This window comes from Porites lutea, chromosome 7 (genome assembly GCF_958299795.1).
Source record: "Porites lutea chromosome 7, jaPorLute2.1, whole genome shotgun sequence".
In the NCBI taxonomy this organism is placed as follows: domain Eukaryota; kingdom Metazoa; phylum Cnidaria; class Anthozoa; order Scleractinia; family Poritidae; genus Porites; species Porites lutea.
Window position 1 is genome coordinate 8,520,826 of NC_133207.1, and position 68,474 is coordinate 8,589,299.

The 68,474-nt window shown below is 38.2% G+C and overlaps 2 protein-coding genes and 2 pseudogenes across 2 annotated transcripts; 3 read left to right on the top strand and 1 right to left on the bottom strand.

The window, feature by feature from the left end:
* The first annotated feature begins 1,669 nt into the window (after window positions 1–1,669).
* On the top strand, window positions 1,670–2,465 carry LOC140944402 (uncharacterized; annotated as a pseudogene).
* A 4,039-nt stretch (window positions 2,466–6,504) lies between these two features.
* Window positions 6,505–50,716, top strand: LOC140943650 (uncharacterized). Its single transcript, XM_073392771.1, has 16 exons — window positions 6,505–6,773; window positions 7,736–7,934; window positions 8,667–9,231; window positions 11,758–11,761; window positions 17,357–17,491; window positions 18,889–19,124; window positions 19,786–19,906; window positions 21,345–21,512; window positions 41,187–41,422; window positions 41,918–42,038; window positions 43,160–43,273; window positions 43,419–43,529; window positions 45,491–45,765; window positions 47,948–48,042; window positions 48,868–49,263; window positions 49,413–50,716. Exons 1-16 carry the CDS (start codon window positions 6,518–6,520, stop codon window positions 49,900–49,902), a joined length of 3,522 nt encoding a protein of 1,173 aa, XP_073248872.1. The 5' UTR covers window positions 6,505–6,517; the 3' UTR covers window positions 49,903–50,716.
* LOC140943234 (scavenger receptor cysteine-rich domain-containing protein DMBT1-like) lies at window positions 32,570–40,631 on the top strand. The gene is made up of 6 exons (XM_073392302.1): window positions 32,570–32,933; window positions 33,462–33,611; window positions 37,492–37,727; window positions 38,103–38,223; window positions 39,797–40,102; window positions 40,255–40,631. Exons 1-6 carry the CDS (start codon window positions 32,570–32,572, stop codon window positions 40,629–40,631), a joined length of 1,554 nt encoding a protein of 517 aa, XP_073248403.1.
* Window positions 50,717–58,009: 7,293 nt separating the features above from the next.
* LOC140944403 (uncharacterized) lies at window positions 58,010–59,918 on the bottom strand (annotated as a pseudogene).
* Window positions 59,919–68,474: the final 8,556 nt, after the last annotated feature.

The window sequence follows — 68,474 nt, forward strand, 5'->3', positions numbered from 1 at the left end:
GTGGCCAATTATCAGTTGACTACTGTTTTGTTAGGCCAAATATCAGTTAACTACCAACCCCATTGGCACCCTCAATTAACATAATATACTTCGGCTGGGTCTTTGAAAAGGGATTTTAAAAAAATATTCTATTAGAATTAATGTACCATTTTTTCTTAAATTATGTTATGCTAAATAAATTCAGTACAATTACTCCTTACAGCTACTTTAGTACCCAGTCTTCTGAAAGATTCTCCAATATTGAGTTGTACTAACAATAAGAAATAAGTGTTAGCACAACTCAAAACCTTAAACGTGGACAAAACGGCTTCCAAATGGCTCTAGAAGAAAATCAAGAAACATGCAGTAAATAACACAACAAAAACACAGAGAGAGTCATTTTAATTTAATTTTTTGCCAAAACATGGAATTTAGGACGTATTTTGTTTATTTTCATTTATAAAATAACTTAGATAGTACGCGCGTTCTTATTGGTTAAAAACCTATGGTTTATTGTGCCGGTAAACTCATGGAAAACTGAAACATTTTTCTACCCCGGCCGAAAAAATGGCTGACAACGAGCTACCAAATTTTGATATTATTTCGTCGCTGGGCTTGCAAGAGCCAGAAAGCGAAGCAAAGAACAGCGGTAAAAAGAATGAGGTAGCCAACAACAAGAGAAGATTTGCACAGATGGACGAGGAAGAACTCAACGACGTTGTAAATAATTCTCAGGCGAATCGAACTAAAAAGGCAATTTAGTGGGCTGTAACAGTTTTCACAGGCTGGTTACAAAAATCTCGCTCTATTTTCATTTTTTTATTACAGAAAAAAATACAATAACAACAAGCAGCAACAACTGTAACCGAAATTGTGGTGTTGAGAGCAAATGTTTAGCATTGTTAGTGTCAAACCAAATCGTAAACAAATTATTGATTTTTTGATTCAGAACTAAACTACTTCAAAAGAGAGATTACGAAATAAAATGTCTCGCAAACGTGTTTGTTTCGCTTATTTCAGAACAACAGCTTTCTTAACGCAAAGAGGTGAGTTTTTTATTTCTGCAGAGTGGAGTAAGCAGAAAGAAATTGGTATTAATTTGGCTGAAATGACAATTACCGAGTTGGACGAAAGTCTTCGCCAATTTTACGCCGAAGCCCGTAACAAGGAGGGAGAAAATTACAGCAGAGCAACGTTACTCTCACTGTAATTTTCAGGGAGTTATAATAACTCCTCTAGTGGGGCTAATTTAACTCCTTACAGTGGAGTTATTTTTCGTGGAGTTATTTTAACTCCAAAAAGGAGTTTAAAGAACTCTTTTTCAGGAGTAAAAGTGACCCCAGATATTGAGGAGTTAAAATAACCCCAAAAAAGGAGTTATCCTGTACCTAAAATTTTTACTCCACTTTCAGAGTTAAATTAACTCCAAAAAGAGTAAAAACAACCCATGTAAGGAGTACAAGTAACCCCATTTCGGAGTAATTTTAACTCCAGACTGGGAGTAAAAAGAACTCTTTTTCAGGAGTAAAAATGACCCCAAATTCGGAGTTAAATTAGGAGTTAAAATGACCCCAAAAAAGGGGTTATCCTGTACCTAAAATTTTTACTCCATTTTTGGAGTTATAATAACTCCCTAAAAATTACGGTGCTCTCTCAGAAATGGCATTGAAAGATTTCTTAATTCACCTCCCAACAACCGTGGTATTTCCCTCACTAAAGACCCCCAGTTTGTTCTCTCCAACCATATGTTGGACGCAAAAATAAAACAGCTCAAGAAAGAAGGCCTTCAAAACACAAGCCACAAGCCGGCTATCGAGCTGGAAGATCTTGAAAAGCTTAAAAACAGTGAAATTATTTCACTTACCCAGCCCTGGTCCCTTTTGAGAAATGTTTGGTTCCACATTTCACTGTTTTGGTGTCGCCGTGGCTTTGAAGGTCAGTGAAGCTTGAAAAGAAGAAGTTTTACATTTGATGTTGATGCTAAAGGCGACCATTTTGTGTCGATGACGCATGACGAAAGCACGAAAAACCACCCAGGCGGAGTTTCAGACGTAGAAAGCTTTGAAAAAAATGCAAGAAAGTACAAAACCAGCAGCAAAACAGATGGCTACACTGGTCTCGAAGTTTTCCCCTCAAAATTGCATCCTGAATGCGAAGCGTTGTTCCAATATCCCAAACGAAATTGGCGGCAAACTGACAAGATTTGTTACGAAAATCGGCCGCTAGTAGTAAACAAGCTGTCAGCAATGATGAAGTAGATCAGCTCCGCGGCCAACCTTTCCCGTGTTTACACCAATCATTCAGTAAGAGCGACTGCCATAACCTTGTGGGCAAATGCTGGCCTCACAAATCGTGAGATCATGGCAATATCTGGTCATCGCAACGAGTCGAGCCTACAAAGCTATCACAACATGCCGTCAGCGCATCAACTGCGTAAATGCAGCGACGTGCTCAGTTTAGCTCTCGGTGATCGCCACTCTCGGTGATATCCACAAATCAGCACAGCACTTCGAAGTTCGAGCAGCTGTTCAATTTATGCACGATCGGGAATGTTAAATTTGACTTGCTGTAAAACAGCTTCCATATAAAGTTTCCATTGAGTTCAAAACGTGTTCTGGTCAGAGAAGTTCTGCTGTTTGTCGCTCGATGGACTGTCAAGTTTTGTGAAAGATTAGCGCTTGGCGCTTGATTACTTTTTCGGTGCTATTGTATCGTTAGCTATGATTGGCTTATGACGACTTTAGAGAGAAGACAAGATTTGATCACGCTATTAAAATATTTTTTTGCCTAAACGACTCCGTTTTACTAAAGCTTTTACTAAAGCTTGTAAATCACTCGCCTTCGGCTCGTGATTTACAAGCTTTTCTCGTGTTCTCCCAACATCCCGCGTGGGTTATCACGCCGGTAAACCCATAGAAAGTGTGGTCTATTGCTTAAACATTCTCTTCTAAATCCTAAGTCCAACGACCTTCACAAAGTTTGGGTCGCCTATGGTGAAATTTAAAAGGTTTGCCAATTCCAGATTCCAGCGTTCCAGACTACCGTCCACAAAATGGCGGATGAGATAAATTTGAGTCAGGTCTCTCCTCAACCACTTTGGCTCTCTTATTCGTTACTGTAAAACCATGACCACCGTGACAATGGCGGTTGCAAATCTTCATCCTGAAGCACAGAACAATTTTAGAGTGGCATCAGTATCCTCGATAATATGGCTTAGGATTCTGACCATCGTTCTCGGCGAAATGCAATATTGTGGCCGAGAAAGGAAAGTCTTATTCCTCACACCTGACCGAAACTTACTAGCTGCCAAGTATTTTAACAAAATTAATTATCATATGTCGATTAAGAAAAGTCAAGCGATCTTGAAATGCTTTTATTTAAAGATCCCAAGTCTAGCGATTGGTTTACGCTGGGCTCAGAAGACGAAACCATGTTTTGTGACACTTCGAACAATTTTCTCAGTTCGACTGCCGGTCAAGGTTTTCAAAACACTAAGTGACCGGCAGTCCTATATTCTCCGTAAATTTCACATATCGAAAAAATATCCAGCTAAACCAAGCTATCATATGTTGATGAAGAAAAGGCAAGCGAAATTTACTGCCCAGCATTTTCATTAAATAAATAAACAAATATTTAGGGATGAAAGTTGACGCACAATGTTTCCGACTGCTTAGAGGTCATTTTCAAGTGTGGGTAAAATACAAAATAATGGTTTTCACTGCATTTACTAATTGTAAGATATTTAATTATGCTAATTTTGTACTTTACTCTTACTTGAAAATGACCTCAAAGAGGTTGAAACGTTGTGACTTTTCAGTATTAACTTTTATCACAAATTGCATATCCAAGAAATTTCAAATGGAAGTAATAGATAGCAATAATGATTATAATAGTTGTAATAGTTATTATTAATTTTATTATAATAATAGTAGTAATAATAGTAATTAATAAGAGTAATCATTGTTGTGATCATAACAGTAATAAAGACAGTGATAACGATAACGATAATGATTTTATGATAGTGGTCGTGGTAGTGATACAGAAAATTGCCAGTGTATATACCTAAAGGGCTCTAAAAATCTTTTGAATTGTAAAACATGAATTTGTAGCAACTCTAGGTGTTTCACTCAGTATTTTGCAGAATTGTGTAGAATTTTAAAAATAATGTGCTTTCTTGCATCCATGCACCCTGTAAGTAGCCCTGCTTAGACCTATATGATAAAGTAAATCTGTATCATATAATCTGTTTTGTTCTAAAATAAAATATTTACATTCCATGATCATCATTGAAGGTCTTTCTCGAAATCTTCCCCTCTAGGTTGCTCCAGGACAATAAATGGTACGTATGGAAATATTCACATTAACAGTACAAGCGGCTACTATAAAACGTGTCAGTGGACCATACTAAGTGCCAGTATACCCCAAGCGGTGGCTTTGATTTCCGTACAAGAATTAAATCTCGTCTCTTGCAGGTAAACTGAGTGACGTCATAAATTCTCGTAAGAAAAGAAATGAATAGAAATAAGTTGTAGCTCTTTGTGAATCTGAATAGCAGATGATAATCTTACTAGAAAAGAAAAGTGATGTCTAGAGGTATAAAGTCAAGACATTTTTACTGTACTAGAACTGGCTAGCAAAATGCAAATTCCAGCCCTTGATGGATAGGACCTTCTGTAAAATATGTCATTCTCAACAATGTTGTCTTTTGAATTTCCTGGAGGTTGTTGTTTTATTGACATTTCACTGATTAACTTCTCTGGACCTTTCTTAATAACTCCTAACTCCTAATTATTAGTAATGGTAACAGGACTGAGTGGAGTCCAATTCGGTCTGTAATCATACGAGTGATTAACAAAATCGGACGACGGCGTTGCCGGATTCCGATTTGTTTAATCACGAGTATGATTACAGACCGAATTGGACGAGACGAAGTTCTGTTACCAATTAATCATAACTTTAACAAAATTTGTGATATATAAGGCCCTTTTTTGAAATCAAAACAGAAGAAATTCCAATATTTTTTTGCTAGTAGTGAAAAAAACGCTAGATGGCGCGTACTGTCCAATTACTTAGACATGACGCGTACTGTCCTATTAAATTGTCCAATTAAGGCTGAGATCAGGGCAGTTGATAGCCAATCAGATTTGAGAATTTTGTTATAGTTATTATTATTGTTATTATTATTATTATTATTATTATTATTATTATTATTATTATTTCTGGTGAGCAAAATGCGTGCCCGCAGTCGTATTCTTGGTGGTGTGGTCAGCGGCACTTTCTTGATGTAAAGCGGGTTTTTCCAAAATTCGTTCACAGTCTTGGGATGTTTTTGTTCTTCCAACAAATGTGCATGGTATGTGGCTGCAAAGGCCCTGGTGTTAAGTGGAAGGCCTATCTGAAATCCCTGCAAAAATCTCGAGAATAAGGTAACTTTCTGATACATCTGGAGCAATGTTTGTTCGATATTTTGATTCCTAAACACATCCATGGCCACACATAATACGAAATTTTGTCCTTTTGAATAAAGTAGTCGAACTCAATCTGACTCTTGTTTACCTCGCTGTTCAATTCACTTTCCGCCTTGATGATTCCAGGGTGATTTCCTCTGTTGATACCGAAACTAAAAGAAGTTTATTCGATTCTTCACTTACATTTTCACTATTTACTCACAGAATCAGTAGTCACATGTAAACGCAAATATTCCCCCGCAATTCCTGACCATTGGTTACTGCTAGTCATTAGTGAGCATAACAAACTTTGTGGTAGCATTGCAGAAAAGGAAGTTTGGCGATTGTACAGAACACTATAGCTGATCTGATTGTCATGTTTTAATCACACAGGGAATATGTGAAGATCATTGATGGAGGCGGTAACGAGATTCTCAGTTATACAGGGTGCTCACCTTTTACCACAGAGAATTTGTTGGATGTACAGTTTGGCTCGTCCGGTAACATCTCAATTCAAATGTATTTAGGAAATACTCAAAGCAGCGTGAAAATCAAGTTTGGTATTTTGAAGAACAGCATATATTCAGGTACGTTTTAGTCAAGGACATTTTTACTGTTCCTTAATTAAAGGAGCTAAATATTGTAGACCATGACAAATAGACCATAGACAATATTTGGGTCTTATGCCAATGCAACTGGTACATCGACTGTTTTCCAAATAATTTGAAATTACAATCTTCTATGTTATTACATTATTAATTCTTTTTGTCTACAAGTTGATGATTGGAAGCTCTAAAAATAACAAAAAATTGTCCGAGAAAATGCTTTTGAAAACAAGAAAAATAAATTTGGTTTAAATTTAACCCCGGGTTAAGCGCTAATCGGCCTTCGAACAACTGGGCACTGGCTAGAATAGACCTTATGCATGATACACGCATGTGCTTCAGGATCGATGGAAGAGAAGCAATATTACGTGGTATTTCAGGAGTAAACAAGTGATAAAATACGCCAATACAAGTAATCTCTGTTCCTTTTATTTTTACCTTTTTTTCTCAGCTTTACCGCTATCAGGATGGAATGTGACTGTTTTGATGTCCAGTTATTTTGGTTTTAGTATTCAGTGGTCTTCGCTTCGGTCGAACGTTGGCCGGACTGCCAGGTTTTACTTGATTCTTATTAATAGTCCTGCGGGAAATTTACTAGCTGTAGAAACTGTTCCAGGAAGTGCGACAACTAAAGATATCACCGGGCTAAGACCATCCACAAGGTACAGAATTGGCGTGTATGGAATTGACGAGACTGGACAAGCCTACAAAACCAGTGAAAGTCTGGCTTCCACCACTTATGGTAAGCTAAACATTTTGCATTGAATTCTGTTTCTTGCTACATGAAAATTGAGGTGAAGGGATTTTAACCTAAGGACATGCCTTGGTTCTCTAATAACAGCTGTGCTAATGTAACGGCTATGGTGATAATCTTCAGGAAATAGATTTATCGTCGTTTGACTAGCAGCAAAGGGCTTATTGGTACTTGTCATAACTAATTGTTGAATCAAGTTTTTGGACCCCATTAAGTAAATGATGTTGTAAGGATCAGGGTCACTGTTAAACACCAGCTGACCTATAATTCAAGAGCAGTCACGTCACCGTCTCGAATGCGGAAAGTTTGATTTGAAAAGATTATGATTCCATCGAAGAAATTAAAGGGGGAGGCGCATCCAGATTTAATATCCTGGGGCACTGAGGAGATACTTCGATATGAAAGTAAGCGCCATGAAAGTTCATATTCCCTGCTTTTAGCCCCACTTCCATACATGAACTGTAGCTCACTCTCAGCTCGCTAATATTAAACCATAGCCGGACACAACTTACATGTAACCTACTAGGTTTTTTTAATAAAATTATCGAATGGAATCAGAGAAATCTATTGCCTTTTTCTTCTGCAATAATAGAAATTTACCCTATCTTTAACGTAAGATAACAAAAGACCTTCCTTGTATATCAAACAATCTTTTAAGAGTGCGATTCGCACCATGGACATCGTACATTACTAATGTTCTTGATTGTAGCTGTAATTGCCAGGCCTGCCTTTCGTGAAAGTTTTTTTTTTGACTCATTGTTATATGAATGATTAATTACATATATGTACATAGTTTCTTGGTCATAGTTTTACTGTGAATTTTTAATTCCAGCTAAATTTATGTATTTTTTATATCTAGTTTTCCCAATTAGCTTCATTAGCTAAATACTCTTGACAAGTAAATAAACTTTATGTATGTAACTATTTATTAATTTTTCTATTTCATATAGTATTTTGTGGGTCTCGACCAAGCGCTAGTAGTCGAATTGTTGGTGGTTCAGCTGCAAGAGTTAATAGCTGGCCGTGGCAGGTGATGTTGATCAAATCGTCTGGAGACCAGTTTTGCGGCGGATCGTTGGTAGACCCTTATTGGGTGGTGACCGCTGCACATTGTGTCAGCGGAAAATCGCCCTCTTCTATCAAAGTAAAGTAAGTTACGCTTGATTTATTTCAAAACCAGAAATAATACTCGACTTTAGGAACTCCGGGGAGAATAGGTACAAGCTTTGGGCAAAGTAATTTCTGGGGTTGTTTGCATATTTATCATTGGTCGTGGTATCGTGTATCGTGCAATCATTAGCCAGTCATCAAGCAACGGTCGTCTCTCCCCCCCCCCCCTCCCCCTTTCCCCAAATGATCCTAGAAATCGTTGCGCTGGAAGCTTGTACCCACTTCTTCTGATAACTTCTGGAGTGAATTGCTTCTTACCTTGATTATTTTGTTGACCCTATGTTCACGATTCTAATTATTGGGTCTCTCTATCCTGACAGCATGCAGCAGTAGACTGGGATTTCTGATTCTGTGCATGCAATTTGTGGGATTCTGGCGCGTTCATATCTTGTTTTAATTAATCTGCGATCAGGCGTCAAAAAAAAAAATAATTGTAATTATTATAATAATTAAATTAATTAATTAATCATCAACAAAGATCACATTGGTCCTGTATTAAAAGGATAATCATTATTAAGGATCGTTTGCATTTAATCATACTCAGTCCTTGTTGCTGTCATTGTTATCATCATCATGATCATCATCGTCGTCGTCGTCTTCGTTATCATCATCATCATCACCAGCGCCATTGTCGTCGTTTACTATAGTTGCTATAGTTTTTTAAATATTAATTTTGAATTGTATGTACTTTTGTCTTATTCATTTTTCAAGGTTGGGAGCTCACTACAGAACAACCAGTAGTGTTGGAACAGAACAGGAAATCGGGGTTGTACAGATTATCAGCCATGAAAATTATCAAGACCCGTTGAGCTATAGCAACGACATCGCCCTGATTAAGCTGTTAAAACCTGCAAATCTTGGAGTTGGCATCGGGCTTGTCTGCCTGCCTGATATGTGCCACGCTCTCCCTTTTGACAATTTAAACAAAACGTGCTGGATAACAGGCTGGGGTACACTGTCGTCAGGTGGGTCCCAGCCAAATACACTCATGGAAGCTGAGATACCACTGGTCTCCAAGCAACGTTGTCTGAATTCCTACCCTGGAAAGATTGATGATTCGATGCTATGTGCTGGCCTGGATGCAGGAGGAGTTGACACTTGTCAAGGCGACAGTGGTGGTCCACTGGTGTGTGAGGTCAACGGTACATGGTTTCTTGAGGGTGTAACAAGTTGGGGTCACGGATGTGCGTATGCTTCAAAGTATGGAGTATATGCTGAAGTTAGAGAACTGAAATCATGGATAACCAACCATATTTATCAAGCAATACCACCTGCGGTTTCGCAACAGAACCAATCGGTGTCCGCGTTAGGTAAGTATTTCAAACAGCTCTTACATAGCCTTTTCTTGGAAATTAAAAGTCCCCTTTCTGTCATCATCTATACAACGTTTTTTTACTGGCAAAAGTTCAATGACTCTAACAAAACATGCAACCGTAGCATTGTCAGTGCTACTGCTTTTATAAACGCTGGGGATTTCTTTATTAAAAATATATTTTACTAGTGATGTTTGGAAGAAAATGACTTAGTATAATGATAATGATTTGTAGTGATATTTGGCATAAATACCACGAGTGATATTTCGAAATTGTTATACGTAATTCTGCTACACGAAAATTTGACACAATTGTAAAATATCGTGAGTGGTATTTATTCCAAATATCACGTACTGATCATGCTATTATGTGTTTATACTACTGTCCGCAAATGGTTTGTAATTTTCACATGTAGGTATTTCAAATTAAGCTGAAATACCACTGCTCTAAGTCAATCAAATTGCAGAAATTTCACACGTAGTAGTATAAATAAATAAATGAACGAAAGAACGAACGAATGAGTAAATAGATGTCTGAAAGAACGAACGAACGAACGAACGAACGAACGAATGAAGAATGAATAAATAGATGAATTAATGCATGGGTGCACGGACAGGAACGAATGCATCAATTGGTTTATTCGTTTATTTTATTTGCTTAGTGTGGTGTAGATTTGACAATGGATTATGCTCCGGATGGAACCAATCCGCTTTAGATGACTTTGATTGGACACTTTCGTCTGGTTCAACACCATCATCATCTACTGGCCCGTCTTCTGGGCAAGGGGGATCAGGTCAGATTTAGTTCAATTAATTTCTCTTATTCACAAATCCATTTTCAATACAGAAGAAATGAAGCTTTAATGAAGTTCCCGTAGTCATTGGCATGAAGTATATTTTACTCTACGTTACACGTATTATTTTTGTTACCAAACAATATTAAGTGTCAGTAGCCATATATTGCAATGAAGTAAAATTTTATCTATAATGGGCGTAAACAGCTGACGACTCTGCCTTTTAGTAATCAAATAGCATGAGCAGTTTATATCTTATATAGATTTTTTATGTGCTTTTCAGTCAACGCAAGCTGTAAGAAAATAAAGATAACTCCTTCTCGACATTTTTGTTAAAACAAACAAAAACATCAACAGCAAAATACAACATAAAGTCGGTCACGTGTGTCACGTGTGTACCATGTTGAAGGTATCCGGCCACTTCACAAGAGTTCTGAAATTTGACCCAGAGACAATCTATTTGGTCCTTAACGTGATGAACGACAGTTTTTTTTTACCTTCGTTTCCATCGCGAAATTCTGAACATTATTGCAGAGCTCCTATGTTGCCCAGTATCCGGCCACAACAATAACAACGTAATTATACATAAATTTGAATAGCAAGCTGCTTATAAGCTTCTCTTGCACTTGCAAAGTCACTCTGGCATTCGATTCCAAAAATGTAAATCGACCTGGGAACCTAGCATCGTGAAACAAAACATAACAAATAATAATTGGGGTATGGTGGGGAAAACTACGCGAGCGGCTGACCTAGGTTGGAAATGTGGAGAAAAAAATTAACAAAAGAACCAACAAAAAAGACAAAATTCTGATCTTTTTTCGCAATAAAATGCAAACCGAACCGGGTTTTTTTTAAAACAAAAAACAAAACAAAACAACAACAACAAACAACAAAAATTGGAGGAGGGCCCTTCCGACGGTCAAAGGTCACTTTGCCATTTAGTATTGATTTCTTTCTTGGGTATTGATATCATCGAGAGCAAGAGACTGTCTCCCACCCCGAGTGTGAGTAATTTGAGTCTCAGGCCATTTCGCTATCTTTCAACGGTAACACGGAGTTCAAACCAAGGTTCTGTCGATGGCTTCAGACGGGAAAGGTTGCAGAGATTTGCGACCTTTGATTCGCTCTCGGTGCAAAGGCGTCTTGAAGCAAGATAATGAATGGAAAGGAGAACTATCGCGTGTTACCTAGTGGGAATTTGGAAGCGACTGGAGCCATTGGAGCGAATTTACGGCCGTTTTCCCTCGGTGGATCCGTCGGGCCGCTTCGCTGGAATCCCCAACCTTGGTAAACCTTTATAGAGAGAGAAAACCGTTTACAGTACAACCAATAAAACGGCCATAAATCGGCCCATAGACCGAACGGGAGAGACGTAACACACATTTTATGTGAGGTAAGCTGTTTTTTTTTATTGAAATCCTTTGATTTTCGTCGGTTACGGAAACAATAGTTTTTTTTTTTTTTCATACAAATCCTTATATTTCGAATGTTATGCAACAATGTTGATGTTCGCCGGTGCTTATATTTCGAGCTTGGGCCACCAATGGTCTGACCTGTTGATTTCTTCATGCTCAGTCCCCATATTTGGGCTGCCGTTTTCTACCACTAATTCCTCTTTCTTGACTTTCACATCTTTCAATCCCTTTACACAAGCCGTGCTAACGAGATCAATTCGCCTTTGAATTTCCATAAGGAGTTGAGTAGAATTAAATTATACACATTATATTACATATCCTAATCTTTAACTACGTATACTGTTATAGATATGAAATAAATTTTGCCCGGATAGTACGCAGCTAATTTCATCGATTCTACACAGCAAAGAAAAACTGGCCGGATACTGGGCACCTGATATCAATACTTAGTGAATGTTTCTGTCCTCCGTTATTCCAAACAAATTGAATTTCAAGAAGAATTTATGAATTTTCTGACAACCTGACTTCTTTAAGTATCTTCACTTTAAATATAAAACAGTTTCTTTAAAAATATCACATATTACCAATCCTTATTTGAACACCACTAGTTTTACTGCTCAGTTAACAGCGTAAATATTAGCCATGAAAAGTTTACTCACCTGAACAGACCGGCGTCTTCTGCAACTGTTTCTCCGGCTGTAAACCCACCAAAACTTGCATTTTAAAGCTGAAATCTTCAGCTTCCATTCGAAATACTTTGTTTACCGAAAACTGATCATGATAAGGGCGGTTTTTGTGGCCGGATACTGGTACCGGCCGGATACCGGACAACATACTGTATCGTCCTTTGTTGAGTAATAATACAATAATATTTACTTGTATGTGCCTCTTCCCCTTTCCTTTAAGGAAGTTATATGTACATTGAAACATCCTCTCCAAGAAGACCCGGCGACAAAGCGAAGCTTGTTCTTACTGTTCCAAACAACGGAGAAATGTCGTGCCTTTCATTTTACTACCATATGTATGGAGCTTCAGTAGGAACTCTTAACGTCTACAGCGGAAAGAGCAAAGTCTTTAATATTTCCGGACAACAGAGTAATTACTGGATTGTAGTGGGGAGAAATATTATTCTGAATGGATCGGTAAGAGAAAAAAGTGTGCTAACGCGCACGTAATTCTAGCTAGCGTATCGTTATACTCGTCATTATCATCATCGCCATCGCCATCATCATCATCATCATCATCATCATCTTCATCATCATCATCATCATTATCATCAACTTCGCCACGATCATAAGGGAGTATTAGCGGATAGAAAGTGTCAGGTATATTGCTAACTACAACTCAACACTTTCCGCAGGTCATATTCGAGGGGATTGCAGGAAATTCATTCACTGGGGATATCGCGATTGATAGTGTAGAAATAAACAGTGGAAACTGTCCAGGTAAAAGGAAATCGATTTGTATACAGTGTTTTTTTAGCCTTGAAACTGGCTCATTTGCGTGGAAATTCACTTTTCCTTGCGCGCTGGTACCCGTAGCTCCGCTGACCAAATTTCCACTCACTGTCACAATTGAGACCGCTTGCGGGCCATAATTTAAAAAACCCTAAACACTCATCTTTACCTGAATATTTTCATTTTATACGCACTCTTCCGTTATTCTGGCCTACTCATACTATGCGTTTTTGTGTAATTACCTCTGCGTTCAGCGGCGGACCCAGATAAATGTTGAATTCCACTGACGCGTTTTTGGCTTTGCACGTTAACACACGTAAATTTTGATCACGTAAATAAAATAGAGGCAATAGGCAATAGCTGAGCTTAAACGAGAGGTTGAGCGAGGTTTAACTTTTGCGCTCACGAGCTACCTTTCGTACATTGCCACTATTGTTTTGCACACATAAATTTTACGCAGGTAGGGACGTAAAAATTACGCGACACTGGAAATACAACCCCAAAGGGGAGAAGGGAAAAGGAGGGAGGGTTGGGGTGGGTGGGCCGATCATGCTGCGGCCTAAAACAGTAGGGGGAGGGGAGGGGAGGTCTCTCGTGAATCCGTCACTTCCGGTGCCACTCGTCTTGCCAATTATTATTCATCTTGATACGTGGAACGATCCTTCAAGTTAAATGACACGTGGTTTATTTACCTGATTCGCTTGTAGTATCCTGTGTTTTCGATAATGGATTGTGCTTTGGGTGGAGCCAGTCGAGGCAGGATGTATTTGACTGGAGGCTGTACTCTGGCCCCACACCTTCGTCAAATACTGGACCATCCTCGGATCATACAAGTGGATTAGGTTTGCTGCCTTTTGAAATTTATTCTTTAACATTTTCTCTCATTTACTTCACGAAAATATATAATTATCAGTATAAATTCATTAAATGTAGATTGAACTTTAGAAGATATTTATCTGTTCAAAACTGGTGGTTATAGGCATTTAACTCGGTTGCTGTGCGACATATAAACGAAACGAACTGTGAAGTATATTAATAGTTGTAACAAGGTCCAAAGGCGGAATGAGGGATTGCGTTACTGTGTGACAGTTACGCTGTCATGAAGTTCTTGAGTATGAATCTGTTCCTGTAGGGGCATTAACTATATTATTATAAATTAATTGCCTTTTAATTACTTATGCATACAGCACAAAGAATTTGAGATTTGGATGCCTTAAAAACCCATCTCTTTGGAAGGTTTTTTTCTTTTTTTTAAATATCGTTAATCCTCGTTCATACTGGTTTCTTTTGTTTGGAAAGAATTTGTTTTCCAGGCCTAATCTACTGTCATAGAAGATGATTGCTCTTTTTTGGTGACATTTAATTTTGAAGTTTAATTTGTTTAACTCTTAAACTTGAACTCTCTTTAAAATCACCTAGCCTTTCCTTCAAAATTCCCATGAATGTGCCCTAAAGTTAAATGATTTGTGGATTACAAGTTTATTGTTTGATTTATGTTATGAATTTGTTAACGGGAGCTTCGCTTTTAGCCCTGGCTAAATCTATATATGCAAAGTAGGTTGAGTCTGATCGTCCGGGTGAAACGTGGTCCTGAATAGGACTGTTGTTTTTGACAGTGACCGACTTTTCGACAACCTGTGCAATAGTCATCTTCAGGGTCAAAATACTTGTATCACGTCAGTCGTTGGTATTGTACTCTGTTTATTGACCTGATTGACCTGTCAGTTGTCCAGTCGTTCTTTCGCAGTTAGTTTTGCTCAATTCCGTCAATAAGTCGTGTTTACGTACAGTGCCGGTAACTGTTGACTACGAGTCAGTGGCGTTTGTTCTAGAACAGGACTACGTTCACCCTACCTACATTTGAAGTGATTCCTGGGTTCCAACTTTCCACAGATTCAGTATTATTTTCTTTATGCTCTTTCAGGACACTACATGTATATAGAGACTTCGTCTCCTAGGCGAAAAGGTGACAACGCAAAACTTCAGGTGTCTGTTTCTGGAAATGGAGCAGCAGCTTGTCTCGTTTTCTATTATCACATGTATGGTGATACCATAGGAACTCTTAATGTTTACAGCGGGAATGAGCTGGTTTTCAATGTATCTGGAAACCAGGGTTTGTACTGGATACCAGCAATGAAAACGATATATTTGCGCAACAATGTAAGTTTGATATGGTTTGCTTCTCAAAAAATCAAGACTGATGTTCCTTGATTTCTGGTGGCTAAAATCTTCCCATAATATTTGCAGGAAATCTTTAAATATTATTTTTAGAGGTCATTAGTTAAAAATGACGCTTGTATAAAAATGATCTATCATATAACCTTGCCGACCTTCTTCATATTTTTTTTTTTTTTTTTTAATCCTCTATGATTTATCAGATATACCGAGTGTCAATGCTTTAAATTAGATACTAGCACAAGTGAAGTATGTTTTGAAATTGCATGTTTGCTACAACGGACCACTAGGTATAAATCTAATTCTGAGGGTAATGTGATTGTTAGTTTGCTTTCTGTTGATTACCTCTCTTTTTCAAGCATAGGTTTTTAAAATTTTATTTCGGTTTCCGCTCGCAGCAATCCAACTTATTTGACTTATCCAAACTGTTTAAAGACTTCCCATTTTCCACAATTGTACTTTGTTTATAGGTAATATTTGAAGGAATTGCGGGGTCGTCATATACAGGAGATATCGTTATCGCTGATGTGGGAATGACTAGTTATTTATTTGTTTCTTTATTTTATTTCACAACGACCTCCCCTTGCCGCGATCCAACTTGTTTGATTTTCTCCAAGTGTTTAAAGACTTCCCATTGCTTTGTACTTCATTTATAGATAATCTTCGAAGGTATTGCGGGGTCTTCATTTACAGGAGATATAGCTATCGATGACGTAGCAATCACCAATGGAAGCTGTAATAATTATACTGTGTTGCCGACAAATCCTGGACCTGGAGGTACATAGTCCAATAGTTGATTATGCTTAAAAGTATTTGGTTACATTCATATTGTGCTTATGTGTATCACCGCAGCTGCGTGTTATCCCCCCAAAATTTAAGATGGACAAACAAGGAAAGCATTTTCATTTATGGGAGGAAGCATAGCAGAGTGGTTTATACTGGCAGTCCTGGACTTCAGTCCCGCCCAGACCACTACAGCTTGACTTGTTTTTCGGTCATCGAAAATTTAAATGGACCACGCTTGTAAATAGCTACAGATTGCCATTTGCAAGTTGTTTTTGTTTTTGTTGTTATTATTGCTTTAAAGGTGGCTTCTATATGGATTGTTCATTGTTGAGCTATTTTGAAAAAAACAAATAGCTCATATGTCAATAGTGTTAGCATATGTCTGTTTGTGGCTTTGTGGCTTTGTCTGTTCGGATGTGTGTTGCAGGGGCCAATAAGGTAAGGTACTAAGAGATACTATGCTAGCTACCAATGCGATTTTGGCATCTAAACATGACATTGCTGCCATGCCATGATCCAGGTAAAAGGCCCTGAGTTCAAATCACGCCCTTAACTCTTGCTGGATTTGTCTTTCGCATTCCCGAAGATTTTTTTCGTTGGTATTATATGTAGATACGTTATTCGAGTTAATTAAAATTTACGTCTGAAATTAAGTCATGCTACAGACTTTCAATTAAACGTACGCGCCTGATTTAGTACTATAAACACCGCTGTCCTCTACTCCGCTTTAAAAATGCACGAGTTCTTAAGCAAGGTCATGGGATCTAAACATTTTTGTGTGTGTTTTGAGTTTTATTTTACCATTTTTAGGTTTACGGCTGGTTGGAGGATCTGGAAGCTGGGAAGGAAGAGTTGAAGTTTATTATAATAACATCTGGGGAACTATTTGTGATGACTCCTGGGATATATATGACGCGCAAGTTGTTTGTCGTCAACTTGGGTTTCCTGGAGCGATAAGTGCTCCAGGGTCTGCCCGGTTCGGCACCGGAAGTGGTCAAATTTGGCTGGATGATGTTGCATGTTCGGGAAGTGAAAGTTCCATATTCTATTGTAGGCACAATGGATGGGGCTCTCATAACTGCGACCACAGTGAAGATGCATCGGTGATATGCTCCGGAGGTACGTCGTAGAAGACAATCAATAATTAAGACTCGCATTATGGTCATATTATGTGAATTTCGCTTGGTGTAGTACCGACAATTTCTTAGAGCATTCTGATATAAATACCGTACATAAATAATTAGATAAATGTTAATTTGAAGCGCGTACATTGTATATTAAGTAATACCTTGAAAATACGGACGATCAAAACATGTTTTTCTAAATACTGTGTGTGTCGGATTGTTTGTTAGCGTATAGCATAGAGCTACAGCCTGAACTTCAAAGTCGTGATAAGTTAACAAACAAAGCAACTTCTCTATACCAATAGCACAAGCAACGTCTGTACCACCTTCTGCTCAAGCATCTTGTAATTTTGACTATGGATTGTGTTATGGATGGAGTCAGTCTTCCTTAGACATATTTGACTGGACACGCCAAAGAGGAAGTACTTCATCTTCAAATACAGGGCCTTCATCAGATCACACTTCTGGAAACGGTACGTACAATACTGTGTATACATGCATTCTGTAAATAATGTTAAAAAGGTCTCTGTCTTCTCAAAATGTAACAGATGTAAATGAATTAGACTATATCGTACAGCGCGGCTTATGAGCTCCATCAATTCTGATACAAGCCTATCTCTAAATGTATTGAAATGGATTCCGTTTAACTGCAGCTTGATGAAAAAAAGAAAAAAAAACTACAATAAATTATATTCAAAACTTATTTGATCGGCACTGCTATAGCTTGTTTCGAAGCATTTATCATTATTAATATTATTACTGTTAATAGGCCTCTCCGTTTATAACCCCTCCTAATATCCTATTACGAAGATTTGTTATATGGCTGAGTCTGTTTTCGCCATGCGATTGGTCAATTTGCGGTCCGTAACTTGCCATACGGACCAAAATTTTGAAAGAAAATTCTCATTTCGGAGCTCTAAATCTCTTTTCCTCGGAAAAAAAGGTTCAAATAAAGTATAAGACGACTGTCAACCTTGAGGACTTGGATGGTTGACTTTGGCCTTCAACATTTTAAACTGTGTTTATTTGTGAACAAAGGCAATGAAGAAACTAACTGGTAATCTTATCAAAGAGGATTCTAGTCAGTGTTTGAAAATTTTATTACAGTTCAGAGTTAAGAAGGCGACAATCGACTGGCAGAAATTCGAGATGTTTACCTGAAGATAAATGAGTAATTCCTGCAACAAATATGATAACAAACATACCTGCCCCCGATCATCTTGACAAGCTTCTTTGCCATTTGCAGTGTTTTTTCAAAGACCAGCGAGTTCGAGCCAGACACAATGCCCCGTTTTCGAAAGACTCCAGCGTCACACTAACGAGTGAATACTTACAGTGCTCTTAGGTGTGACCCAATAAACTTAAAAATATGTCTGTAAACCCTGAGGACTGGGATGTTGACTTCGCCTTTCCAAATTTTAACCTAGCTTTGTTTGATTTATGTTATGAATTTGTTAACGGGAGCTTCGCTTTTAGCCCTGGCTAAGTCTATATATGAAAAGTAGGTTGAGTTTGATCGTCCGGTGAAACGTAGTCCTGAATAGGACTGTTGTTGTTGACAGTGACCGACTTTTCGACAACCTGTGCAATAGTCATCTTCAGGGTCAAAATACTTGTATCACGTCAGTGGTTGGTATTGTACTCTGTTTATTGACCTGATTGACCTGTCAGTTGTCCAGTCGTTCTTTCGCAGTTAGTTTTGCTTAATTCCGTCAATAAGTCGTGTTTACGTACAGTGCCGGTAACTGTTGACTACGAGTCAGTGGCGTTTGTTCTAGAACAGGACTACGTTCACCCTACCTACATTTGAAGTGACTCCTGGGTTCAAACTTTCCACAGAATCAGTATTATTATCTTTATGTTCTTTCAGGACACTACATGTATATAGAGACTTCGTCTCCTAGGCGACAAGGTGACAACGCAAAACTTCAGGTGTCTGTTTCTGGAAATGGAGCAGCAGCTTGTCTCGTTTTCTATTATCACATGTATGGTGATACCATAGGGACTCTTAATGTTTACAGCGGGAATGAACTGGTTTTCAATGTATCTGGGAACCAGAGTTTGTACTGGATACCAGCAATGAAAACGATATATTTGCGCAACAATGTAAGTTTGATATGGTTTGCTTCTCAAAAAATCACGACTGATGTCCCTTGATTTCAGGTGGCTAAAATGTTTGCATAATATTTGCAGGAAATCTTTAAATATTTTTTTTAGAGGTCATCAGTTAAAAATAAGGCTCTTATAAAAATGATCTTTCATATGACCTTGCCGACCTTCATCTTTTTTTTTTTAATCTTCTGTGATTTATCAGATATACCGAGTGTCAATGCTTTAAATTAGATACTAGCACAAGTGAAGTATGTTTTGAAATTGCGTGTGTGCTACAACGGACCACTAGGTATAAATCTAATTCTGAGGGTAATGTGAATGTTAGTTTGCTTTCTGTTGATGACCTCTCTTTTTCAATCATAGGTTTTTAAAATTTTATTTCGGTTTCCGCTCGCAGCAATCCAACTTATTTGACTTACCCCAACTGTTTAAAGACTTCCCATTTTCCACAATTGTATTTTATTCATAGGTAATATTTGAAGGAATTGCGGGGTCGTCATATACAGGAGATATCGTTATCGCTGATGTGGGAATGACTAGTTATTTATTTGTTTATTTTTTTTATTTCGCAACGGTCTCCCCTTGCCGCGATCCAACTTGTTTGATTTTCTCCAAGTGTTTAAAGACTTCCCATTGCTTTGTACTTCAATTATAGATAATCTTCGAAGGTATTGCGGGGTCTTCATTTACAGGAGATATAGCTATCGATGACGTAGCAATCGCCAATGGAAGCTGTAAAAATTCCACTGTGTTGCCGACAAATCCGGGACCTGGAGGTACATAGTCCAATAGTTGATTATGCTTAAAAGTATTTGGTTACATTCATATTGTGCTTATGTGTATCACCGCAGCCGCGTGTTATCCCCCCAAAATTTAAGATGGACAAACAAGGAAAGCATTTTTATTTATGGGAGGAAGCATAGCAGAGTGGTTAATACTGGCAGTCCTGGACTTCAGTCCCGCCCAGACCACTACAGCTTGACTTGTTTTTCGGTCATCGAAAATTTAAATGGACCACGCTTGTAAATAGCTACAGATTGCCATTTGCAAGTTGTTTTTGTTTTTGTTGTTATTATTGCTTTAAAGGTGGCTTCTATATGGATTATTCATTGTTGAGCTATTTTGAAAAAAACAAATAGCTCATATGTCAATGGTGTTAGCATATGTCTGTTTGTGGCTTTGTGGCTTTGTCTGTTCGGATGTGTGTTGCAGGGGCCAATAAGGTAAGGTACTAAGAGATACTATGCTAGCTACCAATGTGATTTTGGCATCTAAACATGACATTGCTGCCATGCCATGATCCAGGTAAAAGGCCCTGAGTTGAAATCTCGCCCTTAACTCATGCTGGATTTGTCTTTCGCATTCCCGAAGATTTTTTTCGTTGGTATTATATGTAGATACGTTATTCGAGTTAATTAAAATTTACGTCTGAAATTAAGTCATGCTACAGACTTTCAATTAAACGTACGCGCCTGATTTAGTACTATAAACACCGCTGTTCTCTACTCCGCTTTAAAAATGCACGAGTTCTTAAGCAAGGTCATGGGATCTAAACATTTTTGTGTGTGTTTTGAGTTTTATTTTACCATTTTTAGGTTTACGGCTGGTTGGAGGATCTGGAAGCTGGGAAGGAAGAGTTGAAGTTTATTATAATAACATCTGGGGAACTGTTTGTGATGACTCCTGGGATATATATGACGCGCAAGTTGTTTGTCGTCAACTTGGGTTTCCTGGAGCGATAAGTGCTCCAGGGTCTGCCCGGTTCGGCACCGGAAGTGGTCAAATTTGGCTGGATGATGTTGCATGTTCGGGAAGTGAAAGTTCCATATTCTATTGTGGGCACAATGGATGGGGCTCTCATAACTGCGGCCACAGTGAAGATGCATCGGTGATATGCTCCAGAGGTACGTCGTAGAAGACAATCAATAATTAAGACTCGCATTATGGTCATATTATGTGAATTTCGCTTGGTGTAGTACCGACAATTTCTTAGAGCATTCTGATATAAATACCGTACATAAATAATTAGATAAATGTTAATTTGAAGCGCGTACATTGTATATTAAGTAATACCTTGGAAATACGGACGATCAAAACATGTTTTTCTAAATACTGTGTGTGTCGGATTGTTTGTTAGCGTATAGCATAGAGCTACAGCCTGAACTTCAAAGTCGTGATAAGTTAACAAACAAAGCAACTTCTCTATACCAATAGCACAAGCAACGTCTGTACCACCTTCTGCTCAAGCATCTTGTAATTTTGACTATGGATTGTGTTATGGATGGAGTCAGTCTTCCTTAGACATATTTGACTGGAAACGCCAAAGAGGAAGTACTTCATCTTCAAATACAGGGCCTTCATCAGATCACACTTCTGGAAACGGTACGTACAATACTGTATATACATGCATTCTGTAAATAATGTTAAAAAGGTCTCTGTCTTCTCAAAATGTAACAGATGTAAATGAATTAGACTATATCGTACAGCGCGGCTTATGAGCTCCATCAATTCTGATACAAGCCTATCTCTATCAGCTTGATGAAAAAAAGAAAAAAAAACTACAATAAATTATATTCAAAACTTATTTGATCGGCACTGCTATAGCTTGTTTCGAAGCATTTATCATTATTAATATTATTACTGTTAATAGGCCTCTCCGTTTATAACCCCTCCTAATATCCTATTACGAAGATTTGTTATATGGCTGAGTCTGTTTTCGCCATGCGATTGGTCAATTTGCGGTCCGTAACTTGCCATACGGACCAAAATTTTGAAAGAAAATTCTCATTTCGGAGCTCTAAATCTCTTTTCCTCGGAAAAAAAGGTTCAAATAAAGTATAAGACGACTGTCAACCTTGAGGACTTGGATGGTTGACTTTGGCCTTCAACATTTTAAACTGTGTTTATTTGTAAACAAAGGCGATGAAGAAACTAACTGGTAATCTTGTCAAAGAGGATTCTAGTCAGTGTTTGAAAATTTTATTACAGTTCAGAGTTAAGAAGGCGAAAATCGACTGGCAGAGATTCGAGATGTTTTCCTGAAGATAAATGAGTAATTCCTGCAACAAATATGATAACAAACATACCTGCCCCCGATCATCTTGACAAGCTTCTTTGCCATTTGCAGTGTTTTTTCAAAGACCAGCGAGTTCGAGCCAGACACAATGCCCCGTTTTCGAAAGACTCCAGCGTCACACTAACGAGTGAATACTTACAGTGCTCTTAGGTGTGACCCAATAAACTTAAAAATATGTCTGTAAACCCTGAGGACTGGGATGTTGACTTCGCCTTTCCAAATTTTAACCTAGCTTTGTTTGATTTATGTTATGAATGTGTTAACGGGAGCTTCGCTTTTAGCCCTGGCTAAGTCTATATATGAAAAGTAGGTTGAGTTTGATCGTCCGGTGAAACGTAGTCCTGAATGGGACTGTTGTTGTTGACAGTGACCGACTTTTCGACAACCTGTGCAATAGTCATCTTTAGGGTCAAAGTAGTTGTATCACGTCAGTGGTTGGTATTGTACTCTGTTTATTGACCTGATTGACCTGTCAGTTGTCCAGTCGTTCTTTCGCAGTTAGTTTTGCTTAATTCCGTCAATAAGTCGTGTTTACGTACAGTGCCGGTAACTGTTGACTACGAGTCAGTGGCGTTTGTTCTAGAACAGGACTACGTTCACCCTACCTACATTTGAAGTGACTCCTGGGTTCAAACTTTCCACAGAATCAGTATTATTATCTTTATGTTCTTTCAGGACACTACATGTATATAGAGACTTCGTCTCCTAGGCGACAAGGTGACAACGCAAAACTTCAGGTGTCTGTTTCTGGAAATGGAGCAGCAGCTTGTCTCGTTTTCTATTATCACATGTATGGTGATACCATAGGAACTCTTAATGTTTACAGCGGGAATGAGCTGGTTTTCAATGTATCTGGGAACCAGAGTTTGTACTGGATACCAGCAATGAAAACGATATATTTGCGCAACAATGTAAGTTTGATATGGTTTGCTTCTCAAAAAATCACGACTGATTTCCTATGATTTCAGGTGGCTATAATGTTTGCATAATATTTGCAGGAAATCTTTAAATATTTTTTTAAGAGGTCGTCGGTTAAAAATGAGGCTTTTATAAAAATGATCTATCATATGCCCTTGCCGACCTTCATCCTTTTTTTTTTTAATCTTCTGTGATTTATCAGATATACCGAGTGTCAATGCTTTAAATTAGATACTAGCACAAGTGAAGTATGTTTTGAAATTGCATGTGTGCTACAACGGACCACTAGGTATAAATCTAATTCTGAGGGTAATGTGAATGTTAGTTTGCTTTCTGTTGAATTGATTACCTCTCTTTTTTAATTATAGGTTTTTAAAATTTTATTTCGGTTTCCGCTCGCAGCAATCCAACTTATTTGACTTACCCCAACTGTTTAAAGACTTCCCATTTTCCACAATTGTACTTTATTTATAGGTAATATTTGAAGGAATTGCGGGGTCGTCATATACAGGACAGGACCCCTTGCCGCGATCCAACTTGTTTGATTTTCTCCAAGTGTTTGAAGACTTCCCATTGCTTTGTACTTCATTTATAGATAATCTTTGAAGGTATTGCGGGGTCTTCATTTACAGGAGATATAGCTATCGATGACGTAGCAATCGCTAATGGAAGCTGTAATAATTCCACTGTGTTGCCGACAAATCCGGGACCTGGAGGTACATAGTCCAATAGTTGATTATGCTTAAAAGTATTTGGTTACATTCGTTATGTGCTTATGTGTATCACACCAGCTGCGTGTTATCCCCCCAAAATTTAAGATGGACAAACAAGAAAAGCATTTTCATTTATGGGAGGCAGCATAGCAGAGTGGTTAATACTGGCAGTCCTGGACTTCAGTCCCCCCCAGCCCACTATAGCTTGACTTGTTTTTCGGTCATCGAAAATTTAAATGGACCACGCTTGTAAATAGCTACAGATTGCCATTTGCAAGTTTTTTTTGTTTTTGTTGTTATTATTGCTTTAAGGTGGCTCTCTAGAGTAAATTGGCCGTGCGTAGCCTGAGCACTAGTATGGCGCGAGTCTTAAAATCCGCGCGACGTCCACGCAAAAATTAAAACAAACATGGCCTCTCAGTTTCGAAGTATTCCCCCCCAAAAAAACTTTATTAACTTTCTATTGAAGCTCATTGTGCAAAACGTTTGATTAGTGTAGGTCAAAAATTTATGAGAGGAGACAATGTTACACCGGTTACAAGTCGCTATCGATCTCCATAAGAGTAAATTACGTAAAAACAAAGGAGAAATTTTCCAAAGACATCAATTCTTTCGCTTCAAAGGTAGACAAACATTAAATAGTCGAAGTAAATGGTGAGTGGAAACTTTACTTAGAAAACAAAGAAGTAAGTACACTAACCCAGAAGGAAGCAATGTTGCTGTTTCTGGCCTTTGGTTCACGGTCAATGGAAAGATCTGAAAGATCGAGCCAATTTCCGAACAAACAATGAAGATTGTCTTCAGTGGCAGAGCTCCTTGGTCACTTTATTTCTCTAACATTTGATTTGATTTAAGTAATTCTAGAAGTGGCTTTAAGACAAGATTAGAGGGAGTGTAATTTTTTTTTGTTTTGCCGACTCTACACATTGTTTAAAAACCTTATCAGAAAAAAGGTTTCCAACTTAACTTGCATCCTAATCGAAGGAACCTTTCCATTGACGAACCAACATCCTTGTATTTTTTCTTGTTTCAAACGCCTTTCAACGCACATGCAAGATGCACTGGAAAATGTTTTTTGCACAACGAGAAATAATTTTTACTCACAGATTGACCCTTGACGAATGCAATAGTTGTCCGTCAAGACCTACGGTCTTGTACGTGTAGCTGAGGAAATGATGTACGATTTATAGATCGGCGCCATCTTTTACAGCAGACTTTTAAAGAAAAACTTCGCCGTCGAAATTATCTCTAAATAAAAACAAGGTTGAAAAAGTATCCGGAAGTGGGCTGACATTTGAAGACCTGCAAACATTGTACAGCAGATTAGGAAATGAAGGGCTTATTGCGATCCTTGCACAACCACCGCCTTCATCTCCGACCATCGCCATCCTCACGAGTGACCACCACGGTTCGAATTTTAGCTACAATAGTCAAGTACTTTGAAGAAAACATCTTGTGTCAGGTATAAAATTGAATCCGCTATCTCTCCTTTTTCAACTGGCGAGACATCACCGTAATAATACTGATAAACGGCTTCAAAACAATGGCGTTCGTACTCTTCAAAGAAACCACATGTTTTCAGTAGCTTTGTACATTATGCGCATGCGGGCGTGATGGCTCGCGCGCGTATTTTGCTCATACGACCCCGAACCACGCGTGTTTTTCGGATTTTTGTGACGTCAACATAGTTAATTAACCGTGAATTTCTCGCGTTTCCTTTGGTAAATTTTTTTAAAAATCGCCTCATTTCTTAACAGTTGCAGTACCTTTGTACTGTCCTTTTTTTGTTAAAATCTGTAAGAGCTAAATTCCTCCACTAAGAAAAATTACAAATTTCAAAATATTGGCAAAACCGTCTTAACGACCCCATATTTTTTCCACTTTAAAATGTTAAGCAATATCGTTAATATAAACTGGCAAAGTTTAAAGACATTTCACCGAGGGAAATAAGAAATATTAAGAAAAAATGATCAAAAATGACAAAATTACTGCCTGTTTAAGGATGCGATGTTGCCATGGCAACGGCCTTAATCCAGAAAATGAAACTTTCTAAAGGAGCCTTCTTATATGGGTAACCTTAGCGGAGAACCTCGTGAACAAAATCGCAAAGATAAAGTAACTAGATTTCGTTCAGTAACGTATGCTAGATAGCTAGCGTTATTAGTAAATACTCTAGGGAGCCACCTTAAAGGTGGCTTCTATTTGGATTATTCATTGTTGAGCTATTTTGAAAAAAACAAATAGCTCATATGTCAATGGGTTAGCATATGTCTGTTTGTGGCTTTGTGGCTTTGTCTGTTCGGATGTGTGTTGCAGGGGCCAATAAGGTAAGGTACTAAGAGATACTATGCTAGCTACCAATGCGATTTTGGCATCTAAACATGACATTGCTGCCATGCCATGATCGAGGTAAAAGGCCGTGAGTTCAAATCCCGCCCTTAACTCCTGATGGATTTGTCTTTCGCATTGCCGTAGATTTTTTTGTTGGTAATAGCGGAGCTCCACGCGCGCGCGAAGCGCGCCCGTGGGCGGAGCCCCATGGCTAAGTAAATCTACCCATCCCAGAAAATTTGGTAATCACGTGACCGTACACCGACCGCCGACCGGCGACCGACCGTCCGTCCGCACCACAGGAAAACATTTTAGCTAGTTTGGGAGCCCAAGAGAAAACTAATTTCACATCAATGTTGTGATCAATTGACAGCTGTCAAAACAGGGCATCCGCTGACCAGTATCACCTGACCGTAGCGCGGGCTCAAGTGTCGACCCATCGAGGTCGAGTATTTTTTGAAGTTATCCGCAGACAAATTACCAGTTTGAAATGATCGCAGGCTCAAGTTTATTTTTTCCAAGGATTCATATCAAATATGTTGTGTTTATGTCACCATGGCCCCGCACTATTAGAATTTTGATTTCAAACTGACTTCGGAAGCGAAAATTCAGCCAGTTTTTTTAAAAGCAGGCGGGGAAGACCTTATCTTACCATGGTCACGCGTTGGTCACGCTCTACGTCCAATTTTTATACTCTGATTGGTCAAAATTTGACAGGTGAGTTCATGCGAAAAAATTATGCAGCATCTTGAAAATTGTTTACTTTGACAGCTGAAGCTGAAGAGTTTTGTGTCAACTTGTGATGTTTTTAACTGTCTTTTTCTTCTGGATGTACAAAATGAAATACAGCTGCTATCAAGAGTCTTCTGTTATTCATGGCTGGTTTGTTTACTGGGTTTTTGGTTGAGGAACGCGTCGCTTGTCAAAATTTGGTAATTCGATTTCGGATGGCATCGTTTTCGTTTTTCACCTTGCTTAATGCTTAAGAGGGTTTAAAAGTCTCAAGCAACTGTGGCCTTCCTTGATAGCTTTCAGGGACTGAATCTCGAATGGTAAGCCTGAGTAACTATTGTATTTGATGTTTGTTTTCGTTATATCTAATTTCATGAAGTCTTACACATTCACGCTGACAGTTTATGCGGCAAGTTTATGCACGTTTGTAGCCGTAGTTTGAGTCAACGATCTGACCTAGTATCAGGTTTGAACGGTTTGATATAAGCTTACAGAACTTTAAAAAGCCTTCAGATATATTTGCTCACCACAGATAGAAAACGTTCCGAAGAATATTTAGTTATAAATTTGGCTGTAGAAAGAAAACTTTGAGCGATTTTCTTGCTTCGAGGAGTTCACCTTGGAAAACAGTAAACACCCGCGCCGGGAAGCCGGCTTATAAAGCTTCACGCCGAGACTCAGGATTTTTAGAGACACTTTAATACTTGTCTTCATGAATGAAAATTGTTATCTCTGTAAATGTTTCACCGAATTATATTTCTTTTTTTGATTGTTAGTAGTCTCTCTTGCAATTTTAATCGCTTGTCTGTGCCGTTTGTTTTCATCGTTCATGAACATCGCTTGCAGGAGTACTCAAAAATGTCGCGCGTATCAAACGCTTTATAAGATTATACATCGTTAAAACTGAAACCATTAAATAACAAAAAAAAAATAATAAATTCGCTATTATGTTGAAGTGTAACGCTATTAAAGTTCATGCAAACACTCGACCACACTGACAGCTCGCACTATAGAAACGAGAACCGGCTAGCCATATGGGTGATTTTGGAAATTTTTGAACGGTTTCGCTTTACGATTGATCGTCCTGAATATTGACTGAGTGCAATTTGTCTTGAAAAATTGTGAAATACTGCATTCTGTCCGAGGTCTGTGTGATAAATAGTACTGTTTCACCTCAAATGTGTTGTATAAAAATTATAAAAGGTTGGTTTAAACACCCCCAGATTTGTTGGTAAGAATTTGTAAAGTAAACCTCTCGAACGCAAAAAAATTCGGCGTGATTTGTTTTCCAAGAATTTGTTTTCGAGGCCTAATCTACTGTGATCTTGAATGTGATCGAAGATGTTTGCTATTTTTTGGGTGTACATATAAGGTTATCAATTCGATGTAAGATGTTTCACTCTAAAATAACTTAGCCTTTCCCTCAAAAGTCACATGAATGTGCCCTTAAGTTAAATGATTTGTGGATTAAAAGTTTATTTTTTAATTTAAATTATAAATTTATTAATTGGAGCTTCGCTTTTAGCCCTGGCTAAATCTATATATTATATGTAGATACGTTATTCGAGTTAATTAAAATTTACGTCTGAAATTAAGTCATGCTACAGACTTTCAATTAAACGTACTCGCCTGATTAGGGACTGTGCAATAATTATCAGGAGGGGGGGAGGGCTGAAAAACTAGAGGGGGGGCATTACATAAAATTGCTGCCAAGATAGGGGGGGGGGCTCAAGGTAAAATCACTCATTTGACGGAAGTTTTATTCGAAATGTAAATACAATTAAACGTAATAAAAGATTCTCAATACAGGCATCATCATGGACTGTAACAAATATCAACACGAACAGCTGTTAATTGATTATTGGAAATATTCCATAAAAATGAAAAGCAAATTCAAAACTGATCAATTTTAACCCGTCTTCTAATTAATTGAGCTGATCCTATGTAAAGCAAAAATCATGAACTTGTTTTTCAGCTTCCCCCATGATGGGAATCAAACAGATCTCGTAGACAAGCTTTCTCGGTTTTTGATGTGAATAAAAGTAATGTTTCTCTCTTTGCTGAATTGCACATATAAGTGGCTCATAAGCAAAGTTCATCAGGCTCTCCTTCCAAGGATCTAAATATAACCGAAGCTCTTTTTCGCCTTTATTTGAAGCTTTCAATATCCTGTTCTTTGAATTTTTTTCTCTGCTCCTTTCTCTTTCTGGCTTCAGAAGTTTTAGATTTTTAGCCAATGTGGTAAGCACCCCGGTACTTAGCAAATGCTTTGTCTAAATATTCAATCAAGCGATCAACATCCTTCTCGATACTAGATGTTACATAAAATCGTTTGTCATTATTGAAGCTGTGATGGCAGCTCAGTCCAGTTTTGAGTTTACCAGTGTGGTGTGTGTGTGTGTGTGTGTCTGTGTGTGTGTCTGTGTGTGGGGGGGGGGGGGGGGTGCGACGTTAAACATAACAGAGGGGGGTTAGAACTAATTTTGTTTTTGGAGGGGTGTACTGTCTAAGTTTTTGCTAGATAACTCTAGTTTTTGAGCCCCCCCTCCTGATAATTATTGCACAGTCCCTTACTATAAACAATGCTCTCCTCTACTCCCCTTTAAAAATGCACGAGTTCTTACACGGGACGAAGAAACGGATTTACCGAACGTCAAAGGTGAAGTCAAACGGGCCATAAAGGCCACCTTTGCACACCTTTGTACAACTTTGACGCGCGACAAATGTTTACCTTTGCTCGCGGTCAAAGGCGAGTCTTCAGGCGATAAAGGCCGTTTTTGTCACGCCTTTAACCCCTACCTTTGACGCGCGTCAAAGATATATTTCATTAGCATTTGTACCCCTATCAAAGGCGTCGTCAAATATGTCTGAGATTCAGGCCAAAGGTGTGACAAAAGCGCGGTAAAGTTATGTCTGTGATTAAAGTCAAAGGCTTTTGAAAAGTGTCGTCAAATGTGTCTGAGCCTCAGGTCAAATGTGTGACAAAGTTGCTGTCAAATGCGTGTGAGATTTAAGTCAAAGGTTTAACAAAGGTGTTGCCAAATATGTTTGTTTTTTTTCCTCCCCTCGCATCGCGCCTCTCGCTCGTCTCGCGCTTCGCGTGAATTCCGCGTTCGCCTAGCGCTTCGCGCGAATGCCGCGTTATTGCCTCGCTAGTCATAAGCGCTTGATATACAGGCTAGAATCCAACTTGAGATTTCAATCAAATTCAATTGCGACCTGGATACCGTTTAAAAAGGTGGACAGATAAGAGACTGAGTTCTTAATCTTGTACTTTATTGTCCTAAAACCTCATTAGATGATTAGAAAGCTGAATAATTCAGATTAAAACTTAAACGCATAAAAATGATTTTTTAAAACCTTTTCACGATTTATTGTCTAAAGTTACTCATTGCAGTCTGTCAATGGACAATCATAACGACTGCCGCAAATTTTTGAAGCACTATAAATGTTCCAGATACACGCTGTTGTCACGGACGGCAACCTGCAAAATGGTTTGAAACACTTCTTTCACGCAAGCCAGTGCAAAAATCATGGTAAGTAAGAAATGTTCTTGATCAGGAGCCCATCTGTCTTGATGTTATCTTTGCGAAGATTTTCATTCTAGGGTGCTTTTGATTCTTGATGTAAGTGAAAGACAAACGCCATGTATCTAACTTCAATCTTCCTCTGTTGTGTGTTTCGTTCCACTGGAGACTTATCACTTTGCCTTGTTTCTTTTATCTGTGAAATAATTGTAAAAGAACATAGCAATTTGAGATAAAAAATTCAGTCGTAGTGTTTCAAATGAATTTTTCGGCCCCACTCCCTTTTTATTATCGCTCCTTTCCTGCAGAAAATTCCTCTTTCTCTTTACCTTTGTCAAAACTTAAAGATCCGGTTAAAAATGTGTAGCGAACCTAATGCTTTTGAATGGGAACATTACATTTCTTGTACATGCATCGTCATTTGTCAAATTTGACGTTTGAATCGAGCCTTATTATCACTTAATTAAGTCGAGGAAAATTCAATGAAAATTTCCCTCCATGCCCAAAGCTTAAAATTAAACTAAAGAAACACTTTATATTATACCTTGCCTGCATAACAAGCGTTTCCAATCGAGTTATTGCGCGAGTTAGCCCCTCCCGGCCACTCCTTCCTCTTTTTTTTGCCCTCTACAAACTTAGTCTCTTGCAGAAAACTCGCGCGGAAAAGCTTGCTACGCAGGCTATTTTTAAAGTTATTGTCCAGTCACAATAAAGAAGGGACAGCTCGGTATGTTTGAATGATTATTATTAAATGTTGAAACATACCTAGTTGTCACTGTGGTGGCACAAAAATCAATGGAATATTTTAAAAAATAAGCAGCCTGAGCCCCATTACGTATAGAACCCAGAAAAATCAATAGAAAGAGATACTAACGTCTGTAAAACATCCGAAGTCTTCAAATAACCACACTTCTTTGTTTGATAAACTGCACTGAATCCTGTTCAAATAAGCTCATGTACTTTCTTCAGTAATATGCCCATCAAAGTCTGGTACCGATATTTTATTGATGTACACCGTCCATGAAAAAAAATATATGTAAGTCATATTATTTCATTACCCTGAAGTAGTTTTCGTAGTTAAGTATAACTGTTAGAAAAACCAGAGTTGGTTGATAATCTTGATGTTAGACAGTGTCTGAGTGGTTCTCTAGAAATCTCCTGACACTAAATATATCCAAATGTAATTTTGTTATCTTTGGAAGTCCTCAGAAACTGAATCGTATTCAAGGCATTTCAGTTAAAGTAGAGGGCACTAGTATTGAAAGAAAGGTTCTCGCATGGAGTTTTGACTTGAATTGCATTGTGAAATATAAGCCAGCTATTACTTTTGCAGAAATGCACTAACCCTATTAAGAAAAAAGGGCTTGATCTAATGTAAACTCTACTGTAATATAGAAAAATTTTTATAGTTTACTGAACCAGATTTAACAATCAGAAAAGCTCCCAAGCACGACATACACGCCTGTTCGGAGTTGGTTTCCGTAAGCCTAACACAGTAAAACAACTATGAAGTTTGAAGAACAACTTTTGCATGAACACATAATCTAGAACATTTTGAAAAAAAATTATAGAACAGCAATTACAATGATTACCCGCCCGTGTTCGGTATTGTCGTATAAATATCTTTAAAACAGTATTCAAATACAGCTTTTTAATTTCCTTTTTCAATATCAGTTTCGACATAAGTGTTTGTAGACGTAATTCATTGCATATTTGCTCTCACCCTTGACACCATTCAAAAGTGTTGTAAAAGTGTAGCGGTCGTATTTGACTTCATTTTTGACTAGTATCAAAGGTGTGGTCACAGCCACTACTCTTTTCACTTTATCTTTGACGTGCGTCAAAGGTAAAGTCAAAGTTACCAGCATATTTGACAACGACTTTGATAAGGGTTAAAGGAATAGCAAAGCATTGATTCATTTGACTTCATCTTTGACGCGCGTCAAAGGAGAAGTCAAAGTTGTTAACAATTTGACTTCACCTTTACCGAGGTCAAAGGAGTAAGCACAGAGGTTATATATTTGGCGACATCTTTGACGCGCGTCAAAGGTGAAGTCAAAGCCAATACCATATTTGACTTAACTTTTGACTCGTGTCAAAAGTGCAGTAAATCCAATTTTTCGTCCCGTGTTAAGCAAGGTCATGGGATCTAAACTTTTTTGTGTGCGTTTTCAGTTTTTCATTTTACCATTGTTAGGTTTACGGCTGGTTGGAGGATCTGGAAGCTGGGAAGGAAGAGTTGAAGTTTATTATAATAACATCTGGGGAACTGTTTGTGATGACTCCTGGGATATATATGACGCGCAAGTTGTTTGTCGTCAACTTGGGTTTCCTGGAGCGATAAGTGCTCCAGGGTCTGCCTGGTTCGGCACCGGAAGTGGTCAAATTTGGCTGGATGATGTTGCATGCTCGGGAAGTGAAAGTTCTATAGGGTATTGTCAGCACAGCGGATGGGGTATCCATAACTGCGTTCACAGTGAAGATGCATCTGTGATATGCGCAGGAGGTACGTCGTACCAGACAATCAATAATTAAGACTCGCATTATGGTCATATTATGTGAATTTCGCTTGGTGTAGTACCGACAATTTCTTAGAGCATTCTGATATAAATACCTTACATAAATAATTAGATAAATGTTAATTTGAAGCGCGTACATTGTATATTAAGTAATACCTTGGAAATACGGACGATCAAAACATGTTTTTCTAAATACTGTGTGTGTCGGATTGTTTGTTAGCGTATAGCATAGAGCTACAGCCTGAACTTCAAAGTCGTGATAAGTTAACAAACAAAGCAACTTCTCTATACCAATAGCCGAGCAACGTCCGTACCACCTTCTGCTCAAGCATCTTGTAATTTTGACTATGGATTGTGTTATGGATGGAGTCAGTCTTCCTTAGACATATTTGACATTATGGACATATTACTGTGTGAATCTGTTTGTTTGTGTGTTAGCGTGTAGCATATGGCTATCGCCTGAACAACGAAGTCGTGATAAATTAACAAAAAAAGCAACTTCTCTATACCAACAGCACAAACAACTCAAGCATCTTGTAACTTTGACTATGGATTGTGTTATGGATGGAGTCAGTCTTCCTCAGACGTATTTGACTGGACACGCCAAAGAGGAATTACTTCATCTTCAAATACGGGGCCTTCATCAGATCACACTACCGGAAACGGTATGTACAATACTGTACATACACACATACTGTAAATAATTTTAAAAAGGGCTCTGTCTTCTAAATATGTCACAGATGTAAATACCGTACCGACTATACCGTAAAGCGTTGCTTGTAAGCTTCCCCAGTTATAAGCCCAACCCGTCCCCCCCCCCCCCCTTTTCCTCCTCCCCCTCCCTCCAACCTGGATATGTGCCGATCTCTAAATGTACTGAAGTAGAATCAGTTTAACTGCAGCTTGATGAAAACAACAAAACTTATTGTTTGAAAACTTATTTGATCGGCGCTGTTATAGCTTGTTTCGAAGCATTTATTACTATTATTATTACTATTATTATTATTATTATTATTATTATTAATATTATTATTATTACTATTATTATTATTATTATTATTGTCTCTATTATCACAGTCTTTGCTGATGTTCTTTTTGTGCATCAGCCGGGCGCAAATCATGCACCTAGAGCGTCATTCACTCGAGTCAATCATTCTGTTCATACACTGAGCACCTTTCTCTTATTATTATTATTATTATTATTATTATTATTATTATCATCATTATCATTATCATTATCATTATCATTATCATTATCATTATCATTATTATTATTATTATTACAAGTGATACTGGTAAAAGTGAATTATAGTTATTAAACCTTAAAGTAATTTGATCAAAAATGGTTAGCTTTTCGTCTTTCTTCGGTGCTGCATATTTACACGACGAAGTCACGGTTCGAGGTTGTCCACTATAATGGGAAGTGATTCCATTTGCTTTTATTGAAATGGAAAATTTATCGCTCTTTTTGATATGCAAATCATGTCCAGTGACATACAAATCATGTCAAAGGGAAGTAAAATCAACTATTACAGCTGATTCTTAAGTCGAGGCACAAGCTGATTAATAAAATGGATTTACAAAGAGAGATACGAATTGCTCTAACTGAAAAGAAAACAACAACTTGATACATTCGAGTTTACCGCGAACCTCTAACCGCGGTTTGCGGTTGCCCGTTTGCGGTTCGACGTTCAAACATAATTCGATTTAGATTGGCGGTGGATTATTTTGAATCAGCAGCTATGAATAGCACTTGTTTTCAAGATCCAATAGAATTTATAAAATTTAGCATTTCGCCCGAATTTGTGCCTCTGTTAATGGGTAAAGACTTAGGGCCTGTTTATATGGAGTGGGGTACCCCGGTCTAGTGGGGTTGGTTTCTTTTGTTTCCACGCTCTGGGGGACACAAAACAAAAGAAACCTACCCCACTAGACCGGGGTCCCCCACTCCATGTAAACAGGGTCTTACTCCACAAGATTTTTGTATCATTACGTGGGATGAGACAAGAATTATACGCTAAAAGCTTTCAGGTAAATGACATACGTGAAAACCTACCTCCCCACGTTGAAAACGCACGTCGTAAACCTTAAACGTGACGCGAAAGACTTGCCACGTCACCTCCAGCGGTTAGTGGTTCGCGTTAAACTCGGATCTTAAACTCTCTAATAACAGCCCGCAAACCACTGAGCTGAAACTTATGTCATGTTAAGCGCCTTTCAAAAGTGGAATCTGTTATGTGTGCCGAACACTTATTTTAGTCGATGAAAGTAATTAAATACGGCAATTGACTCAGACGTCGGATATGATGGTGCCGAATTAAACTCCGTTTGTTGTTAATATTCTCAGTCTCTAGGATTCTTTTTTTATCCAATATGGATAAGGGTTTCTATAATTAATGCATTGTATTCGGCACATGTGAAATGCGACTTCTAGATCAAATGTTGAACCTAATATTTAGTCGAATTTTCGACTGTTTCAGTCGTAGATTCGACAAAGTCGTATTTAATTTGACACTGTCGAATTTAGTTGATTCAGACGTCCCATCTCAAAGCAGTGACCTCTAGAAATAAATTAAGCACATGAGAAAATCGACGATTTAGCTGGATAATGATAAGAGTCCAGTACTACTAAATTATATCGGGAGATACGATATGATACATACCGCAATTTTTATATTCATGTAAACTTTGTTTTCAATTTACCACATTATTTTACCAGCTTTATGCAGAATATCATTAAAAAAAGATAGTAAAAAAGAGATTTAAAAAATGGAAAAAAAATGTAAGGTTTCGAAAAATTTGCTTCATGGAAATTCGAACCTTGACCCTCAGAATCAGGTACAACTAAAAGCTATGGCCTCTATCCACTGGACCACGCCACGTTGGCGATTCGAGTTTTAAAGAGGTAAATATTTCGTCTCTACGGTGATTGACGGTCTTCAAGAATGAATTTTTCGTTGTTGTTGTTGTTGTTTTTTTTAATTTTCGTGTAGAATTAAATATTTCACTACTCGAAGCTAGACGTAAAGCTCACAATAAACCCATTAATACTCTTTCAGGCTTGGTCCATTGCGGGAACGTTTAAGAAATTTATGAACTATCGATCGCGCGGCTATCGACTTGACAGTATGACCGTACGATACTCTCCTTGCTCGTAAGGTGTCTTTTCATCGGTCGGGGAAAACATTAACACAACACTGTTCATCATAATGTCCGTTGTTTTACGTTAGGGTAGCAAATTATTTGGCTTTTAGGGTTAGAAGAGCTGCTACATGACCTCTCTCCCCGGAATGAGCAAAAACAATATGGCTGAAAAATGTACTTTAAAAACGAACTAAAATACTCAAAACGTTCTGATCACGTGACTGACGACGTCATATTCCTCTCTTGGTCATGAAAAATATTATCAGGTAGAACATTACTTTCCTGCAAAGTTTCTCTGCCGTGTGATGAAACGTCAATTCTCTACAGCGCTCGGCCAAAACCAAAACCTCAAATATGCTATTTGTTTTTAACCCAATCATGAAATCTTGTCACAGCAACAAAAAAACCTAATTCGGAAATAGTCACGTGACTGATAACGTCATCCCCCTGTATGTGACTTGGGAAGATATTTTATGGCAAATGTTATCTTGTCGTGGTCTGACATTCTTCTACGTATAAAATTGTCACAGTTAGAAAGCTTTTAAAAAAATTGCCTTAAAGGATTCTGGAATAATTTTTATAATGATTATAATTTAGTTTCATAATTATTATTATTATTATTATTATTATTATTTTTATTATTATTATTATTATTATTTCCGGTAATAAGACTATCCGTTTATAACCCATTGTTTGTTTTTGTGGTTTTTGATTCATGTTTATTTTACTCCCTTATGCAGAATTATCTTGCAGGTATTAGAAACGAATTTCAACTAATTAACCTAAATGTATGACAGCATTTTCATGCTTAGGTGCCTTTTAATTATACAGCGCAAAGAATTTGAGATTTCCATGCCTTAAAAACCTGTCTTTGGAAGGTTTTTTCTTTTTTTAAATATCGTTAATCCTCGCCTATATTGGGATGACGGGGGAGAGAGGAAGGGCATATTTTCTTGGCAACGTGATTTCAGTAATTTATCTTACTAAAAAAAACCTACTAGCCTCATTAGTTAATCATTATTAAAAGTAGGTTGAGTTTGATCGTCCGGGTGAACGTATATCCTTGAATGTGACTGTTGTTGTTAACAGTGACCGACGTTTCGACAACCTGTGCAATTGTCATCTTTAGGGTCAAAGTGAGTTGTACCACGTCAGTTATTGGTATTGTATTCTGGTTATTGACCTGGTTGACCTGTCAGTTGTCCAGTTATTTCTCATAGTTAGTTTTGCTTGATTCCCTCCATAAGCCGCTTGTACAGTGCTGGTAACTGTTGACTACGATTCAGTGATTACGATTCGTTTGTTCTAAAACAGGACTACGTTCACCCTACCTACATTTGAAGTGGCTCTTGGGTTCAAACCTTGCACAGAATCATTATTATTATCATTATGCTCTTGCAGGATACTACATGTATATAGAGACCTCGTCTCCTAGGCGACAAGGTGACAACGCAAAACTACAAGTGTCAGTGTCTGGAAATGGCGCAGTAGCTTGTCTCGTTTTCTATTATCACATGTATGGTGATACCATAGAAACTCTTAATGTTTACAGCGGGAGTGAGCTGGTTTTCAATATATCTGGGAACCAGGGGTTCTATTGGATACGAGCAATGAAAACGATTTATTTGCGAAACAATGTAAGTTTAATATGGTTTGAAAAATCACGACTGATGTTCTTAGATGGTTAAATCACGACTGATGTTCTTAGATGGTTTGAAAAATCACGACTGATGTTCTTAGATTTCGGGTTGCTAAAATCTACACAATATTTGCAGGAAATCTTGAAGTATTATTTTTAGAGATCATCGGTTAAAAATGATGCTTTTATAAAAAGGACCTATCGTATGACCTTGCCAACCTCTTTGGCTTCACTGTTTTATTTTACTGTATTTATTTATTTTCTTTTTTAATCTTCTACGAATTGTCAGATATATCGAGTGTCATTTCCTTTACTTAAATACTCGCACAAGTTTTTTTTTTTCCCATTTTCCAGATCTGTACTTTATTTATAGGTAATCTTTGAAGGAATTGCGGGGTCGTCATATACAGGAGATATCGCTATCGATGATGTGGCAATCACTAGTGGAAGTTGTGATAATCACACTGTGTTTCCAACGAGTCCTAGCATTGGAGGTAAATATTCCCCGTGCTGATTAAGCTTAATAATATTCGGCAACATTTAACAATTATTCTTTGAAATAGGGGTAAATATTCCCAAAGTAACTATACACCGAAATGGAAAAGAATAATTGTTTTAGTGTATCCACACGAAGTGATCTCAACAAAATCAGATAGAAAACAATTAAAAAGTACGATCTGATTGACGGATCAAATCAAGCGAAAGTTAAAAAATAGATCTTTGCAGAATTTTCAAACATCGCAATTTACAAGTTTAACACTTCGCAAACAACAACTTAATGGCTTGAATAGGACTGTTAAAAGTTTGAACTATTTCCTTACCTGAGAAGAAAAGTAGAGCTTTCTTGTTTTCTGTTGACTCGCCAAGTTTATAGCCAAAAGGGTTTGTTGTGTCGTCCAAGGCATGAAGTGCTGACAAAAATGGCGGCTCGGTTGCTCGAGGCTAGACGTCGTCTTCCTTTATCATTCTTTTTCCTATTTACTTGAAACGTAGAATTTCTACAAACATTTGCTTTCAAATTTGTTCGCCATAAATAAACTTAGATTTTTGGGCCAAATTTTCTTGTTAGGAAACGCTGAGTTAACAAAACGGCTTCTTCTACGCGAATAAACCGGAGTTGTAAACAATCCACTGAGCACAAAACCAAGCTACAGCCAATGGAAAAAAACGCCGTTTTGAATCCTTGCAAGTCTTTTCTTTCCTTAGAAAAAGGCAATCCTAGGATTTTGTCCACTTTTAAAAGATCGTTCTCTAAAAAAAAAAATGTATTTTCTCTATGGGAGACAGCGTGTCCGAGTACTCAATATCTCAATATTTCTAATGCCATCCGGCACTCCTGGGCTTTAGCCCTGTTCCATCTACTATACCTGGATTTGTTTTTCGGTCATCCCAAATGCAAATGTACCACGCTTGTAAATAGCTGCAGATTGCCATCTGTAACTTGGTTTTAAAAGTGTGTTCTTTGGATTATTTAGTGTTTCTAACTGTTCCTGTACCTGGGAATCTAAGTGCATTTTTACGGTGAATACAGCTTATTTCGTTTTACTCAACGCAACCCTGCGAGTAGTTAGCCAAGCGAAGTAATTTTTACTCGGAATTCCAGGTAAAAGGTCCTAAGTTCAAATCTCGTTCTGCACCGTGACCTCCATCTGGATTTGTTTTTGGTATTCCCGAGGACTTTCTCTTGTCAGTTCGGAATACAAATCCTCGCGTGTGTTTGTAAAAACTATAGGTAAGAATCACGCCTCCTAGTGTCCAATTGGGATTGCTTCTGGGGGAAAATGTGTGCAATATCTTTTGCATTTAAAGCAAATTTTAAGAAAAAATTCCGTCTGTTGGTTTCTGTTAAGTGTGAAACTTATTCAGGGTCGATATGTATCTTATTCGCGTTAATCACAATCTACGTCTGAAATTAAGTCATGCTACAGACGCTTTACGTACGGACCTGATTACTTTTAACACCGCCCTCCTCTACTCCCCTTAAAAAAATGCACCAGCTCTTAAGCAAGGTCATCGGATCTAATCTGTTTTCTCTGTGCTTTCAATTTTTCTTCTTACTATTGTTAGGTTTACGGCTGGTTGGAGGATCTGGAAGCTGGGAAGGAAGAGTTGAAGTTTATTATAATAACATCTGGGGAACTATTTGTGATGACTCCTGGGATATATATGACGCGCGAGTTGTTTGTCGTCAACTTGGGTTTTTTGGTGCGGTTAGTGCTCCAGGGTCTGCCTGGTTCGGCGCGGGAAGTGGTCAAATTTGGCTGGATGATGTTGCATGTTTGGGAAGTGAAAGGTCTATACTCTATTGTGGGCACAATGGATGGGGCTCTCACAACTGCGGCCACAGTGAAGATGCATCGGTGATATGTTTAGGTATGTGACAGTAAATTTTTCAGAGCGTCCCAATGTGAATGCTTTAAAAACAGGTTAAGAAAATTTGCTGGGATTTTGTTCTCGTATTTGCTACTGCCTGAACTTAAAGTCGGGAAACGTTAAAAGAGTATACAACTTCTCTATACCAACAGCACCAACAACTTCTGTTCCATGGACAACGTGGTCGCCCGGGACGTCGCCTTCTGGTCAAGCATCTTGTAACTTTGACTATGGATTGTGTTATGCATGGAGTCAGTCTCGCTCAGACATATTTGACTGGACACTGCGAAACGGAAGTACTCCATCTTTTGATACGGGGCCTTCATCAGATCACACTACTGGAAACGGTACATACACTAACACTGTAAATGATTTCACAATATCTGCAAGTTATCAGTCCACTAGGCCCAGTTCCACAGTTGTTCAAATCCGGGGAAACGCTATCAATTGGATGAATCTCTATCAAATGGTTAACGCAATCAGTTTCCCCAAATCTTATCCGCTGGATAGAGATTTGTCCGGTGGATAGGGCTAACCAACGTTTGAACTACCGGGGCCTCCTTATATATATATATATATATATTTTTTTTTTTTTTTTTTTTTTTTTCATGAACCGTCAAAAATGCGGATTAACATTAACGGTCAAAAAAGTTTCTAAGTATTCCAAAATTTCGTGCTATTTCAGCTATTCTCCACAGACTTCTGACTACTGAGGAATCTCTTAATTACAAGACCGATCTGAAAATATTTTCATACTTTATAACTGAAAGGCCAAGACAACCTCCAAAGTATGACAGTTAATATTAATTTATACAGAAGTAAATATTACCTTTAGCTGTTGGATTTAGTCCTCCACTTAATAACCCTCAACCGTCAATAATTTTATCAACTTTGTACCTTACTTCGATTGGTGTGGATGGGAGAAGCTTAAAAGGGACTAAAATACTTAATGTCTTTCCTTTTTTTTCCCTTTAAAAGGGTGTTTTGTGTTAAGAGAGGGAATTGCTTAATAGATAATTTACATTTTCATATTTTCACCATTACCAATATCAGTATCATTATTATCATCATAATGTTCTTGCAGGATACTACATGTATATAGAGACGTCGATACCTAGGCAGCAAGGTGACAACGCAAAACTTCAAGTGTCAGTTTCTGGAAATGGCGCGGCAGCTTGTCTCGTTTTTTATTATCACATGTATGGTGATACCATAGGAACTCTTAATGTTTATAGCGGATATGATTTGGTTTTCAATGTGTCTGGGAACCAGGGTAACTACTGGATACGAGCACGGGAAACAATTTATTTGCGACACAGTGTAAGTTTCAAAGTTTATAGTAAGTTTATAAAGTTCGATTCTCAAGAAAACGCGACTGTTGGTATTAATTAAATTTCAGAAATCCCTTAAAATCTTCAGAGATCAGTTGAAAATCCTAAGTACGTAAAAGGATATGTATCAAACGATCTTGCCAAAGACCATTTAAAGATCATTTTTGCTTTATTCGCACAAAAAAGCAATTGAAATTATGAGAAAGATTATGATTTTCAGTCACTGACACAGGTGGCTTTGAGGAAAAATTCCCAGTGTTTTCCCGTCGACCCTATGACCCCTAGTTACTAGTTGAGGTGCTCTGCCACTTAGCTACAGAAGACTAAGGCCACTAAACTCGGTTCACGTGACAAAAGTCCTGTATACTGCTGGGGCTAACTTAAATCTCGATATGATCTTATGCGCAACGATAGAGGCGTTTACTTTTCAAGTACTTGAATACTTTCCATTTATTTTATATAAATATATTTTATTTTATTATAGATAACCTTCGAAGGTATTGCGGGGTCTTCAAATACAGGAGATATAGCTATCGATGATGTGGCAATCACCAGTGGAAGCTGTAATAGTCCGACCGTGCTGCCGACGAATCAAAGCAGTGGAAGTAAATAGTCCCCTTGTTGATTAGACGTTAAAATACTTGGTACATATTTCGTTTAAAGCTAAGTTGAAGGACAAAAGCACAAAATTATCTTCAATACGAGAGGCACCTCTATGGCGGAGTGGCTAGTGCTTTTTAGTGTAATATGGCAGTCCCGGGTTCTAATTTCGCTCCAACTACCAACTGGATTTATTTTTAGGCTATCCCGAATTCAATTCCCTGCCTCAATTCTTTATAATTGCCAATTGTTGTCGCTGTTGCTGTTGCTGTCTTTGTTTTGATCCTCATATTTCCTTTTTAGATTATTTCTATTTGTTTATCATTATTTTAATCGGGTGTTTGTTAGCTAGCAGGAAAGCTAACTGCATTTTCACGTAAGGGAAGTTTCTGCTTCCCTTCCCTTATAGCGGTGGAGAGAAAAAGGATAAATGCTAGCTACCACCGGGGTGAAAATGAGCGGCAGCGAAAAAAAAGCGAACAGGAACACATACAACTGTTTCCCCATAAAACGTGTAACTAGGAAGTTTCCGGAAGTTTCACCTTGTAGTCGTGCAAAACAACGGCAAAGAAATATAAAAAAAAAGCCAAAAAAAAGAGTTTTTTTTGGCTAATTAGAAAAAAAGGTGTGCTGCACGTGCCAAGTTTTTTTTTTTTTTTTTTTTGTTAAATTGGAGCGCTTACCATTTGTATGGAAAACCCGGAAATTCCGGGGAAAATTCAAATGGAACGGTTTATCCCGGTGGAAATTTTCCGGGAACAAAATAATACCTTTCGAGGTATTACCTTTTTCCCGTTTTTGCCTAAACAACCGGAATTTTCTGTACCATTTGTTTGTATTACCAATGTCAGGCTTCAAGTCGAGAGAAAGCGAAAAATTTACCAGTATTTTGTAAATGGTACACTTAATTCCGTTCCTGTTTTCGGTGCCAAAAAAATACCAGTACCATTTGACAGACGTTTTTCACCAAATTCCCGTACAAAAAATCTATATATTAGATAACTATGCAGGGGCATTTTGTAATTGGGCAAACGCAAAAGTTAATGTCCTAAGCAAGACCCGAGGAAAATCTTAATCAACCCTTACTGTTATTAAGGATTGATTTGGTTCTTTTTCTTTCATGCAGGTTGTTCTGATCTATCCTCTAGCTTCTGTTCATCATTCGCTCATGGAAATTTCTGTGTGAATAGTTTTAACTTCTCTAAAAAATATTGCGCAAAAACATGTGGTTTTTGTGGAGGTATGTATCAGGGACGCGACCATCTTGCCAAAAGCTGGCATATTTTTAATTGCTATTTTTTTTTCTTTTTACTCTGTAAACAGATTTTTTACTGTTTATTTTGTTATGCAATTTTATTTATTTATCTTTTCTCTTTGTTTTACAGCGGGCTGCTTTGATAGTCAGGTTGTGTGCCCAGATCTCCCAAATAGCTTTTGTTCTGCTTATTTCTACTGGTCCTGGCAAAATTGTCGACGGTCGTGTGGTTTCTGTTCAGGTAAACATTCTACACCGAAGTTTTTGCCAGTTTAGTCAATTTATGTTGGCTCTAAGGATGGTACTTATGGTTGGGTACCGATCCAGCCGTCTCGACCAAAACAAGCCATTTTCCGGGCCGGTTTCCACTTTACCGTCTTCTTCAGCGGAATTTTACAGTTTCAGCTTGTCCGGTCGCTTACGCGCCGTTGGACTTATTGCATCAACTATGTGTCACAACTCTTTATATACCATAAAATGACAATTACGTGTATGACGTGGGTATGGCATCAATAGATTGATTAATGAGTTGTACTTATTTTCGTGCACCATTCTTTGGCGTTTTTTTTGTGTGTGTGTTAACGCGGAAAACTTTGAATCTAAATGTCTCTCTATCCTTACAATTTGAGGCTAGCGTGTGCTGCTTTTGAAGTTTTAACTTAATTGCTACTAGAGAAGAATGAGTTTACCACATATTTTTGGAAGCGCACAGCTGTCGGCCATCCTTGGTACTGCCCATATCTTGCGGAAAAAGTTATGTCTCTAAGCTGCAGGATTGCTGAATTCCCACAAAGCAACTGGAGAGGATGACACAATAATAATAATAATAATAATAATAATAATGATAATAATAATAATAATAATAATAATAATAATAATAATAGTAATGAAATGAGCTTTTCTAAGTCGAAATTAGGCGTGTTTTTTAATCGATATGAATTAAGTATATGTAAAAAGTACTTTCACTGGGTAGTTTGGTTAGGTGATTCCTTACTATGCGTGAAACAACCTAACATATTATTGACAACATATGTTAGTAATAAAAAGGGGAAGTGACCGTGCTCGTTTTCACGACACAATGCTGACGAATACGGCTATTTAGGACCCTTTGGCAAAAACCGCGCGCAGCCCAAAACTAACTGAAAAGGAGAGATTTTTTCCTTGATACATGATGTATTGCACAGAATTTGACTTAAATGTTTTGTTTAGTCACTTACGTACCATGTATTCACTTACGTGCCTTTTAATGTCCTTGTTCTTACTTTACGCTCCAAAGTGACCTTAAATTAGACACGCGCTAGTCGACCCGTTACAGCTCAATCTGTAGAATTGCTAAAAAAAACTGAACAAAGGTTTAAGTCAATATTTTTCCCATCTAAAGGAAGCACTGTTCTTATTAAAATCAGGCAATAAAAAATAGGGGTCACCTTACTCGTTTTTGTGGTAGAGCTGCAGTAACTACGCACCAACTGCATTCCCTCCAATTTTTGAGACAGGACTGGGGCGAGTTTCAAAATGGCATGTATGGGGAAGGGAGAAGAAATAATTTAAAAAAACGGTTTTTACAGAATTTATATTGTGTATCACGGTTAGGACGCAATCTGATAAAGATGGCGTTTAAATAAAAATAAAAGTGAGTTAGCACAAGTTTAACATCCACCATCGAGGTTCTCCGTGAGGAAGTCGAACTCACCAACACGCGTACCGCGTTATGTCAATTATCAACACATTGAGTCTTATTTTGGCAAGAAACAACCTCAAGCGAAAATCCCAACAGCTTCTCTCTTCAGTCAACTTCATTTTAAAAATGTTTTTTCAGATGATCTTTTTCACGGTGGCCATCTTGTTATGCGCAGTGCAAAACTAGCGATTTATCTTAAGCGAAATTAATTATAAATAGGATTTTAGAGTTCAGTTATTTTTGTTTTTGTTTTCGTTTTTTTTAAAATCATTGTTGTTATTATTATCATTAAAAATGCAAGAGTTTATATTATTATTATTATTATTATTATTATTATTACTATTATTATTATTCATTTTCTAAGTCGTTTGCGCATGATAACAGCGGCCATATTGGTGTGCCAAAACAACGAGACGGCGGCATTGATGATGCACCAAAAAAATATTTGGGGTTTAACCTCCCTCCTTATTTTAACATAAACCTTCTCTAGCTTTAACCTTTCCATACTTTACATCTTTCAGCTAATGCTCATTCGACGCCCACTGCAGCTGGTTCAACGTTACCGCCAAGCACTTATTCAGCTGGAAATCAAAATGCTACCACAATACCAACTGCAGATGGTTCAACGTTACCGCCAAGAACTTATCCAACCGGAAATCAAAATGCTTCCACAACGCCAACTGCAGATGGTTCAACGTTACAACCAAGTACTAACTCAGCCGTTATAAAAACGCCATCAGAACAAGTGATGAGAGAATCAGTTATGTTGAAGGTCCATAATATGGATTTAGGAAAGGTAGTTCTTTTCATGTCAGTGAATTTAGTAGTACCCAAAATAGATTGTCCATGCTGGGCACTGCAGCTAATTGTTTTTAATACTTATTTATTTATTATTATTATTATTATTTTTTATTGATATTACAGGAAGTTGCTAGGTTGCTAGGTAAATTAAGGACTGAGTCATCTAAAAAAAGTAAAAAAAAAAAAAAAAAAACAAGAAAAAATGAAGGGGGTGGTCTATCTCCGTAAATATGCAACGTATTGACACGAAACTTACGTGAGAGTTGAAAGCGCGTTGAAAATATTAAGTCTGACTGTGTAATTCCAGAAAATATCCATACTCCATCTCCCCTCCCCACAAAAGGAAACTGAAATTCAGAGGCGGGGGCGGGGGGGGTCCAAAAGCAAGCCATTTCTGGGATAATGAGGGTGGCCTCTCGAGTCTTTTTCGCAGGGGCTCCTAGTAAAAGCAAGCGGTTAGTTATTTTACTGTTAATCGGAGTTTCAAAGCAAGAATTGATGATCTTTTATTTGCGGTCGGCTGAGTGCTGTTTTCACAGCTTGCATAGTACTTTATATAACACGATTGTCGTCGGCTCATGAATAAACTTCCGGTTATCTATATGTTGCTTTGTTATACAATATATCGTGGTGTTTAGTGTAATATGGTCATGTTCTTATAAGCGTTCTTCTAACATGTTTTTTTTTTTTTTTTACTGAATGAAGTAATTGAAGTTCACTGGTTTTTGAGATGGCATCACTTGTGTGGTGTACGGCCATACCACCCCCATGGTTCTCAGTGACTTACCGTTAATAATTGCCCCTGCAGAGATTTCGCGCAGAAATCAAAATCACGAGGAGGCACTCTAGTAACTCGCGCGAAATATATTTCAACTGCAAGTACTTACAGTTAAAGTATACAGTCAGTGTATGCCAGAAAGTAAGAGATGGTTATGATGACGTAAAACAAAAAATCCCGAAGGGAACGCGAAGGTGAATTTTGTAACATTTATCAGCGTTACGTGTTATCAGTGACACTGGGTGGACCAGCTGTTTTTAAAAGTTATGGACCAAAAGACATCCGTTAAGCGCAGTTGAAGTTATAACGTGCGCATAACTCAGCGTTTATATAAACACTTGGAGAGTTTGCCAGACACGAGTTCACAAATCCTTGATTAGAAACGATTCTCCAGACACTCTTCCTCTCTCTTTGGAGGAAAAAGACTCAGTCCCAAAACAGGAAGACGAGTAAATCAGCGGCTAGCTTATCACTAGCAGAACGATGGACGATTACAGAAATTCGCCGACGATCAAATTCTCTGCTGACTTAGTCCTTGCTCAAAGATGTCCGTCTATAAAGTTTCCAAAAGCACTAGAACACGCGAGCGTGAGTTGATGAAACCTTTAATTTCTAAGGCTTACTTTCCGGCAAATAGAATGAACTGTATATAAAAAGTAGGAGAGAAATAGAAAAAAATTCCAACTTCTAACGAAATCTCTTCTTATGGTGAAGGGAACTACAAATTGAAAGTTGTCAAGTAAGGATCACGTGACTCATTTAGGTGTCCAATTTTTAACTTAACAATTAGCTCTTAAAGTGTTTCGCGTTTCGGGATCTGCACGAAACTAACTAGAAGCCATGTCCAGGTCACGTGTTCATTGAAATATTACGATTTTTCTGTCATGTGATGGCTAGAAAACATTGATTAAAAGAAGGCAAACCACCATTCAAGTTACATTTGGAAAGCACTTTAGATAGGTAAAAACATAACCAATAAAAGTGCTCAATAAACGTTTTCCAACCCTGCAAGTTACCATGGTGATGTCAATCTCAACAAGGATAATGCAATGTCCACGACTCACCCTTGCTACGCACTTTCTTTTGAAGATAGACCAAACCCTTATATTTCAGAGCAAAAAGAAAATAAAATAAGAGATAAAAAATAGCAGTGCCATGCCTTAAAATATACCTAAGGTTAGAAGGATCAGGTGAGAAATTCCCCACCCCCGGGAATTTTCATAGTCTAAATCAAGATTCCCTGGATTTCTATGGTATAACATTTACCTCTTTAAAGGATAAAAAAATCGTTATTAGTAGTAGTTATTACTATTAGGTATTTTTTCTTATTCTTTCGTTTGCTGTTGTTCTGCCTTTTACTCATGCCGGAGTGTTTTTGTTTGCTGTTGTTATTTATCAGTGGGACCAAAACATGGAACAGTCTTTCAAAAACCGAGTTGCAGCCGCAGCGAGGGAATATTGTGCAAAAGCTCAGTGTTTCCCAAATCAATCAAGGTGAATGGTTTTTGTTTATTTTTGTTTGCCAGACACGAATAAACTATTAAATCAATCACTAGATAACAGTAAACACCTGCGTTACATGTTGTCTTAACTTAATTAATTGTCTAATTTTAATGTTTTATTGTCTTTGTTATGTGTTTTGTCAGGGCTCCATTTAAACTAGCTCTGCTAAATTGGATGCCCCTGGATAAATATTGAATTAAAAAAATAAAATAAAATGAAATAATTCGATAAACGTTAAAGCACCCACATGTTACAGGTTAAATTATGTAAATGCTGTCTTTTGTCGCAATAAATTCACATAGCTGCTGGCCACATACGTGAAAAAGCTCTATAGCTCTGGGGAAAAGCGGGAACTGAGCTAACGCCCATGATAAAATGGCCCTTAAATGGTCCTTAAAATCCTTTTGCGAACATTTCCTTTCGTTAAGTTTGCAGTTGCTTAAATTGCAATTGCCACTGGAGTGACGATCACATCTTCATTAAAGTCCTTTTGTAAACATTTCTCCCTTTAAATCCTTGCCAAAGGCTTTCGTCAGGTTCCTCGTTCATGTTTCCATTCTTATAAACAATAGCTACAATTTAACATTTTAATTATTGATGGCAACAAACAGCATCTATATAATAAAGCAATAAGAGCATTATTAAAAATAAAAGATTGTTTTTAAATCGGCCATTGTCATCATCATCATCATCATCATCATCACCAAAATTATTTTGGCCAGTTTGTTAATCTTTATTTTTCAATGATCTTCCCTTTATATTGTTTCGTTTTTATTTTATCATTATTTACATGTATGATATCTTTATTTTTTTTAGACGAAGGCGCTCGTCTGTAAACGTCACATTTACGGCTGACATGGTTCAAATTCTTCCTGGTTATCCCAAAGAGTCAGACGATTCTCCTGGTGTAATCTTACTGGCTTTCTACTTGAGTCTTCCACAAGGAATTTCTGAAAGCAGTATTGTCCCTGAGACAGTATTGAGTAAGATCGTGATGGACCATAAAGAGAACATTCAGACATCTATTGGAGGTGAAATCTTAAGTGCCGATCCATTACCATCCGACACAGAGCAACTGAACGACGGGGAAAGCGACAAGGAAAACGACGGACAGTCAAAACCACTGAACGTTATTATCGGGGCGTCGTTGGGTGGTGGACTGCTCTTAATCTTTATTGCTGCCGCTCTGATCGGATGCAAAAAGGCTGGCAGGTACTTCTAGTTTCGCGCGTGTTTTTCGTTTTTTTCCACTAACGCGCTCAAATGCTGTTCATAATGTTTGTCGTTTGCTCTTAGTGAAGAAGGTGGTCTGAAAATAAAATTTGTTATTATGTATTGATTATTAAATTGCATTTCTCCAGATTCAGTCATAAAAGAAGTTTGGAAAGCCGAGAAGATTTAGAGCACCGCGATACTACACATAAGGGGCCTATGAGTACTTCCTCCAGAGCAAACGATCACATTCATGCCGTTGAGCAAGCCGTGGAAATGGAAGATAACAGCGAGGATGTCGGTTCATCTTCTCCGGACCAGATTGAGCATAAGACAAATCTATCTGTTGATAATCCGATCTACGATAAACCAGCATCTCCTCTTTATCCATCATTGCCTGGGAAACCGTCTGGTGTAGCACTTGGGAAAAAGACAAATGATACGAAGCCAAGTAAATCAGAACTCAGTTCTAATCCAGTCAAGAGCCAACAAGTATCCCACGTTAACGAAGCACTCCAAGAATCCGATGTTGACGACAATAATGTATATAATGGGGAACACGAGTCCCAACCAAAGACTGGACATTCCATTAATTACTTACCCAAAGGACAGAGCCCACAAGAGACTACATCTTTCTAATCTTTTTTGCAATGCAGTTCGTTGAATTTGATAAAATCTCCGCACTTTAGAATAGATACCAAAAAAGGCAAATAAGAAAATAGGCGTACAATGTAGCTGTAAGAAAATAGCTGAGTGGCGAAAAAGTGCTCCCTTTTATAATTCAATTCTCGACACGTTTAAGCCCAGTTCACGCTCATGCGTTTTCAAAAGTATTCATTTCCCTTGTCACAGAAAACGCATTGATTAATTTGCGTCCACGCTATACTGTTATGACGCTTTTCGACTGTCCCCACTAAACCGTTCGAAAAAGATAGAACTGTAATTGGAATTCTAAGCGCATGCTACCAGCACACGTGCCTGGGATATTTTCGGTCACCGTTTCTATTTTAATGGGTTTTCGACCGTCCACACTAATACGATGTGTATCCACTTTCGATCATAACATTCAGCGTATTAGTGTGGCGGAAGGCCTAAGCGCATCAAAATGTATAGTTACTATACATTTACAAACTTTTCGCTTGCGAGTAAGAATGCGAACATTTGCCACTGACTGTTTAAGCTTCCTACCCCTAGTTTACAGTAGCACTCAGCAACTCTTATGAATGGTTCGTATATGCTACTGTACTTGGTAATATAAAGTTCACGGTGCACTCACTGAAGGTGTCACAATATGTGCCCAGTTATTTGTAAACACTATATTATAGCTATTCTTTACATTTCAGCTTACAATATTAGCAACAGTGCAACCAGACTGAGTAAAATTAGTGCTTAAAGCAATTAGTTACGCTACGGCATTTTCAGTGTATTCAGTTTGCAATCTCCCTGCAAATTGCTTCTTTGTTTTCTTATTGTTGATTAAATTAATTAAAACTATTGATTCTCGACAAGAAATAACTTCCCTCTTGTTAGACCTGCTTTTTTTTATAATGGTGATAGGACTCAGTGAAGTCCAATTCGGTCTCTAATCATACGAGTGATTAAAAAAATCGCAGCACCAAAAAGGCCCAACAAATCGGAAGACGGTAGCCCGATTTGTTTAGTATGACGAGACCAGATAACTACAACATTTGTGATAAAAGTTATTTTAAAATTACTGATACGCAATATCTTCCGGTCATTCCGAGATTTTTTTGCTAGCAGAAAAAACACAAATGCACACTTGGGTGCGCTCACGTGATGGCGCGTACTGTCTAATTATTCAGGCATGACGCATATTCATCGTGTCCTATTACACTGACATATAATGCTAAAATCTGGACAGCTGATTTCCAATCAGATTTGAGAACTTCGCTAAGGGGAACTACACCGAGACGCAACGCGTCGAGGTGTATATGTAGCGCTGTTCGCCGACTCTGAGGAGGGTTGTTGTTTTAGTATTTACCAAAAAAGTGACAAAAAGTAACTGTTGGTAAATTAACAACGTCACTTAGTAGGAACTTTGTTTACAACTTACAAACATTTCCGGGATATTGTCAAAAGCATTTATACGATTTTGGTTGCAAATTCAGCATGACAATAATTTTCTACCTACCAGTAAACACCGACAAGCTAAAGGTCGTCACTTTCTTGGTATGTGTTTGTACGACTGATTCATTTATCGCTTAAATTTCGTCTTCCGAAAATGTCTTGAAACGAGACGCCATCTTGGCTCCGGTCGCAAAACAGTGAATAGCCAAGGATATTCCGAGTTACGGGAGCGAATCAAAACGAGCGAAAATTGCTATTCACTGATTTGGTAAATACTAATTATGATTAAATGCATTATCTTTCTCAGTCTTATTCTATGGTCTCGTCTCGAATAACCGTCGAGACAGGACTTGTGCATGCGTCCCAATTGATATCCACCCAACTTGTAAAGGGTAGCCCACCAGGGTCTACGCCCTCTAGGCTTCATGAGCAGCAGCGTGTTTATACAACAATCAGTCAGCTTCGAAAGAGATTGGGCCTAGGGTCTTTCTTCCTTGTCTGAGAAAACTAGAATGTCTAAACGTTTGTGCATGTAAATGTCAGAACAAAGGCAGCACACTTATTTCAAGTTATTCAAAGACCCTGAGTGTCGATCCGCCCAGGGTTTGAACCCTCGACCGCCCGACACGACAGACTGGCGCTTATCCAATCAAGTTAACGGGCGGCGATCAGGTGAACTGTCTCCGAGTTAGCAGATAGGTTTCTCAGGTTTTGCTTTTGATACTTACTTGAATCTGCAGCAATTTATGTACTTTATCAAACTAAGTCGTAAGCCTTTTATTTTTGCTTTCTGTATTTTTATCCTCTTTACCTTTGTTTCTTGAGAACATTTTAGACCTTGGTTACATTTATTTGTTATGGTTACTGGTGGCACAAAGTCAAGTCTTTTTGGTTGCAAAGCAAAATGTTTAATTATTAGCCATTTTAGATCTTCATCAAAGGTGTAAGTAGATTAGTTCCTAACTTCTAAATATGCCAAACGTGACAAAGATGAAGACGATTTTGAATGATATGACAGATAATTAACCAGTCATTAACAACACTAAACGAACAAAATGAAATAACTCGCCGGCTGGAAATTCGAAAAGACTTTGATGCTGTGATTAACGACTCGAATATTTCCAAATGTTATTCCTCATTCTAAAGGTATATCGTTCGAAGTGCAGTAATATGAATAAGCCTTGTATTTACTTTCCCTTTCTAATACTTTCGTTCTCCTTGCGTTCACTGATTTAAAAAAGCTAAGGGAACTAAATTTAGAATAAGCTAGAAAATAGCAGTGATGCCATTGGTCCCCATATTGATTGTAGGAGTACTGTAAAATGCTTATAGTCTTTGTGAAAGACCTTTGTAATCACCATTTACATGCAAGTGAATTGGCAATAATGTCGTCACTAATCATTAATGACACTAGGATGCTTTTTCAAATACTTACACTCTTGCAGCCTAAGCTTATTTACGATAAGGCTGCGCTGATTTAATTAACAATTAATGAATGAGGCTGAGTATCTTATGAAGAATTTATTACCCTCCGAGATCTCAAAATTCTTAATATGATACGAAAGCCAAATTCAATAACTGTTTTATTATTTATTCAAAATAAATCTCAGTTTAAAAACAAAGCTAAAACATGCTTACCTCCATCGATGTTAAGTTCATCTTCGATAGTGCACGTTTAGGGTTGTTCAGCTCCCCAAATATTCTCCACATCTCCAGATGTCGCCCTTTGAGTTGTATTCTTGCTGTCCTTGCCATGCTCTTAGCTATAATTTCGCCTGGTTTTTACTCTTGAAACGAGTGAAATGTCAGCCATTTTTTTGTTTTCACAACCAAAACAACTGAACCCCGTCCCCAGGTCTTCTCTGTTAACGGTGCATTAACCTGCAAGAAGGCTGTACTTTTGACGTCATCGGTTCATTAAACGCAGATTTCTTCCAAATTTGGTCATCAGGAGCTGGTTATGGTGAATTATGCGTGTGCTTTTAGCTAATCAGAATCGGGGAAATATTTTGAATGAATAATAAGGGTATTTAATTATAATACTTTGTATTTACTCCCCAGAATGATGGAAGCTAAGTTAGAAAATAATAAAATAAAACATCTTTGTTTGTAATTATTGTCTCCAATTAATGCTTTATTGTGTTATCTGCTGATAACAGTGAGGCAGGTTTGCCACTTAAATGTATACGCATGGGGAATCTGACATGGAGAATATTTTTTTGAATAAATATTCCGTTATACAGATTGGTGAACAAATATTTCATAAATTGAGCAAATGCCACTGAATATATGGATATTTGCCTGCAGTCATCCAGCTTTACAACCATTTATTTCATTTTTTTAGTAGTGATTCAAATGGGGTGAACCCGAGACCTTTGCAACTTTGGCTACTATTACTTAACAATATCAGCAACCCAATACTCACCAGTACCAGATTCTCATCCCTTTCATTTTAAGGCTAGGGACTGAGAACCAATTTACTCCACCAAAAGAAGATTGAACATTGATTATTGAGGTTCTTCAACATTATAGCCGGTGCGGACCCTTCCCCTCTCGCCTCCTCGAACAAGTACTCAATTTACGTTGTTTTTCTCTTTCCCCCATCCCTAAAGTTTTACGGGCCACCACCCCCCCCCCCCCCCTCCAAAGCTACTCGAGGTTCTGCGATGCACGTATTTCTAGTAACGTCAGTACTTGTACTGTGCACAAACAGCAACAACAGAGGAGAAATCCAGGTGTTAAGTTTGATCAACCTAACTAGGTGCACGCACTGGATGTGCTTCGTTACACGGTTCATGCGCAGCTTTTAGCACGTTTTAAAGTAGAAGTACGGTACCTAGTGTCGATTCTCTGATATTGATTATTATTTGTATTATTAGTTTTCGTTTTGAAGAGCAAATAATCTTACTCTGATCATTACCACAGTTGGTGAGCTTGAGATATAGCTCTTACATTTTTCCCCTCTGCCCATGCAGAGCGCAGCCAAAATTGTTCGCGTTCTTCTTTAAGATAGGATAGGATAGGATAGGATAGGATAGGATAGGATAAGTGCTTTATTATCAACCGAGCGCCTACAGACACATGTGTTTACAACGATAACAAAGATTTCCGTGCAATAATTACAGAGGTGTACATTTGTAAAATTTATACAACTATATTAAACAAGGTTATATTTAACGAGTCTATCTCTTTCGCGGAAGCGATCATATACGCATTTAGCCACAATTTTTTGCGTTTTCTCTCCTTGCTTCATACTTATCCACATTGCAAAGGCAGAGCTTGGAGTCATAGAGTCAAGAATAACATTAGTTTCCTTTTTTAGCGTATTCAACAGCACTCTCCTAGGATCCCTATGGGCTATGCAATTCATCCAAAAATGCTCCTCGTCTTCTATTCCAGTTTTACACAATGGACAGATTCTTTGGTCTGGTGGTTGATAGGGTTTAACGTATCGTCCAGTATCAATTGCTAGTTTGTGGTTGCTCAATATCTTAGCTTTGTGACTGCTACTCTATGATTGATGTTTCTTACATTTGTGAGGTAATTTTCGTAGTCATGGGTAAGTTTAAATTTCCTAAAAGTTCTTAGTTTGTTTTTATTGATGCCGGTCCTTTCGTTCATCATTGTGTATTTCGCTAATCCATGTTTGCTGTTCTATGTCTATAAGAGTCTCTGTCGTATATAGTTCATGATTGCCGGAGTGTTCGTTTTTGCTGACCATATGTCGCCAAGACCTGCGAGATTTAATAGTCGTTTTAATTTGCTTGACCAAAGTTCCGTTTTATCTTGACTAATTTGGTCTGTAAATGCTATTCCAGAGAGTTTATTATGGTGCTCCGGCTCACAAAATTTCAGTTAATATTTAATGACTCTGCACTTTGTCTTCCTTTGCATTGGGAAACGGCCTACCTCCGATCTGCACGCATTTGAGCTACAGACGTGTACAGAATTTGTTAACTCCCAATACACCGTATTCACAAATGGCGGACACGCGGGAAAAAACTGGTGCCTAGTCATGAAAGCGAGGCGTTGGAGGATAAACAAAAACTTCAAATGAAGACTTTCAGTGAACTTCCAGAGTGTTTAACACGGATTCCACCTAAAATAACTTTCTACGGACTTCTTTTTAAATACAGTTACGCGGGATGTCTTCTGCTTTTAATGTTTAGTAATGATTTGCTGTTTGCAATCAAAAGGGACGCGTATATCTGCAAGGAAACAGGATGATTTTGTAGGTTTCCGAAGCATCAGAAGCAGGACACGACAAGTGGGCGATGGCTTGAGAAAAGCGGCAAACATGTTGGCCCAGCTTCACACTGTAACCGAATACGAAAGCCAGATCACTACAATTCTGTAAAACAGAAATAAAAACAGATATTGGTGGCGAGAAAAAGAGAAATAAGCGACGGATATATGGCCACTGAAAACAGGTCAAGCTGAGAGCGGGTGAAAGATTCATTCACGAGGCTCATTCATTCATGTTAGTGACATTTTATACATATCTATGTATATATGTATGTCTGTATTTACAACTTCCTTTGGATCATATTAATTCCGTCGCTTTGGAGCGAATTGTTAGAGGTACGTTGGCAGAGCTTAGCAAAAATCTCATGATTTCGTTGTCATTGCGAAATAATTAAAAATAATTTTATCAAAATTAGAAGCTGTAGTGTGTGAATCTTATGGCTTGCTATTTGCCTGGTCTCCTTTAGGGCATTATCTCAGAGAGCTCTTGGTAAAAAAAAAGTGGTATAAAGCTTACATTTTACTAGGTTAAACTTTTAAGGCAATGTTTGTGTCAGGACTGAACATGGCAAGCTTCTGTTTCGAATAATTAAATTCGAGTCTGGATCCGTTTAAGAAGACCATCATTTTATTTATTTATGTATTCTTCAACTTTAAAATATAATGGAACATAAAGTTAAAACTCTTAACAGCCAACGATAAGAAATACGAAATTACTCGCTGAAATGATGTGTCTGGCTTACCGAGTCTGCCGAGTAACAAGTTGAAATTTTGAGCGTACTCCACTCGATCGCTCCTGCATTTATAATGAAAAATATAGTTATAATTGACGTCCTTCATTGATAAAGACCAGAGAATAACGTCCTGGCAAAAAAAAATCAAACATAACTTCATCGAAACCTCAGTCACCTCTTCTCTTTTTTCCATCTCGACTTGAACTGTTTTGTTCAACGGCAGACGTCTCTCGCGTTAACAAGTAGGCCATGTATCTGTCGCTTATTTCTTTTTTCTTGCCACTAAGATTTGTTTATATTTCTGTTTCACCGAATTGCAGTGAGCTGGCTTTCGTACTCGGTTCCAATGTGAAGTTTGGGGCAACATGTTTGCCGCTTTTCATCAGTCATCGTCCACCTGTCGAGCTTCTGATGCTTCGGAAACCGACTCGAAAACCTACAAAATCATCCTGTTTCCTTGCAGATATACGCGTCCCTTTTGATTGCAAACAGCAAATCATTACTAAAAATTAAAAGCAGAAGACATCCCACGTAACTGTATTTAAAAAGAAGTCCGTACAAAGTTATTTTAGGTGGAATCCGTGCTAAACACTCTGGAAGTTCACTGAAAGTCTTCATTTGCAATTTTTGTTTATCCTCCAACGCCTCGCTTTCATGACTAGGCACCAGTTTTTTCCCGCGTGTCCGCCATTTGTGAATACGGTGTATAGCCACCTAATGAACTTTGTTTGAACAAACTCAATTGCATCATTTTCTAGCTTTCCGTCGTGATCTACCCCCCAGACCTCGCTTCCGTAGGTGAGTATTGGGGAAATAACCGTGTCAAAAATTTTCATTGTGAGCTGTATATCGTCTCTGAAATGGTCGCCCATTTCCTTCCTGAGTTTGTACAAAGCTTTAAGGGCAACCTTCTTTATTTCCTGTCTAGCGTACGTGAAGGTCCCATAAGTACTAAATTGTAGGCCAAGATATTTGTAATTGCCAACATTGTCAAGTTTACTGCCTCTATAGTATAATATAGTATAATATGTGGTTATTCGTGGTTCTCCTGCAGTTATTAAAAATTAACACCTTAGTTTTATTAACTCATTGTCTCCGGCGCCTAGGTCCAAGTCGTTTTCTTTGCAGTATTCACTGAGGGAATCCAAATAATCTTGCAGTCCGTTTTTTGATTTGGAGAATATGACCAAGTCATCCGCGTAGAGCATACAACTTAACGGTAACTCGTTTAGTTCTACGTCATTTAGGTTCTTGGCCTTAAGTTCCTCTGAAAGGTCACTGAGATAAAGGTTAAAAAGGATAGGCGAGAGCATGCAACCTTGTTTTACACCGGTATGGCATCGAAAGGTAGGTGTTAGCATATTTTCTATTTTCACAGATGATTTATCATTGGAGTACATTGAATGTAAAATCTCAAGGAAGCGCCCCGTTACTCCCGCTAGCTTCAATTTTTGAAACAGTTTCCCTCTGGGGATACTATCGAATGCTTTACTAAAGTCAAGTTATCTACTCCCGGGGCCTTTCCAGTTTTTAAGAGGTCGATAGCAGTTACCGTTTCCTGTTCAGATATTTCATAATCTAGGGGCCCCAAGGCCTCTGATCTTGTTAATATGTACTCTTTGGTTTGCTGTTTTCGTACGTTTAACTTTTTAAAGTAACTGTAAAACTTCTCTACGTCGTCAGATGTGTTTTTTTTGCATATTTTTGGATTTGCCTAGGTTGAATAATTTCCTAAGTTGTCTCCACGCAGTTTTAGCGTTACTGAAATCAATGCATTTAATTATCCGATTATAATGTTGGCGTTTCTTTTTTCTGCACAGGTGTTTGAAAGCCTTTTTTTTTTTTCTTGTGTAGACTTGATCTCAATTCCTCCACGTTCGGGTTTCGTGAGACATGCCTACCCAATGATTTAAGATTCTCTTTTTCTATGCTGCATTGCTCGTCGAACCACGGTTTTTCACTATGCTTCCTCGAGGTGTTATTGAATCTCAAGCCTGCTTGTTTGCATACGTCAGTAGACCTTGTCATGGTTTTCGACGCCATCTTGACGAGTAGGCAAACGCGTGAGAAATTACAGTGATTGTATGAGAATCTAATGTCGAATAATTTCCGTAGAACGGCTGTTCTGAAAAAAATATGACTTGTAAACTAAAGCTTCACTCCTAAGGATTCTCCTGAAAAAATTTGAGGGCGTTACATTCACTTGAAGACCTAGAACCACTTTTTTAAATTTTCTATACATTTGTCTGTAAGAAAGTTCCGGGAAAATTACAGACAAATATATGGAAAATCTAAAGCAAGCCTCTGGAGAAATTTAAGCACAGGTACGCCCCCCAAATTTTTTCGGACAATCCTTTGCATTGTAGCTTTAGTTTACAGTTGCTATTTTTTTCAGAACAGCCGTTTTACGGAAATTATCCGCCATTAGATTCTCATACAAACACTGTAATTTCTCACACGTTTGCCTACTCGTCAAGATGGCGTCAAAAACCGTGACAAGGTCTATTAAGTTTTGTGTGAATAGATCAGTCATTGTGTCCACGTTATTGTTATTCAGTGCTGTGTTCAGCCTGTTTTTTGTTTCTATACTTCCTAAGAGTCGGCTTAATTCGTATTTCGCATTATCATCCCAGAATGATTTCTTAAATTCGCCTACGTGATCTCGTCTGATCTTTTTCTAGTCTGCTACACAGCCGTTTTTAGTGTCGTCACGAGTAGCGTTGCGTGACGACACTAAAACCGGCTGTGTAGCAAACTACACTTTTTTTTTTATATAAGAATATATTTTATAAGAATATCGAGGCTGAAATTTGCGAAATTTTAAGAATATTTTAAGAATAAAGCCGAGGCTGAGATTTTGAAAAGGATAAATATAATACGATTTTATGTTTTTAACTTAACCGTATAAAATTATTCCTTTCTCTGAACTGCGAAACTAGCCAACAAAACGAAAATACCTGCACTAGCTTTAGCAAAATGTTCAACGCTAATGACAGTTCGATGAACGGTACATGTAATACATATGTACAGTGTTCAGCACAGATCTAGATACCAAAAACTTGTAATTGATACCCCAATAAATTCTAAAACGGAAATGTCATAAGCTATAATTTAAGAATAATACAAGAATATTTTCAGCCTAAAATCGGCAGAAAAATAAGAATATTGAGCCTGGGCCGGAAAAACAACATTCTTATAAAAAAAAAAGAGTGTAATCTTTTTCCGGAGCACCTTTTTTTGTGTTTTAGCATTAATGCGAATGAAAGGGAACTATGGTCCGATAGGTGGGGTTCCAAATCGTTGATAATAAAGTAATTAACATATCTGAGAATTCTACTGGAAATGATAACATAATCTACCACACTGCTCCAGTTGTATTTGAAGCATGTTTTTTCCCTGTAAGATCACCTACAACTCTGCCGGTCAGGATCCTAAGACTGAGAGCTGTGCAAAGATCAGTCAGAATCGTCCCTCTGCTGTTAGTTGTATTTTCTCCTGTGAATAGCGATAATTTTCTGTATCTATTTCATAGTCTTCAGGGATTTCAAGAAATTGATTATCGTCGTCATGGACCGCGAATTCTTGCATGCTGCCGGTGCGCGCTTTAAAGTCACCTTGTAAGAACCATCCCGGGACTCCGTGAGGCCCTTGCGTCTTGGTTGGGTAAATCGAAGACAAGGCCAATGTCGCTTTCGAATAAAGTTCCGTTTAATTTAAAACGGCATATATCTATGGTGGCTCTGTTTCGTGAACGGTCTTAACTTAGTTATGTGCTTATACCTAAACCAGATGGTATATCTTGAGTATTACGTAGAAAGAGGGCACAGCCAGTAGTTCATAAAACAAGTCACACACTGTGAACCAGTGTCAAAATGCCTTTACAGTCACAGTAATAAAACCGTTGACCGTCGGGTGGGTTGATTTGGCTTGAAAGAAGATACATCTGGGCTCAGTCCACACACCGTCCACAGGCCTAAACGAATAAACTGAATGAAAGACACGTACCTTCATCTTTAAGGGGAAAAAAGTACAAAATCAAAACTGACCAAACAAATTAAAGGACTAAATGACCGTAAATCCTTTATGAAGCCTCCCCTCTCAAATAACCCCTTCCCCCCTTTTCAGGGAACATACATACATACATATATATATATATATATATATATATATATATATATATATATATATATATATATATATATCTGTCTGATTTTAGAAAAAGGTACCTATCTCAGAATCCCAACCATTGGCTAGTGTAGCTTTCTAACTCACTGTCGTACCGGAACGGTCAAGCAGCAAACAGTAGTTTTCAACAACAACAACGATTTATTTATTAGCGAATGATAAAATGGTGCTATACAGTGAAACCCCTTGCCTAAGAACCTATATTTTAAGAACCTGTTTAGTCTAGAAATTGAAACAATTTCTTAGTTTCTAAAATCTCTGAAAAAATTTGCCTGTACCCTTGGGCAAAAGTTAGATCAGTCACTGTTCAGAATCCTCTTTGAAGACATACCTGCATTATCGCTCTAACTGGACTGTTTAAATGCCAATGAGGTCAATACTTTAGGTTTTCTTTATATGGTCATTTTTACATAACGTCTTATTTGGTGTGCAGATTTTATATGAGGAATAAGCTGAACCACTAAATTCTCTTGGCTATATTGTATGTTTCTTATTCAGAACATAACCTATGTAAGAACCTAAATAGCCTTAACCTGTACTAACTACCATTTATATATTAAAAAGAATAACCTGTTTAGGATAACTTTGAAAAATCCAGGTTCTTAGTCTCTTGGTACGTTTTACTGTAAGACAAAGGCAAGGCGAAGGAAACTGAGGTGCTACGTTAAAGAGGAAGCTAATTAGGACACACGATTAATGTTCAAGTGAAAGGTATATAATGATAACCTTCAATCGTCAATCTCGCTCCCCTCTTGGATACATGGTAGGGCAGCATAAAAACGCTCGGCACGTTCACTTAAATATTTTCTAGCTAGATTTAGACACTGCTGCTTTACATCTTCACGAATTGGCCTTAGTTCCTGCCTCAGTGTGGTCAGTAGGTCTATTCGCAGTGGAGTTGCTTGCCTTTTCTTTGTGTACGAAACTAGCCTGGGTTGCTGTTTTGGGTCAATAGTGAAACGCACGAAGGCGCAGTCGGGATGATCTACAACTTTCAGATTGCCCCTGTCATCAGGCTGTTCCCCAATTCCAACATTAATCCACGCGATTTCTTTGACCTCAAATTTCTCGTGCTGTAAATCTTCGTTTCTACTGACGTATTTTAACTTTAAAAATGACTTGTAGTCCTTTATCATGTCCAGACCTACCCAATAGACCTTGACGTTTGATAAACCACTGCTGACTAGAACGTTTTCCCAGTCTTTGGGTGTTTCAATTTTCTCTTGGGCGTTAAAAACTTTTTGAATGTTTCCAAAATATCTATCGCACACACTATACGAGTGGCCCTCCAACAAAAATTTTAAGTCTGTTCGTAGGAAGTCTCCTCTTGTGACCAGGTAATCCATATAAAAAAATAGAAAGTTTTGCTTAAACTGAGCCGGAGAATTGTCACACCACACTATAAGATGGTCATACCTGTCTCGGCCTTGCACCGTCTGAAGTTTTTTGAGAAAATAGTCCAAGATTGAGATCACTTCATTTGGGCCTACACCAGCAATAGACTCGTCGTACATAAAACAGTGTATAACCTCCTGGTTTGCGCAGTATATACCCATTAGGCTTGTTCTGAGCTTTTTTGAGTAATACCAGTCTTGAGAAGACACCTTTGGTGTAGGTAAGCTTTTGTGAAAATCCATATGCAAAGTAAGCGTTTTCGAGGCCATTTTAGTCCATGCAAAGGGGCCTGACTACGTGAGGCTTAACACATCGTGCCCTCTTTAACGCAGTACTCAGTTTACTTTGAAACTTATGTCTTCAGTTATTTACAGCTTGCGCTAGTGGCTCGATATTCAAAAAAAAAAACACTACCGTTATCACTTACGTTTGCGACAGTCATTGGAAGAGAAACTTAAGAGAGCGCGCGCAGGTCTTGCACACAGTTGTCTTCACATTAGGGACCCTAAGCAAAGACGACTTTGAGCGATGCACGTCAACCGGAAGTGAGGCCTTCTCTTCTTTTATATGCCTTGACGCTAAAAAATTTGTATTTCTAAGTTTCTTTTCTCTTATAAAGACGATTTGCCCGGGATTTTGAACCCATCCACTGCCCAATGTTGCAAAAAGCCCACTTCCGGTTGACGTCCGCCGCTCAAAAACGCTGTTGCTTAAGCTCCCTTTTGGAGCCAAGAGTCACGTTTGCGGCAAACGGCAAACGTGAATTTGTACCACGTGACCAAGTGTTCCCTGTTTCTTGTTGTGAAATTCTCAACTTGAATCTGACGTTTGCTCTTTTCCGTAAAAGAGACTCTAAATATCTCTGTTCAGTCTGCCATGGCTCACGGTTTCCTGTACTTTTTTGAACTGGAATTGAATGTGTTTAAGTGAATCTTTTTCCGTGATGCGGTGTGTATTTTGTATCAGTACGGGGACTTTTTTATGTAATGAATAATTAAAAGGGATGACAATTCGAGGAGGGCGATTTTTTTAAAACAGATATATAACAAATACGCAACCCTTTTCCGGATTCAGGCCCATGTTTCGTGGTAGGAGGGAGGGCTACCCACCTATCATAAGGCATAGGAAGGTTGTACTTTCCTCAAGTTAACAAAGCCTTGATCTGAGACATGCGATTAGCTTTGGTAGGCTAAGGTAATAGGCCCTTTGCAGCTAGTCATTCACGTGGTACAAAACCGCCGTGCTGGAGAGCAAAAGTCGCACTGGGACAAGACTAACAAAGAAAATTACCATTTAAAATTATGCCGGTATGTCTTTTGTTTGTCTTGTCCCAGTGCGACTTTTGCTCTCCAGCATGGCGGTTTTGTACCACATGAATGGCTAGCTGCAGAGGGCCTATTACTAGTGTCATCAAATCGCAAACTACAAAGTTACCCACCTTCTCTCAAATCAACTCGAACTCAGCAAGTACAAATTCTTTCAACACTTTATTCACCTTAACTATACTGAGTTTTACATTTTCTTGACCCTCAAGCTAAAGCGAAGAGGAAATCAGCGTCGACAATCCATCTGCTAACTTTCATCTGTACACCCATTGACCCGTTTCTTAGACAGAACAAACATGTCATACTTTAAGGCAGCATATCTCCTTTCGCCCTCAATTAAATGATTTTGACGTTCTGTTCTTATTCTTTGAAGTTCTTCTTCATTACTGGCGCCGTCCTCGGTTGCGCCGTTTGTCATTCGTCCTATCGTGTTTAAGGTCCTGTCACAAACCTGACATGTGTCTTCTCGTGGTTTTCGAAAACCCAACCTGCTGCCGAGATCTTCGTTGAACACGTTCCTGAAGGTAGTAAAACTTATAACAGGACCTTTGTTTTTCTTTCCCAAACGTGTCGAGGTGAAATTCGGGTAATGTCTAGTAAACTCTCTCCACATTCTTCGCATAGTTGTGGGGGTATCAAAAAATTGTTTTTCCGTTCGCGCCCTTCTGTAGTGCGAGTGGTTTGCCGAATGGGAACAGATAAACTCTGTTACTTGTCTCCTCGCATCTTCCGTCAATTTGCGCGGTCTGTTACTGTGCCTACCCCGTTTATCGGGGTCAATAGATAAACAGTCACAATCCATTTTCTCTAAAAGGACTTTAATTTTTTTGGGCGACACTCCGTAGCATTTCATGAAGGCGATTTTGCACACAGGGCCTAAAGCTGGGATAATGTAGGTTATTTTTCTGCGTCCGCTAGGAAATAGTTCCACTTGCATAAGTTTCGATATCACGTAATTTTGTTCATTGTAGTTTCTAGATCTATAGAAAGCTCTACCTCGTTCCTGTCGAATAACCTGCCTCGCAGTCTCTATGCCATTCTTTAAAAGACATCCACCGTTGCAGCAGACCAAATTGACCGTGTCAACGTCGCGATAGGCGGCATTTTTTCTCCTTGACGGTGTTTGCTTCCTTGAAGAGTACCTTTTATCCATTTTGAATCTAGTTTTTCTTCTTCCCCGTTCAACCGAGGAGGCTGTTGGTGGTCCATGACGGAAATGCCTCCATTGATTGTCCACGTCAAAGTCATACAAAAATCGGGATCGGTCGAAAGCTGACTCTGCTTCACTGTTGGAAGCTGCAGCATAAGCCATTTTTTTTTAAAAAAAACTATCGACAAGCAGGGGCGACAAGCTTTGTTCGAATCTTCAGTTCTACTTCAAGTTGTACAAAAACGCGCATTAGTGTTACGTAAAAAGGGAGACGCCACCGTTCCACTGCTCGTGCAAAGTTTAGAACTGGCACAAAAAACGACTGAAAAATCGTTTATTTATTTATTTTTTTTTTACACAGGGGGATTAATTAGTTAGGTTTTGCGCTTGCAGCCGTTTTAAGATTGGAGAGTATGGTAGATCACGTGACTGGTTCTTTTAGCGCCTCGCTTTGAGGCAGAGAGTAAGCTTTTTTTGAAGGCTTATTTCTCGGAGGGGGTGAATTTTGCAAGAGAGAAAAACTGTGCATATATAAGTATGGAACATAAACTACGCGATGGAAGGGGTTTCAGGTCAGTGAAAATCGTTGTATTTTTGCTTAAGGACAGCAAAGTCAGTAGTTCTGGCATGGCTGCGCTGAGAGAGACGAGAAGTACTGGGACGGGTGAGTATTTGTACCCAGAGACGTGGCTATTTTTAGCTGTCGTCCGCATCCACTGTTACCCAGGGAAAGTGGTCTACGCGTGAAAAAGTCAGATTGATTGTTCCACGAAAGCACACGTAATTATCGTAAGTTTTTGTCGTCGTTAGAATTGCAATCGCCACAATTGAAAAAGACACCATATTTCACATCCCTGATGAGGGCTCTGCAGTTCTTGATTTATTGTTGTTGTTGTCGTTATTATTTTTATTATTGTCATTATTACTATCATCAACATCTGAGCCTTTGCATTGTGCTTTCCTTAAGAAAAGCTTCACAAAGACTGAGACTAACCCTTAGTCTTAAGGTATTGACTTCAGTTTCTAGGTCTTCGTATTCTGAGAGTTTTTCAGTGACCTTAACAGAGGTGGTCTTGTCTAAACGCTTTGTAACGTAGTTTGCACGTCATGTTTTCGTGATCTTAGATGACAATGCATATGTCTGGTCTTCAAGTAGCGAATCCTTGGTCGGTGTGTATTTGCATCTTCCTTAGAAATGTAACATCTTCATGTTCTACAACTGTCTGTTGGCTTAAATAGATCATACCATTTTCCTGGCATCTTTTAATATGATATTATAATTCTGCCATATCTTCCAATGAATGCACTTGCGGCCCGATCATGGCTATGGATAAACCCAGAGCCCCGAGCACTAGCCTGTTCCAGGTGTTCAGATAGTAGAGTACAGCGTTCAAATGGTGGGGAGTCAGTTAACACGCTCTACTGTCTGAACGCCTGGAACAGGCTAGTGGAGCACTTGTTTATTTTTTGTGAATTTCTGGAGAATGAAGGGCAGTGGGGGTGGGGGGGGGGAGAGAAAGGCACTTATTTAAAGTGGGCTTCTCTCCTTCTTATACAGCACTTGTTATAATACATAAATTTATTGGAGATCCATGTACTGTATACTGTATATTTTGTAAGGAGAGGTGTTAAGGAAAAGGGGGCTGCAATAGTAAACCCTTCTTTGATTATTATTATTTTCCAATATGGTCACTTTATTGAAAAGGCAAGTTAGTGTCAAACTTAATACTGCTATCGATCCCAGTGGATCAGTTAATCCCCAGAAGACGAGAAAATAGCACAACTTTTTGTGTTATTCCTGATAAGAATTTCCTTTTTTCCTCATCATTCCAGTAAACTCTATTACGTTGACAATTACGGTACTTGCATGTAGTCTTGCCAAACTTAACTAACCCTGTGGTTCAATTAATTCAATCCTGGCTGAAAGTTATACTGTACAAAGTAATTCTTATGGATGAAAATGGCACAAAACGTCCCATTTGTTTATTTTGTTGTTCAAATGGCAGTCGCCGGTAAGAGCTTTAAAGAAGCTGTAAATGCATTGATTTATCCTATCGACCTCGTTTACTTGCATTCTAACGGAATCTACGAGCTAAGAACACCGAAAATTGACATACATCGCCAAGTTCATAAGCAGTAAGTGTTTTACAATGAATAAGTTGTATAGTTTCTTGTGAGCGAAGTGTAAAGTACCTTTCTTGAATGTGGCAGATAATCTACCAAACAAGTTCATGGCTGAGATGACATATTGCGGCGAAGACCAGCTGCTGTCACAAGTACTTAAAGAAATTGACCTCCTCCCACAACTGTTCTTCGCGTTCATCGTCAGCAATGACAGAACAGTAATTTCCTTAAATTCCCAAAGCTATTCTCGTTCAATTTCATCTAATTATTTGTCCTTCGTTAGTGATTTTTTCTCCACTTTTCTTCGTAACAGCCACCCGTTTCGTATATGTAGTGTTTGCTTAAAACCGCACGGCCAAAATGAACTTTGTCTGCCGAACAACTTCGATAGTGATTCTTTGGATTTACTTTTCGATATCTTGGAGTGGAAGGTATGCCGCTACCTATCTTTTTCAGAAAGTGACCTCGTATCTCTCCTACGATTATGCGGTTTTTTGCTTATAAGAACTGAGATACTACACGCATTTCTAGTTCAGTTGTTACCAGTCCGCGAAGTGAAGTTCTCGCAAAGTGGGCCAATGTTTGTATATGAACTCTACAGAAACGGCTTTTTGAAAATAGCCCAGCTGTATTCGCAAGGTGTTGTCCATCCAAACTTTTATAGCGTTTTACAAACCTGCCCCAGTTATCGACAAGTCAAACGCAAGCTGCATAGCTTTCAACGTTTCGACAAGTTTGCGAGAAGAGACGCTTTTCCTTCGGGTAGGTTCAGATTTCCTATTTGGGATAGTGGAAAAGAAGAGTGCCTTTTTCCCCCGTGATAGCGACATTTAATATCCGTTCTAGCTGGTATAAAGTGCTACTCAGCTAATACAAAGTTCAGCAAGGCAAAGTAAATTAAATAGCTTTATCGTTGTCTTTTCGGGCGAGGGAAAGTTTTCCGAGTATTCTGTTTTTGCCCTATAGTTTGTTTGGAAAACTTTTGGCCGCTCTTACATTTTCTCCTATTAGCAAGATGAAGTTTTCCGATTGTTACAGAGATTTTTTGGTATCCGTCCTATAGCGTTGGAAACTTCAGCTTGAAAATAATGTATGGTTAAATGAAAAAGCGCAATATATCTGCTTTTGACACTTATTTGTGTTGGTTTGTTCAGTGTTTATGATAGGTTTTCCGTTGTTCGTTTGGCCCAGAAAGGTTTTCTAAGTATTCTGTTAACTTGTTGTAGACAGATTGTTTGGACAATATTTAGCCGCCTTAGTATATTCTTTCCTACTAGCAAGGTGAATTTTCCAATTGTTACAGGGATGTTTGTTACCCGTCCTGTACGGTCGGAAACTTCAGCTTGAAATGACTCTAAAAAAGAGTTAAAAAACGATTTTTTACTTTCAAGCGTAGTATGTTTTGATTTGTTAGAATGGGAAATGGGTTAGGAGCAAATAGGGTTAGGAGCAAACCCGGTTTCAAAATGGCTGCACATGTTCCTGTATAATATTAATTCGACAGTGTAAAAGTCAGCAATGATTGTAAAGGTAGTTAGATCTCTAGCTGCCAATAACCGTCTTATTAAAGTGATAGTGCCATTTGTTAACGCTCCGTGAAGCGGAAATTTACTGCTCATACCATTGGGAATTGCATCAATTCCGGTTCCGATTCCATTCATTCAGCTCAAAAACTTCCTCGCGAGAGGCGACAGACGGATTAACACACAAAAGAAGGCTTGATTCAAATCTGTGAATGAGTCTACATTTAGTTCCAGGAGCATGATTTCAATAATTGAAAGAGTAGAAATTACCAGGAAGCAAAAAAGATACCTTTTTGGCGCTTTAAAGTTTTGTTTGGTAAAGTGAAAAATGGATGAAAAGTAGACAATATTGACGTTAAAATGTTTTCACCCGAAAGCTTAAAATACCCGCCTTTTTTTCTTAAAAGGTATTTTTTTTTAACTTCTCACCTAATCGACTAGC

What these genes read in the sequence shown, in the direction of transcription:
- LOC140943234 (XM_073392302.1), top strand. Translation starts at nt 32,570, where the DNA reads ATGGGATCTAAACTTTTTTGTGTGCGTTTTCAGTTTTTCATTTTACCA. An exon ending in ATCTGTGATATGCGCAGGAG is followed by an intron (nt 32,934 to 33,461) that starts GTACGTCGTACC and finishes CTATACCAACAG; the next exon opens with CACAAACAACTCAAGCATCT. An exon ending in CGATTTATTTGCGAAACAAT is followed by an intron (nt 37,728 to 38,102) that starts GTAAGTTTAATA and finishes CTTTATTTATAG; the next exon opens with GTAATCTTTGAAGGAATTGC.
- LOC140943650 (XM_073392771.1), top strand. Translation starts at nt 6,518, where the DNA reads ATGTCCAGTTATTTTGGTTTTAGTATTCAGTGGTCTTCGCTTCGGTCG. An exon ending in AACATGTGGTTTTTGTGGAG is followed by an intron (nt 43,274 to 43,418) that starts GTATGTATCAGG and finishes TTTGTTTTACAG; the next exon opens with CGGGCTGCTTTGATAGTCAG. An exon ending in GGATGCAAAAAGGCTGGCAG is followed by an intron (nt 49,264 to 49,412) that starts GTACTTCTAGTT and finishes GCATTTCTCCAG; the next exon opens with ATTCAGTCATAAAAGAAGTT.